The 72,089-nt window shown below is 35.5% G+C and overlaps 1 protein-coding gene across 1 annotated transcript; it reads left to right on the top strand.

Moving 5' to 3' along the window:
* Window positions 1-33,477: 33,477 nt before the first annotated feature.
* Window positions 33,478-68,690, top strand: LOC121415801 (uncharacterized S-adenosylmethionine-dependent methyltransferase Rv2258c-like). Its single transcript, XM_041609133.1, has 4 exons — window positions 33,478-33,861; window positions 60,606-60,811; window positions 62,701-62,823; window positions 65,843-68,690. Exons 1-4 carry the CDS (start codon window positions 33,650-33,652, stop codon window positions 66,406-66,408), a joined length of 1,107 nt encoding a protein of 368 aa, XP_041465067.1. The 5' UTR covers window positions 33,478-33,649; the 3' UTR covers window positions 66,409-68,690.
* Window positions 68,691-72,089: the final 3,399 nt, after the last annotated feature.

Raw genomic sequence — 72,089 nt, 5'->3', positions numbered from 1 at the left:
GGGCATGTTTGTTTGGGTTTTTTAAAGGCTAAATTTTGCCTTTCAGTCAGTGAAGATTGAATGACACTTAAGAGTTTATCATGAATTAAAATCGGCACATCTCTGGTTCCCACTGTATAATAACAATGATATTTAAACAAGCCTGTTTATCAAATGCAATTTGATTTTTAACCAAGAATAGTTTGCATTCATATACATTTTGTCAAGAAACTTCAAGGATCAGGAGTAAAATGTAACTACCATATTAATAAAATAGGGGGATTGTGAGAGCTTTGAATCAGTTGAAGTTATAATCTCTTGTCACGAAAAGTTCTTAAACAGAACTTCAAAGGCGAGAAACACCCAAAAATATTCACAAAATGGATACTTTGTAGCGTCTTTCCTAAATCCCCGTTTAGACGTAGACTTGTTTTTTCGATACCATAAGCAAATTTTTAAATCAAAAGGATAAATGGAATATGATGAATGCGTAACATGTGGCCAGTTGTGACTTGTCACAGCGGCTACCTCTTTTTTACTGATCCTCTTTTTACTGGGGGATATCATTTCGATCATCATCTCCTCCGAGTTTCGCCTGGTAGTTGAACTTGATTAATGTGTTATGCGTATCCAACTTACGGGATTTGATAGAGTCCAACGTATTTACAACATGATCGATGACTTTTCATGACAGACACGGGCGAACAAGGCGGTAAGGTGTTGATATACATGCCAAAACAAGATTGGATACAAAAATGGCCCATATCCAAAGTAGAATAACCCACATTCTCAACTTTTTTTTCAAATCCTAGCATCATTTGCCAACTTATGTAAAACTCAAAAACTCAAAATGCCATAATCGGTTCCTTGTATATTTAAAAGTTGATTTAGTAATCGGCAAAATCGAGTAACCCGGCCAAAGCAAGTTAACGATCCAGAAAGTGATCACAAGATTAGATAATAAACAATAGCGTAGCCAAATAAGGTTCTATTTAGCAAACTTGCCTTTCCATCTGGATGTTATACATCGATACATTGGCTTTAGCAGCGTTTACAAACACGCAACAAAAGCAAACGCCATTTGGAATTAATTGTCGGGGAGAGAATTCATGATTTTTAGCTTCTGATAGCAGCCAGGAAATCGGAACATGTTCCCGTCTATCACAACGCTATGGATGATACACTGTTAGAAAAATTATCTTTAAAAAATTGTTAAAAAATGTTATCTTAAAATAAAAGAAGTTCCTGCAGCAGAGTCTCGAGAACACCTGTAATCTTACCAGATTGCGTAATCGTACTTTATATCATGTAAAATTACAGGAAATTTGTATGTGGTGTATGGAACCTTACAAATTTCCTTTAATAAAATAGCCTTTTCCCCTTTTTTAACAGATCTGTTCTGTTAAATTGCAGAAAAACTCGTGTTTTATGAATTTAAAGAATGATTCTGTTATTGCTTTCTGCAAAGTTTTCTTTTTTCTGTAAAATCATGGTTTTTTAAGTGTAGTTAAAAGGTAAAAATCACTCTGACTCAGTCGAAGTTGTTACACTTTAAAAATTTTAGAATATCAAATCAACTATTTCATGAAGTAGGCGAAGTCTTGGGAAAAGTTTACTTTGTTCAAATAATCTGCAATTCCAAGGTTCAAGTTCTCCATCAAGCGTAGACCATGACGCGGGGACTGATGAGGCTTTGGGGGTTTCTTCCGCCCTTCCTCCGCCATCTGCTTGTAATAGGGGGTCTATCAAGCAATCGCCTCCGGGCTTTGAGTGGGAAGAAACTTCCAAATGAGCTGGAGGGTAAAAACCGGGGCAGACCAGAGCCTGATGGGTTGTGTTGACCCGCCCTCTCGAGATCGTTGCCAACAGGGTTCAGAAGGATGAAGTAGATGAGTTTTTAGGTCATCATACATGTATCATTCTATGTCATTTTGTCGTAACGGGTCCATAGATTTCCCACCTACATGATCATCAACCTAATATCCACCATCCCGGAAAAGCAATGGAAGGCAATAATTTATTGCAGTGGTTCCTTGGTCCGGTGACCATTTAGGATAATCAGGATTCGATACCAAGTGGTTCCGCTTGACCACTCTGGGCATACCTCCTCTACCACTAAATCCACAGAACTTACGATGGTCTAAAATCACCAAATCTGCTCTAAGCTAGCTATTTACCTGCAAATATCCACATTGAAAAGAATTACCATAAACATTACAGCGGTCTTACCATGTCAGGATTACCATGTCAGGATTTGACAAAAATTCTTTACTTATAAAGTACACTCAAGAAAATTCATTGGATGAAGTGGCTAGGTTAAAGTGTCGGTTTAGAGTGAGTGCTCTCCAATAAATTGTTACTAGATTCAAGTCGTATATGAATGACTAGGTATGTCAGTAGCTCTCAGCTGACTAGTCTTCTGATCATTTTTGTGGAAAGGGGTTTTCGGCCTGTAGTTAGCAGAACATACGGTTAGGGTCTTGCCCTACAAATAATGTCAGACAAAATCTGAATGTGAAAATTTGTGCTGATTTTTAGGTTTTTTAGATAGCATTTATTGACAATATTGTTTATTTCTTGTCAGCTTGTGTAAAATTGGTCATATTACTTGAGCTAATTGAGTATAACATAGAGTTCATTCAAAGTGCAAAAGAAAACAATCCACCATTAAAGTGACCGGGTGTATAGGACACTCTGGATGAAACGTAAGATTTTGTCCCATACTATGCAAAAATGCCTGAGTTATGAGTAAATTTCACCAAAACATTGGCCAACAATATTTGGTTTCATTTTACTCAACAAACATGCATGTTACTTGTATACACAATGTTGGACCTGTCACTTATCATTGGTCAAGATCTCTCTCTCAAAAAACCCCATGCGTTTGCAACGTACACACTTGTCGGTCTTGGCAAGCAACAAATTGAACCAAATCGAAAAGCAAGGGTTCGGGCATGTCATAAGAGGTTTCGCCTTGAATAATAGCCTGCAAAAGAGTAATCGTGAGTTCCATTATTATCAAAATTATTATCAAAATCACCAAACAAACTATTTTCTTTTCTCCAAGGTTATCTTGATGACCCGCTTACTTCACCGTGTCCAGGCAAAACAAACAATAGCTGTTAATAATTTAATCCCCCTTTTCATCACTTCATACCTCATCCATAACGATCATATTTTTCTTTTGAAAGGTTTTAAAGGATACAATTAGCTCTGCATATTAGCGGGTGTTAAAAGGTAGCCGCCATTTGACCAGATCAATGATGATGATTAGTTCAAGTATCACCCTAATGTTGATTTTTATCTATCTTATTGTGTTTCTCTACGGGTGTAACCTAACAAGAGAGCCCACTTTTACATAAAAGTTCAATCTAATCATTTGCTTAGCGATATAGATAAGCATGGTTGTACAGTGCGTCCCAGAAAAAAAACGAAACCGAGATTTAGTGATCATTTATCATAGCTTAATCATAAATAAAATAGACAAATGACCTACCAATTTAAAGCTTAGAATCTCTTCTTTCATCTGATATTACTTAGATTATTTCTCATTCACGCATGAGTGAGCAAAAACCATTGAAGAAAGGATACCAAAAACTCATTTGGCGGGGGGTATCTGGGTTTCAAAAAGAAAACCACATTTTTGAAAAGTTCAATATCTGCTCTTTAATTTGATACCTCAATTACAGAAAATGGTCAAGAAATAAAAAAGTTCTGGTCAAATAAGGCTTGTATTTCCATAATTTCATTAGATAAACGTGTTTTCACCAGTTTTCCACAGAAGCTATCGCATGGTGAACAAAAGATTTAATGCATGGCTGATCGTCAACAAAACGGAGTGTCAAGTGAGTTTCAACGCTATCCTGGAGAGCCTCTTCATTTTATGAAATTATTGAAATTCACTAAAGCCTTATTTCAAATGTCCAGAACTTTGTTTTTTCTTAACCATTTTCTGTAATTGAGGTATCAAATTAAAGAGCAGATATTGAACTTTTCAACAATGTGGTTTTCTTTTTGAAACCCAAATACCCCCCGCCAAATGAGATTTTGATATCCTTTCTTCAAATTGTTTTTGCTCACTCATGCGTGAATGAGAAATAACTTAAGTAATATCAGATGAAAGAGGAGATTCTAAGCTTTAAATTGGTAGGTCATTTGTCTATTCTATTTATGATAAATGATCGCTAAATCTCGGTTTCGTTTTTTCTGGGACGCACTGTATATTTTGTTGCTGAAATAAGTGTTTCTTCTATATTTAGTTTCCCCTTTTGTGATTTGTTTTTTCCTTTGGATTATACTAAGAAGATGTATCTGTAAACCGAGAGAGCATTGATTTTAGGATTTCATTTCCCTCCTGATAGGAAAGTAGACATTGCTTTAAATTACAAATTTAGGTATCTATAAGAATAGGCCTAAATAATTATTCTTGATCATTAGAACTTGAGAAAATGAATTTGCTTAATAGCGTACTAAACCAGGGAAAATGCACAAAGATTAAGCTCAATTTATCCCTATAATGTATACATTGACAGCTTGGAAAAAAACGCCCAGTAAATTGCTCTTAGGTTCAATGGGAACGTATATTGAAGGCAACAGAAGTACTTAGAACAAACCGCGTAATTAATCTTAATATTTTCTTTTTAAAAACGGAAGAAAGACAGAGACAGTTGTTTATTCGACTATTTTAATCAGACGCCATGTTTTATTTTATCATGTTCTTTGGACCTTCTTTATCACGTGCCTTAAACGATTTAATCCCAAAGCACATACCATTAGCAAGATTGATCACAACTAAATTGAGTTTCGTGGGCGATTCCCATTGATATCTTTGAAGGTTAACAGAGGGTAGGGGTGACTTTCTACAAACCACTTGGGGAATGTGAACTTGGTATGATGGAACAACACTTTCTGCGTGGTTAACTATCCATCATAAGTTTGGTCGGATTTCTCGCAACAATTATTAGCAGGTGGAAGGATTTGAATTGAGGAGGGATAAGATATTATCGTTTCCTCCTGGCCGAAATCTATCGGCATGTGCGTGATTTTGTACCTTAACATGCTTACGATGTTGTCTTTTATGATTGATTCTTTAAACATGTTAAAACAGGCTGTCCCTCTTTCATGAGAACTTCTAAAGACCACTTGCTAAATGGACTGATAAAATCGTGTATACTATTTCATTCTTAGAAATATTTGGAAAATATGTCAAAATGAACCCGCAATTCACCATTCTCACGCGCAAAAGCTGAAAATGGAGTCACACCGGCATAAATAGGTCCAGACCGACAAACTCTATTGCGTTATCACCAAAGCATACCATCGGTCGGATTGGAGTCTGTTTCGGTGGTGTAACTGTACTGGGATAGGACATTGACAGACTCAATTACCTCACTTTACACAGGACTGGTCCAAATGTGCATTTTGTGTTTGTTTTGTAAATGTTTAGTTCTTAGGAGGAGGTAAGGGGTTAACAGCGACAAACACGTGTTTCTTATCGTAATAAGATATGAAGTTACTAGACCTACAATTTAGTATAGCTTTTGTAAATCTGATATTTCAAGTTTTGAATTTGTCCATAGATAGAATAAAAGAATGTTTCATCGTATAAACACCAAGTTGAAAAGTGGGTTCTAATATCTATAAGTATTATTAGTTTTTAAAAATCCTTCCAGACTGCACAATTAAGGTAGGTAATGCAAAACATTGAGAGCAGTTATATTCGTTAAATAGTATGGGTTGATAAAAATATTGAAAAAATCTAGTGGGAAGTGTTGTTTTTTATAAGCTTTTAGGCTAATGTTGGGGTGGCTCCGCATGAATTCATCGTCCCTAAGCCTACGGTTTTGAGGATAGTAGGGTTGGTTTTTGGCCATGCTCATGGTAAATTCTCTGTTTTCATTTATTCAAAATTTTAGCATTAGATTACTAAAAATATTGATATGTCCCCTTTTAAAGAAAAGTGTAATTCTGGGTAGAACTTTTAAAACGGTGTTATAGTCATTTTGTTTAATGAAGCGAAATTATGGAGGGCTTGTCCTGACCTATATACATCACAATGACATCACCTATGTTGCCACTATGAGAAATTACCAATTCCAAGGAATTATTACGATTACAATCTTTTATTTAAATTAATTCATGTAAATTTGAATTATTGATACATAACCTTTTTAGTGCTTGTGTGATTTCAATCAAGCATTCACCAATTTGATTTTTGAATTTCTGTTTTCTTTTCAGACAATTCTACATTTGGATTAAATTTCCCTCTGAAATATTTACTAATTTAGGATGAGTTTAGTTTAGAAAGACATTGGGGATTGATAAGTGTATCAATTTGTTACAACATTCAGATTTTTCTGCATCTTCTTCTTTTACGTCATATCTGTATGTGGTTACGTTCATGTACAGATACATTAAACGTGGGGTTTTATAGGCGGCGGAAGCGGGGGGATGGGGGGACGTGTCACCCCCTAGATTTTAGGTGGGGGGACGGTCCCCCCCTAAATTTTATTTTGAAAACCTTTTTTTATTTTTTTGTTTTTTTGTTTTTTGCTTGTCAATTTTTTTTCCTGCGTCCCCCCTAAATTCACGTGGACCCCCCTGAAACGTGTGTTGCCCCCCCCCCCTAAAATTTAGGTTGATGACCTTTTTTTTTTTTTTTTTTTTTTTGCTTGCCAAAAATTTTGGGTTAGCAACTCCTAAAATTTACTTTTTTGGGGGCGCTTGTCAAATTTTTTACCTGTGTCCATCCCAAAAATTCAGGTGGACACCCCCTAAATTTTTTGGCTTCCGCCGCCAATGGGGTTTTGTATTAAATAATAAAAGTTGATCCAATAACAGTAAAAGAAAAGGGGAAGGGGGCGTTGTAAGGAAAGACCAGACTTTAAGGATAAAAGGTGTATAAAAGGAAATAGTGTGGTTACAAAATTATAGTGTGAATTCATAAATGATATCTGTCAACAGTATGATGAATTACAGGCCACGATCAAGTCATGATGAATGTGATAAGTGAGCGTCACAATTTCGATTAAACCACAAGGATGGAGGGCTAATTAGACACTCCGATTTAGCAGACCAGAAGGCGGGGTTTTATAAAGAGCTGTCCGTAAAATTACGCACAACCCCACGACAAAGGATGTATGGTAAGCCAATCGCGGGTTTTGGGTAAATTTAGTTGAAAATATTTTACTGTTGGAAAAAAGTAGTAGGTATATCGGAAAGAATAATTCAATCATACAGATTTATTCAACTGTTCGTTTACTTGTTTTCTTCAACCGCAAAGCACTATATTAATGTAATGCAGTGGACAATAACCATGCTAAGAACCAATTTGATATGCATAATTCATTCATACTTCCATTCTTCCAGGGTACTTTTTTACAGGACATTTGCAACAATATACCCATCCCTCTCATCAGAATAGCACAAAATAATGGAAACAATGTTCTGATCATTATTTATCTTGGCGGTGGTGGGGAGGAGTTTGTAATAGTAGTAGTATTAGTCATAGTAGAAATAGATAATGGTAGTAGTCCTAGGAGCAGGAGGAAGAATAGTAGGAGTAGACTGTAGTAGTTGAATTGCAATAGTTAGTAGTAGACTGGTTATATGAGTAGTAGTAGTAGTAGTAGTAGTAGTAGTAGTAGTAGTAGTAGTAGTTGTTGTTGTAGGAGGAGGAGAAGCAGTAGTAGTAGTAGTAGTAGCAGTAGTAGTAGTAGTAGTAGTAGTAGTAGTAGTAGTAAGAGTAGTAGTAGTTGTTGTTGTTGTTTGTGTAGGAGGAGGAGGAGCAGCAGTAGTAGTGGTAGTAGTAGTATAGTAGTAGTAGTAGTAGGAGTAGTAGTAGTAGTACTAGTTGTTGTTGTTGTTGTTGTAGGAGTAGTAGTAGTAGTAGTAAGAGTAGTAGTAGTTGTTGTTGTTGTTTGTGTAGGAGGAGGAGGAGCAGCAGCAGCAGTAGTAGTGGTAGTAGTAGTAGTAGTAGTAGGAGTAGTAGTAGTTGTTGTTGTTGTTGTTGTAGGAGCAGCAGCATCAGCAGCAGTAGTAGTAGTAGTAGTTGTTGTTGTTGTTGTAGGAGGGGCAGCAGCAGCAGTAGTAGTAGTAGTAGTAGTAGAAGTCGTTGTTGTTGCTGTTGTTGTTGTTGTTTATAATAGTAGTAGTAGTAGTAGTAGTAGTAGTAGTAGTAGTAGTAGTAGTAGTAGTAGTAGTAGTAGTAGTAGTAGTAGTAGTAGTAGCAAAAGAAGAAGTAGTACTCATAGTAGTTGCAGCAGCAGCAGTTGTTGATGTGTCAGAAATATAGCTTTGTAGCTGACTAACAAACCAACCAAAGTATGAAGAAAAAATAAAGATGTAGAAATTAATGCTTCCGTTTCCCATTTTGATCATCGATAATATTAGTATGTTTTTAGGTCACTTTCGAATCTGTACCTTTGAGTTTCATTATTGAAAATAAGTCATTCTGTTTTATTGGGTAAATTAAATTACTTTAGCCCACTTGAGATTCTGTGTTTCTAGATGAACCTGTTATAAGGACAATTATGTCGCGTTATAGATATATAAATTGATTTATTTTAAACCACCAGACAATCTGTACTTTTAGGCGAAAGTGTTAAAAGAACAATTATTACGGCATGTTCTATCGGCGATACGCGGATGTATCGGTAATGAATGACCGATATTATGGTTAACCGCATCCATCGGTGAATGGAGTTAATAAACACAAACTGTGGGTTTACTTGAGCCCTTCAACATTTAAAAAAACCGCAGTCCCAGATTGCGAATCAAAACATCAACCTCATCGAAGTGAAAATCGGCCATGACGAATGAAGTGATGCCTGATGCATGTGTCTGCCACAATTTCCAATCGCCAGGTTTGACGTTCTATCTGCTGCATTTCCTGTAATGTACTATTTTCCCCTGCTCAGTGTGTTTCAAGGTGTTTCAAGGAGCAAGTGCTTCTATCTCTTTTGAGAAATCAAGCAAGATGAAAATCCTCAATTTCAAACGAAACGTCTGCTTACTTAAACCTAAATTTTTATTTTTATTAATATAATTGTTATTAGTATTATCATTATTGCTATTATTATTACCAATATTGTCATCATTATTATTATTTCATACATGTGCGTCAGTTTCCATATCTGCGGCGGTCTGTTCGCCTGATGTCATCAGTCGACAATGTGACTCGGTTACACTATTAGAAAATTTCTCCTTAAAATAAAAGAAGTTCCTGCAGCAGCAGATTCTCGAGAACACCGGTAATCTTAACAGATTGCGTAATCTTACATTATATCATGTAAAATTACAGGAAATTGGTATTTGGTGTATGGAACCCCTTACCAATTTCCTTAAATAAAAAACCTTTTCCCCCTTTATAAACAGACCTGTTCTGTTAAATTGCAGAAAATTCCTATTTCATGAATTTACAGAATGATTCTGTTATTGCTTTATGCAATTTTTTTTTCTCTCTGTAAAATCAGTTTTTTTTAACACAGTGTATGTAATATGCAATGCAATATATTCTACGGTAGCTGGGCACTTCTCAAAAGTTTATGCAAACTTCGGAGTATATCCTTTCACCCATTTCTTGATATTAGGGTAAATTTCCCAAAAAAATTCTTGCCGAATATGTACGAGTATATGCCTACACAGTTAGAAAATTGCTCCTAAAAAAAGAAAAGTTCCTGCAGCCTTTTTCAAGAGCACCTTTCATCTTACATTGAGTAAAACTACAGTCACTTGGTGTATAGGGTATGATGTAACCTTGCTTTGAAAAAAAGGCATGTCCTGTTATATTGCATAAAAATTTCTGGAAAAACAATTTACTGATTGGTTCTGTTTTCTTTTTTTTTGTAAAACTTATTTTTTAAACATTCCAACATTTCCTTATTTTCCAAACGATGATCTTGTTCGTTCTGTACTCAATAATGACCGTAAATGTCTCAAAATAACACGAAACACGGACATTCTGAATTATTTTGACGTGCTGCATTCATCAGATTAAATTCGCCAGTTTGCTTGTAGCTACCGAAACCTTATCAATAGCTTTCACTGTATAAATATCATTGTATCGGTATGAATATTATATTGATATTGAGGACTGGATGATACATTATTTTTTAGGCTCATGGATCAAAACTTTTATTGCATTTTATTCCATCAGACGTCACTTTCACACTTTTGTAAGGACGATTTTTCAATAGATCATATATAGATCAGGGACTGATAAAAAGATTTTCGTATGTGTCGAAAGAATGGAAGGCCTGTTTGATACTTTATTCATTTCTTGAACTTCTTGACCTCACAGACTATACTGTTCTTCAAGCACCTCACGTTTCTTTTAGTAATACAAGATATTACAGTTTTGACTGGTAAAATTGACAAACATTTTTATGATTTTTAAACGTGCGAGAAGCGAGAAAACTTTGGTTTTTATCCATCTCACGTGATAAAATGATCATTTTTCTTTTGTGTGTGAAAGTGTAACAGGGTAGCCATTTTGAGGTCGTGTGAAATTCAAGGAACAGTGGCCCTTGACATTGAAAGGTGACGGTGACCTACTAGATATTTAGCTTTGGTGTAGATGGAGGATTGCTTATAGGGGAAAGAGTCCCCCCTCACGCATCCGAAGTCTTCCAATCTCAGTGCACCCTATGAAGGGTTTGCCATGTTTGCCTCATAATGTGTACAAAAGTAAGGTAGGGCCTATACAAACGATATCAAATTTTGTGTAATATGCTATTGTTTGTGAAAATTTACCATGTTAGCGTCCTTTTATTTATTTTTTCACATTTGCGGATGTTTCAATTTTATCCAACGATGGTTGGATTTATCTTGACCCATTTTTTAGAGTGTGGACTTGAAACAGGAATTTGATATAGGAAGTTTAGAAAAACACATCCAAAATAAAATATTTTAGCCCATCATGTGGAAAATGTAGGGATATAATGACAAAAAAATAAAAGGTTTTTCCTCTTATTTCACCCCTTGTAATTTATCATCTTTGATTATTGTGGCCGTGTGCCATTACTCCTGATACGCCCCTGCATTTAGCACCTATGCCAATAACTTAATTGCTTTTCTTGCAGAGAAACGAGCGGGGAGGTGACAACGAGCTTACCAGCTCCCTTCCACACTTTTCATCAATAAGAGTTTAGGTTATAGGGAATGTCGAACGAACTATTCTTTGTTGGTAACTGTACGTTTCCATTAAAAAAAAATTGGCGCATGGTTTATATCACGGATTCTATGGACCCACTTTACTTTGTTAACTTTCAACATTACGAAGTTACCGATTGCCTGTCATAGTACACATCAGTCATTATATATATTACAATGTTTTGCCCTCCACCCTATGCCTACTGCATTGTTTCTGGTACACATCACATAACACTCAAAGCAGTTCGCCATTTATAATTCTCATCGGTATATCTTTATCGAAATATCAATGTTAACTCAGGCGAGTCTTTGAAAAGACATGCATAAAACTTCTCACCCTGTCACTTTGCACAAGTTCTCCAACAATTATTCATTTTATCATACCAGTTTGATTTGATGTTTATTAATAAGAATGAATCTGTCCAAAAAGCTGCAAATTTCGTCAATTGCTCCATCGTAATGTAACCTTGGTAATGTTCATGGTTCGTTATACTCAGAAACATCCCCAAGGTCCCTCAAACCCTCATACAATGTATTCGGTTTCTTCAACCGGCTTTAAACCCGATGTCCCGAATACCATGATATCATAACTGCAAATACTGACACGATATCATCATAATTTTAGACCTCAAGGAATAAAAAAGAACCTGTTGAGTCACTCCCTAAGTATCTTCAGCTTGATGGCAAGCTATCTTTCGTTCGGGTAAGTATCCTCACGCAATATGGCGACACGGAAAACTCATCACCATCATCACTGGCGCGCTCACATTTAACCTCTGGAACTTCGAGGAGTGCGTGATGTCCGACACTGCAATTCTTATCAAGGTATGCGCGGTGTGTTAAATGATAAGGACGCGCGAATTTCAGTTGCCTAAAGAGCTTTTTGCATGATGGTACTTTTCACATGGGAACAACCGGTGGGTTAAATTGAAGGGGTGGGTAGGAGACACATCTGGTGGGAAACTTGATCTACAGACAGAGATAGTTTGACCAGAACCATGGTAGACGAGGAGATAGGATGATTGATCAATGAAAATGTTACATGACAAAGATATGGAAAGAAATGATTGATTTCTGGGCAGATGAATGAGATATAAATCACTTCAGAGGTAGACATCAAAGAAATGATAAAAATGCGATTTAGACGATTGGTAAGTCTAAAAAAAATCATCTCCTCCTGCGAGGAGGACGAAGGTTTTGATGAACTTCCTTTCACCAATTAACCAGGTAATGAAATTATTTTCTTGATTTTTTTATTACCCACCATGCTCACGGGATCACACACACATAGGCAAATATAAAGATTCATGTAGGGCATACTAGATTTGACAAGGTCCAATTAATGGTAATTTTAGTCAATCAAAATCTATAGATGATTAAAAAAAGAAATACAATACACCTATCATAGTGATGAAGAACAAAGTCCATCTAGCACCTCAGTCTATATTATGTCTGAAAATGGTTAGTCAATTATGAAAATGAAAGTTGCTTTTTGCTACATGATGAGTCGAGTGTTTCTGGTTATCTCGACCCATTTTTTTTCAAGGCAATCTTAACTACTGCATCTACGGGAACTCTCTACATGAAATCACAATGAAAAGTATTCAGATTTTTTTTCTCGGTCACCCCTCTTTGAAGGCGAGGATCTGATTACACTATTCATCTATTTGCCCGTGAAAGGCGAGTCCTGAAAAAGGGTGGGTGAACCAGACAACACATCTCACACCTTGAACTTCAAATTTGCACTTTTAATCTCCTTTTACCAGAACCAGAACTTTAGATCGAAAGTGGAGCCGTTGACCCTGATGTTTTAACGTATTGTGGTAGACTGCTGTAAGGTATGTCCAGGGAGGACTAGAACCAAACGAAAGGGCTATTCTCACGAAGTGATGTTCTGCGTGTAGACTGGAGTTCTGTAAAATCTGAACAGGTATGTTAATCAGTGGGAACGGGATTCGAATTTGTTGACATAACAGACAACTTGACACCCTTTTTACTGTTGACCACATAGTCTACTTAATATTACCGATATGAACTATTTTTATAATTAATACAATTTTTACCGTATAATCTGCCTTACACGAACACGGAGACTAATGAGTCGCGTTCGACACAGGAGGTTCACCAGTAATAGAAATGTGAATATTATGATCAAAAGAGATATACTTCGTTCACATATTTTCACTGTTTTCCATCAAGATGTATAGCTTAGTAAAACATTGTCTGCAATGGACCCCTGTTACATAATTTGCACTTGCTCCCTATTGGACAACAAATCATTTGTAAGGTAGGCCCTACGTCTTTTGGTATACAATTCACTTTAAAATAACCTAAAATAACCTGTTTGTCTTGATTGTTTAGAAATGTATGTCCAAGGTAGAAGAACTAGATCGTCTGAGGACCCACTTAAGTTGACATGTCTAACTAAACGAAAACAGACCTACCGGAAATAGAACATTCACTGTCGCATCCGTAATGGAATGGAACAAACTCCCTTTCACATTGAGACAATCCCGAACAATTGAATCATTCAAGAAGTCAATAAAACCTCTTTTTTTATTTAGGTAACTACCTTCATATATATATATATATGTGTGTGTGTGTATGTGTGTGTGTGTGTGTATGTCATTGTGTTCTTTTTGTTTGTGTATAATTGTGTAAATTGAAGTTGTGTGCGCTTTTGGGCCAAGATAAATATTGTTATAAATATTGCGTGTTATTAATAGATGGATTGGAAAGTCACAATCGCATACTTAAACTCTTCATTGTCGACTAAACTCTCCTTTCATTTCTTATAGGCAGAATGAAAATATTCTTAGCAAAAATACTGATTTCCCTAATTTTGGGACAATTTATCGGCGTATATATTTATTGCATTGAGGCAAGTAAACGGCGATAAAACGTTCCGAAAAAACAGTAATGCTAATAAATTTTGTGTTTTTGTGCTTTCTTACGATTTTCATTCTCTAAATATGACTTTTCATTAGGTGTGTAAACAAAAACACACCTTTGAACATTCGCTTGCAAAGTATGCTTGATAGGTTTAGTAAAAAAATGAAATAATTGTTACGTATAATGCAATATTATTATTGTATCGTGTGGTATTTAACTTAGAAAGAGAGAAGTGAATATTAGTAGAAAGGTTGTGTTTAAAATCAAATATGTGGTAATCAAATGCCTTTGGTCCTCACTTTATAGTTTCATTACTATCAAAGAAAAATATGAAGACGGCAACATAATTATGTACAGTATATTAAGTCTTCTATAGATCTAAATTTCTAGTGATTTTGAAAAAAAAAATCTCTAATATTAATGTCACATATTCACGTGAGAGTTTAAGAGAATGATTATGACTGTGATCTCATTCTTATTCAAGGTTAGATAGATTGCATTTGTATTGATTTCGTTTTCGGTTTGTACTTCTGACCAAGATGTAACAACATTTTGAAATAAAATCATCGGTGGTCATTGTCGATTTTCGTCACCTTAAAGTTCGTCCCGTAAAGTTCGTCCTTGTTGGCCGAGTCTTGCTTGGGTGAAGACAATAAAACATTTCTGGTTGGATTGGTTTGATGACTCCCATTGGTTCGTGCCACGCTCTCCTCACAACGGATAATCTCCCAATGGAAAACTCAGAAGAAAACACACCATAGCAAAGGAACCAATCAACCTCCCATATCCACCCCCAGATTGATTTATAGCCCTCTGTAAACCAACCCCTAAGAAAAATATTTCTCTTTCGCATGCCACTGCAATTCTACTTCAAATGAATATATTTTACACCTTATTTTCTTAAACAGAATAATGTACTCTGTGGAAAACTTGTCTCAAGAAACACTCCGGTTTGTCACGCCTCGTTAACTGGTTAACCCTTACCACACTTCAACTCCCAGATGCAGTTGTATATGCGTGATCAATACGGGAAATTCCCATTTATTACAAGATAATGTAGATGGAAAGTCATTAATATAATACTTTATTCGGTCACTGAACCTCAATAGTTGTTATTTTTTTTTACAATCATCACATATGTAAAGTGACTTTGTGCAATATCAGTCTTTAAATTCTTATTAAAAAATATCCCTTAACTACTTATTTTTGTTTCTTGTTCTTCAAGCGTAAAGCAGTAATTTGAGGGTTAATCAACTTTCCCAGAAATTCAAAATCTTTCTTTCGTATCGCACGAATGTTTTTATTTCGTCTTTAGAAATCGAAGAGATCGTCATTTGCGCAAGTGCTAATCTCTGAGAATGCCCCTTGGCAAGCTTTACTCCCATTACAGAGGTGGCGGTTCCTCCCCAAATCGCTTTTCTTGCTGAATTGCGTGTTGGTTTTTACCAGTTGCCGTCCCAACATTGTACTCGAGATTTTCAATAGCTTGGATTGTTGAACAGAAAGCTGATCTGCTCTTGACCTTTTACGATTTGTCATCGTTCATTTGAAACTTTCTATGTACTTTGGGCGAACTTGGCAAGAGGTAGAATACACTGGCATTAATTTAAATGGCAGCCGACATAGTTCCTTCGTGCCGATTGTTGGTATTTTTAATCCTGCCTTGCCCCCTTGGTGAGGATTTTGTTTTCACATAAGAGCCCAAAATGCATTATTTGTGTTATTTTCTATGATTACCCCATCTGCTGGGCTTGAATTCGTCGCAAATGAGCGGCGTGAGCTTGCATGTTAACGGCACCCGTGGCCCGATCTCTCCCATGCTTTCTGGCGTCCGTGGGTTGACGGTGGGACAACCCGATGAATGAATTAGTTAACAGTCAATATGCTATACAGAGATCGGGTGAACTACTTTCTAGCCAAATCTGTTACGGTTTACGCCCTCGAGGTTTAGCCTACTAATACACAGCAGACCTTGCACTTTATTTCAAGTTCAATAAAACAACCCTTAAATGCCACTGTTATTCAATTATAGACACTTTGCCTATTGTTACAAAACTTATCTCGCACGGAGAAAGCTTGAATAACGAAGTATGAAAAGTAACCACAATTACGTAAATTACTAGGATACGTAATAATAATTTATTTCTATAAGATATTAAAATGAAACAAATGCAAATAGAATCATTGTCCATTGAGGCAACATTGACACATTAGGTTAATTTGACAGAAATGTTCCTAAACTAATTAATAATTAAAGTACTATATCTAATTTGTCAGTGGAATTGTCACAACGTACATACAGTAGTAACCGACTACAGAGCGTCCCACAAAAAACGAAACCGAGATTTATCGATGATTTATCATAACTTAATCCCAAAAACAATGGACTGATCACCTACCATTTTAAAGCTTAGAATCTCCTTTCACATGAAATAACTTCTCATTCTTACTTACTTCTCATTATTTCTCATTCACGCATTAGTGAGCAAAAACAATTTGAAAAGGGGATTCCAAAAAGTCACTTGGCGGGCCGTATCTGGGTTTTAAAAAGAAAACCTCATTTTTAAAAAGTCCATTATCTGCTCTTTAATTTCATACCTCAATTACAGAAAATGGTCAAGAAATAACAAAGTTCTGGTTATTTGAAATAAGGCTTGAATTTCAATAATTTCATTATTTTCTGGGACGCACTGTATAAACAGATCTATGAAATAAATTGGAATGTTTACTTTATGATTATCCCGTTGAAATGATATTTTTAGATTTGAGGTTGGAAATGAGGATGAAAATGATAAGGCACTGGTGGACGGTAGAGTAAGCAAGTTTGTAGGTTGGCCAGCGAGTCGACTTGATCATGTAGATCGTATACGTCCCGATACCCTGTAAAAAGACTTGGGTAAACCATTACCCAATATTGGGTAAAAAGAGAACATGCATCTGCGTTAGGGAAAATATCTTGTAAACATGCTTTATGGGTACAAGTGTAACATTGTGTAAGCTTTGCACGATATTTTGAAATATTTTACCCAACAAAAATGCATGTTCCCTCTTTAACAAATAATTGGGTAAGTATTTTTATATTGTAATTAGAATTTATTTTCATCCTATATGCGAATTTGTACAAGCCTTTTTCAAATTTAAGAGAGTTCTTTTATACTCATAGGTTACTTTCAATTTTGTTTCCGTAGAAATGTATGACTTCGTACTCTAACAACTTTATATAGTGTATATGAGCTTGATATGAAAGATGAAACCTAAATACTAATTTTATTTTGGACAACAAAAATAGGCCAAACATATTTCATCCAAAGTGGTTTCTTTCGATTTGTTTCTGTTTCTGTTTATGGTAACTCCCATAGGAACTCGGCAAGACAGCGCCTTCGTTGGTAAACGCCAAGCTGGTATATAACCAATTACCTAGGAAAGATTTTACTTCGAGGTTAATCAGTAGAATTTCCCGCTTGCGTTAGGACACCCATCCACGTCATCGTGAGCTCCATGCGTGCATCTGTGTGTGCAGGAAGTGTGTGTGCGCAGAATGTGTGGGTGTGTGCGTGAATTGATTATGGATGTGTAACATGTATTTGCGTAGATGTGACAAATTCGTGAGTAAGGAGAAATGATGTGTATCGTCTCATTAGGTGTGTGGGTGTGCGTATGAGGGTGTGCGTGTGGGATGTATTTGTGTGCATTGCGTGAAATAAATTGTTACGGATTGGGAGATGTGCGGAGGCTACGTGTAGATTGTCTGAAACACAGACTTCACCGGGATTTGGTATTCGAGGTCTATCCTTTCATTTTGTGTCATCAACCTGAATACAAACAGAATCATGAAGTGAAATTGTAAACAAAGCAAGGGCATGAAATGTATTATTGAACGTAAGGACGTCATATTGTATGTGAAAGAGTAGATATGAGGTGATAATGATAGGTGTGCGTGAGACAAAGTCAGAGAGAAAGGGGAAGAGAAAATTATTGAGGGGGAGAGAATGGATCAAGATCCCAACTTGAACTTGAATGTTCGGGGTCAATGACCTGGGGTTCTTGGACCCTTAAGCGTAGTTCATCTCCTAGTAAGGGAGCGAATTAAGAATTGACTTTCTCAATAGGAGGGGGTCAGGGAGAGTCGAACGAAATGTTGTTATGCATTTTACGACATGGACTTAAACAGCTTTATCGTAAACATTCGACATTTGATATTCAGGTGCCACACATGAAGATCAGAAAAATATTGTTAAATCAAACGCTTTGTCATGCATAATTATATTACCGGATGAATATTTTTCAGTGATTGTTAAAAAAAAAGAAAGCAATATTCAACACTTCAACCTTTCTGTCACCTTTCACGAAAATGCTGAATATCGAGATAATGATTCTCAAAATAATTTCCAAATCATTGTGCTTTATGGGAGGATGGAATTAATGTTAAAGATAAATTCCAGTTTTGGTAACGATCTCAAAATGACTTTTTACAGAATCTAATATAATGACCACCCAAGTGTCTATTTGTATGAATAAAAAATATGTGCCAAAGGATTCTGGAAGAAATTGTGTAATTGCTGAGAAATAAGCAAAATAAGCGCGGATTCAGTCACTTCCGTCGGGTCTTTATTCCAGCAATAATAATACACTGTCCCACGTGTGCCTATCTGTGTTGGTGATCTTCAGTGCGAACATTTTTCAGCGTAGATTTCAAGATTTCACAAAGTTCAGTTTGTGTAACTGTACCAGATCTAGATCCTCGATGATAAACTGACAATTAAGCCTTGTTTTACAGACGTTCTCATGAAATCAGTGTTTCCTGCAACTACTGGAATTTCTCTTTAAAGTCATTGTAATGCCACGTTATACCTTATAATAAGTTACACGTTCAAAAGTCTATTTGAAAAAGAAGTTTCGTTCTTTAAAATTGCTATTTTCTCGCTCGTTAGCTACGCTCCCTCTCGTTTTTTGTAAATTATACACACGGAGAAGTAACAACACAGAAATTATTGATTGCCAGTTAGTCCCTCCTATCGTGACACACCTTCCGGGGATATGTTATAGATGGAATGGTTCTGTAATACACTCTTAGACAGTTTATATGATTATCTTTGCTCAGTTAGCTTACTACACGCCCTTGCATAATAATATTAATGTAATAAATAATACTAACGTGACTTATAAAGCGCCAAATCCACTCTGTAGATTGCTCAAGGCGCATAAAGACCTAAGAGTTAATAAAAAAATGTTTTAGAAGATTCTTTCGAAGACAAGCGCTGAAACCACACAGGGCCGGGATTGGGACACAGTTGATATCGTGCTCACTAAATCCCAGCTTTTTAATACGTAGTCACCATTCCCATTCTTCATAAGATAGGCTATCTTGCTTGATTTCAAATGACCAACTATATATACACGCTTTGTTGAACCCCCAGATCCCCCCCCCCTCCCAAAAGGCTATTTTTTTTAAAAGGGTAATGAATGAAGGAGGTGGCAGGCACACTATTTTTTCTATATGTTGAAGCAATGGCCTTAAAGTGGAGCACATATTTTCTTTGAATGATTAGAGCCCTTCCCGTCACCGCCTATGAACGAATTATGCATACCTGTCTCCAGTTATTGTTCTCAATAAAATGCATAAGGTAAAAAGTATTTTTGCCCTTACAGCTGCCAAATGGCGCTTAATACCGTTTTAACTTAGAGAATAAATGCCCAACATTGTTAACCGCTTTGTAAAAGCGTATAATCAGGACATAGGTATAAATAATTCAAAAATCGCTCCTTAACTTCAGGTTGATAGAATTATTGAAAAACACACAAAACTATTAGAGGTTTACTGTATACGGACGTCAATAAATCGAATTCACCATATAATAATATCGGAGACTTGAGTGGAAATATTTCGGGATTCTACGTCTTTTTGTAATCTTATCACGGAGTGACAAAATGTGCTTGATTAGATTTATCAAACGTCGAGTGAGAGATACGTGTCGTCTTTCAGGACATGCAGGAAGGTCATGTTAAGTGTTTCACAACCTTAGTAGGTTCATCGGCACTGATAGGCTGTTGAATCCTTGAAAAGGGTGAAAATATCAAATAAAATAGCCCACACTGCTAGAAAATTTCTACTTGATAAAAAAAACAATCCTGCAGCAGAGTTTCGTGAACACGTGTAATCTTACTGCTCTGTGTAATCTGACATGCATTGTGTAAACTTACATAAAACTGGTATTTGGTGTATGTAACCTTGCAATTTTATCTCAATAAAACTGCTTTCCCATTTTTAGCACAGACCTGTTCTGTAAAATTGTTGAAAATTTGTTAAAAATCTTTCTGTTATATCAATTTACAGAATGATTTCGTTATTTCATTAAGTAAAATCTGTGTTTTAATTTTTCTTCTGTAAAATCTTCTGGGTTTTTTTTTCTAACAGTGCATCTTCTTATGTTTCATGACGTATAATGGTACCAGCCAAAAAGATTCAGAAACAACACAATATGAATTCAATTAGGATATGTCATTTCTCAAAGTCAGATAAAATATGCCATACATATTTAATGAAGAACATACTCTGCACATTACATAGATCACAGTGCATAGACACCCGATCAGAACGTAGATTTCAGACACGTGCTCTTACAGAGTAAATTTCTTTACGATGTTTACCTAATATCTTATGCAATATTTCGATAGAAAATATCATTCAGCGATGTGCATAAATTATTTTTAAAATGCTACTATTGAAGGGGTTCCATTTATGAGTTAAACGTAACAATTACTTAATATAATATGAGCGCCGATGAAGAGCAGATTTTCTTATTTTGTCTTAGTTATTCAAAGTTTTGTCCAAATGTCGGAGCGTTCAAACTGGCAAAAATCCAAAAGAAGATTCTTTGAAAAAAAAATCACACACTCTTAGAATAGTCGGGGACAATCCCCAACTTGTAACCAACCCTGGGAAACATACTGTCAAAACAGCTATTGCTTAAAATCTGCCCAAATCGGGTAATAGTTTTGCCCCATCGTTCAAAACCTTTTTTCACCACGCAAATAGAATTAAAAATACAGAAATCACGACGAATCCAAGGGTTCCTTCAGAGAGTTTGTCTCGGAAATAATATGTAGCTCCTCATGTAAAAGAACCTATGAAGAAGGGAATCCCTATATATCAATTCCCTTGGATTAAAAGATGAAAATCTGAAAACTGTCATATCTATATCATGTATATTCAGGTAGAACTTAAACTCTATCCCACTATTTTCTCAGTACCATTAGTGTCTATTGAGAAATATCAGCATCTGCAACATCTTTGCGATGATGTTTTAAAAAAGGCGCGACGGCGCATTTGGAAGAGCAACACTGTCTCGTAGTATACCAAGTACTACTAGATCAGAGAGATGCGCTATAATATCTTAGGGTGTCAGAGCCCCATCGGTTCTTGGGCATATCGTCCGTTCTCATAGGTATATGCAAATACTTAATAGTCATATAAAATAACCACCACCAAAGTCGACTACTTGGTCTTCAAGAGAGAGGGCACAATACGAACCGTTGTCATTTTGGTGATCTTTTAAGGAACCCTCTGCTCAGATAATTTGGGATCGTTGGTGAGCCAGTGAACGACTGCTTGCCAGGGTAAGGGTTTAATCACCTAATTTCCACTCGCAGCTGTGAATGTCCTTACGTGTGCGCGTCTAAGCGAGCGGTCCGGCGGAGAGACGATGCCCTCTCCTGCCGACATGTTTATGGACTGATAAGGAATGATAATCAATTGTGAGACGATGTAGAAGTTGTTTGAAAGACAACAGAAAGATTTAAGGTATGATATCTCATATAAACATGTAAATATTCCCTCCTGTCAGAAATGCTAGGGAAATTATGATTGAAACTATCAAAACTGTTATGATTTCATCTGGCAATTTAATTATTACTTTACAAAATTATACATGCTTTCAAAGCGCTTATAACACTTGCTTTATCGGAAGTCTCTGAATGCTAGGCAGTACTGTAGCATTCCAGGGATTAAATTTATGCCAGATCTACACTTACCTCACCTGGGTTGGGAACAAAGCAATATGCTTAGCTTCTTGTTGAAGGAAATTGACGTCTGGGCATTGGATTTGAATACATAGGCTCCTCTGATACAATCAATACTATGTCAAAGCTGTTTTTTATATCACTTAAGATCTCTGTCTATATCCACAAATTATTTGGAACATTGTTCTAATCTACACGCATTGAACACACCACAAAGCACCTTCATTGATTCCTTTCATGAAATGAGACATTTTTTGTAGAAATTTAAAAACCGCTTCAGGTTCATGATTATGAGTAGCAGATTTGCTATTCTAAATAAATTATCATTTATTATTATTATTATTATTAATTGTTTGGCGTCACCTGTGCCTGGGAGGGGAAAAGCGAACTGAATCACTGTGACCCGCAGGTCTCTTATACGAATAGTGCAGTGAGTTCTTAACGTGCAAGTGTGGTGACTCTCCTCTACACGGGGCCTCCATTTAACGTCCTATCCGAGAGACGGAGTGTTTTCCATCGTAACATAGCCTGCATCTATGAAACGTGGGAGAGACGTTTACACACAACGCACTGGCTTCAGTCATCCACCCGGGGTGGACTCGAACCCACGATTTTGATTCGACGGGCAGACGCGTTACCGACTCAGCCAACAACGCTCTCTTAATACTAATAATGATAAGACAATTACAAGGAATGCATCTTTGTAACTTTCTCTTGTAAGGGTACATATAACAAACCAGCAGGTACATCTGTTTGCGCTAAATTGCACCATTTCGTGTGTTTGTGATCAGCAATACCCCCTTATTGCCATTAATTCTAGGTAACCATGGTAACGTTTGACTCCTCCCCACCAATCAGGGTTTGTAAAAAGAGTGACAATGTAAATAGGGTCAACCTTCCGTTTACTAGCTTGGCTCAGGCATCACGTTTGGGAATGACTGATTAGCCGATACAGACCGATACTTCCCCCGTCGCCCTATTTTTCTCTCCCTCTTTTTTGACTTTCAATCAAATTAGTTTGATGTAAAATAGCCACCCCCCCCCCCCCTCTCATTCACTCTCCTTTTCAATGTTTTCTTTTACATTCTTTCTTCCCCTCCGGAATGTCTAATATATATATATTTATATGTATGAACATATGAAGATGAAGATATATTTCATTTATTTCATGTACTCAGAAAGATGAAATATATGTTCACCTTGTCATTTTCATCTTTATCCTAATTCAAATAATGGCTTCCACTCTGGATCATTATGTGTTAGTGTAAACATGGAAAACAAAAATGGATATTACGAATAGGGCCTAAGTTGTATTCCTATACCTTGATTGTTATATCTATTCCCTTTATATACATGTATGGGTAGAATTGCATGGTAAATTTTCTTAATGAGTATCATTACCATTTATAAATTTCCTTGCATTGATATCTCCCATCCATATTTGGCATTTACCAAATTAATCTGTAGACGGCCTTTCGGTAGTTTGCCTCCAATAATACAATTTTCCGAAATGTAGAATTTACCTTTGAATATAACGCGTTTTAGAAGACATGTCGAGAATTTGACTTTGAAAAACTAATTCCATCGTCTGGCACTTCATAACGTTCCCTTTCTCCAAGTGAATATCGTGCTTTGAATGTGTTAGGTCAACACTTCCAAGGTCGTTGTACCTCTTAGCAAAACTCTTAGCAGATGCTAACATTATGATCTCAGTGCACGAGAGGTCTCTGCCGTACCTTGTAGACTACTTGACCATAATTTGTTTACATCAGTTATCATATCGAGATTAGAAGTTAGCTTACACCTCAGGAGAGATCGGGGGGAAATTTGGTGAAAGAAACGGGCTCCGTTCCTTGCAAGTAACAGGAGGGCCCACGTACATTTCTCAGGCGGAAAAATCATTTGAAAACCATTGCAGTTTGCCGGTCTTTTAAGAGACTCGCCGTGAATTGTGATGTCTTACACAGCTGCTGCTCTGTGAAGAGTTCTTTACCTACCACCTACGGCGCCCTAGCACCACCCTTAACCCAGTCGCAGGGTAGCAGTCGTATCAAGGCGTTTAAATTTCTGTTTTTAGCTCCTTTGCTCCTCTCATCCTTACCGCTTTAATCATTTTAGACGGGGAAAACGTCAGGAAACCAACAGAAATCTTCACATGTTCCTTGGATTTGATCCTGTAAACCAACCCTGCTTGTTAGTCATCCGATATTGTAGTTTTCCGGCTCACGTTGCACCGCATTGTTTTAGTTCAGGCGATTGGAGCAAAGGTGTCGATGCCTTCCGGGCGAAGGGACGCCGACATATGAAAATAAAGGCGTTGCTTAAATTAAGTTGCTTTTATTATGGGGGTAGTTCCATATCAGGCATGGGTTAAGACCACACTACCATTTCATTCATTTTTTTTTTCATTAATTGGTTTCTGCAACACTTTTTCATAAACACATGAGCAATAAAAATGCAATAACAATATACGTATAACTGACAAGCAAAACATTGAACATAATTGCATTTTCTATTGATATATATCGATTGTTAGACGGTTGCAGGGGTTACCATTATAAGCTAAGCTTGCAGCCCCAGAAAACAATAATCATTATTCATTCAACATATCTTAACGTTAGGGTGCGGGTGCAAAATGAGGGGGGGGGGCGCTTGGTCCTGATAATGTATTCTTTATTTTGATTCTTGGTTGTTTTTTCTTGTTTTGGAAATTATGTGTTTCATTACATAAAGAGAAAGAGCAATTTTGAAATTAACTCTCTGAATATTTATTCAATAATAATGTTTTAATACCTTTTTTAAAGGGAGAAATGAATCTTAACTGTTTGAGTGAATCTAGCAATGTATTCCATATGTCAGGCCCATGATGTCTAAGTGTATTATGTGCTAATAGTGTTCTAGGATTGTCTTAGTGAATATTCGGATTTGTCCGTGTTGGGTATGAATGTAAGTTGCTATTATATGAAAAGAAATCGGTAAACACAGGAAGAAGCAGTTTGTAATGATATCTATAAATAAAAATAGCTATTTGTACAGTTTTTTATATCATATATCTTATACGTTTTTAGACGATAAAAAAGTGGATCAGTGTGTGAAAGATATGTTGATTTTGTTCAGATCCTAACACTTTTCTTTTGTAATAAAAGTAAATGTTCAAGGTTAGTTTTACTACCGTTTCCCCAGATAATGTTACAATGATTAATATATTATGGTAGTACCAATGCATTGTATATCATTAAAAGAGAGTGCTCTGGCAAAAGATACTTTAATTTGTATAAGATTCCAATTCCTTTAGCCATTGATGATGATATATTGCTTACGTGTTGGTTCCATGATAAATGTTTGTCTATTGTAATACCAAGAAATCTAACATAATCTTTTTTTATCTATGGGCTCATTATCAATTATGTCTTGGGGGAAATCGTCATTCTTTTGAGTAGTTTGAAAATGAACAAAAAATGAGTTTTACTTATGTTTAACGATAACTTGTTACATTTAAACCAGGCAGAAACACTTTTTAATTCTAAGTTCATTATATTAATCAATTCATCTAAATTTCTGTGAGATAAGATGTTGGTGTCGTCAGCATATAAAATAAACGAAATTTGGGAAGAATTTACTATATCGTTGATATATATTAAAAACAGAAGTGGTCCCAAAATCGAACCTTGTGGCACTCCACAATCAAGAAAGGACAACGGAGATCTAATATCATTAATAGAGACGAATTGTTGTCGATTTGAAAGATAACTTTTAATCCATGACCAGGCAACTCCACGTATTCCGTAATTATATAATTTACCAAAGTAAAGTAAGCTAATTGCATTTATTTTGTTTGACGATGTCTTTAATTAGAGGCAGAACATAACTGTTTGTTAATGTGCCTCTTTTGGATACCCTGGACAACGATCCCAAATTAAAATAAACAAGGAATACTAATTGCGATGATTTTGATCGAAACGAATGTGTAAATCCATACCATCGCTCTCACGTTCGCAAATTATAACTCAGCTTGCTTGAAATGTTGCCTTTTTACGCCAGCGTATTCCTTTGAAAAAAGTATATTTTGAAAAGTAAACTTAATTCAGTATGGAGTAAATGAGTTTAGAGACCTCTTAGTGATATATGTATTACTTATTTATCTGTTTCACCTCAATCACTATTTAGTTTTATCCTTCTTTGTTCTAACCCCCCCCCCCCCCCCTGTTTTTATCTAACTCTGTGCATGCGCCAAAGTCAATGGTCGGCAATATCATAATACACATGCAGAAAGGGTGGTTTAAAGCAAACGTGTCGTCACCTTTTTATTTTCCTGTTTAGGTATTATAAACTGTTTTTTATTATTATTTAACCCCCCTCCCCACTCTTCCATGTTGAATTCTCCCAACAGCGCATTACTACAGTTAAATCAGTATTTTTTCGGTTTCCTTCATATTTTGGTAACTTCTTGTGTAACGCTTCCAATTAAAATGTTATCTACCCTCCATGAAAACTAAATAGGTTTGGTTTCTATTTACGATGCATTTCGATGTCTTTATGATCACTATACAATATACATCTTTTCTCGGGATAATGGCAGAATATAGGTGTGCTCGTCCCTTTTTTTTTGTAATGGTTAGAATCAGTCTATAGATTAAGGAGTTGTTAAGGGGGAAAATCTTAGGTATGTCGAAACCAACCCACACAGGAAATATATCAACTATACTAATCAGGCATGTGACATGATGTATATAATTCAAGAGTCGTGCAGATGGGATTCCACATAATTTTAAACCTGGCAATGGATTTCATCATTTCCTAAAATAAATACAAATGAAGTTAAAGATAATGATGAACTAAATATTGTCGTTCGTATGAGCACTTGGTTTGATATCCATAGTCAGACGCTTATAAATGACCAGTGGATCAATCTTTGTAATAAAATGAAAACTTTTAGATGTTTGTTTCTTCATGTCTGTCCAAACAATCTAGTGAGCTCCATTTGCTTCAGCAACCGAAACTTTGCCGTATCATTCATCAAAGCTCCCTTGTATTTGTCTATTTCGGTTTATGTTTTCTAATTAGGTATATCAAATACTAGCATCATTACACTGAAGTTATTTATCTAGCAGTGTCAAGCCCTGTTATTCCCAGTTTCAAAACATGTTTGAAAGCATCCGTTTTCATAAATATACTGTATTTGCTCCGCGAAACTTTAAATCCAAATGCTTGTCCAATGAAGTTGATTTTTTTTAATCGAAGGTAATTCAAATAGTATCCTTTTTAAGAAAGGTTTTTGCTTTAAGAATCAAAATATGATTTCACTTCCGACGGACCAAAAATAATAACAAATGTTGAGGATAACGATATTAAAGTATCATCCCATTAGAGTTCCTTTGCATTTTACATGTATTAAGTTTGCATAATTAGAATAAAAATCCTAGGGCAAATACAATCAACAATTTAAAGTTTATTTCGTTAAAAGAAATGCCTGTATTTGGATCCTTGGAATGAATTATTGTAAACATATCTTTAATGGGGTCTATCATGATATCTTTATAAATGTAATATTTTGTTTATTTATATACACATATAAAAGAAAACAAAAAAACTATCAAAGACTTAAAGCTGGAGGAGGGAAGTTACAAACTAAGAAAAGAGGTTCAAGTTAAAACAAGTGCGATAATACAGGTTTGTGTACCCGTTTATGACCTAAACGGTAAATTGTTGCACCTTTTAGGGTCGATGGATTCTTAGGGGTTGATAAAGTGCAAATTTGAAACACAAAAGTATGCAAACTGTAGCTAACTGCACCCTTGAAAGTGCAAAAAGCTGTATAGTTTGCAAGATTGTACCCCCCCCCCACACACACACACACCAACAATATTTAACTTTTTCTTTCTTTAAGGGTGTCTGTGGGGTGTGTATGACTGAAGAGAAAGTGGAAAAGGGAGAGCAAGAAATTTGCAGAGATTGGGACAAAGAGAAGGGAGACAAAGGGAAAGAGAGGATGCATAATTTGAAAATAAAGATTTGATTGGCATGTGGGAGCTAGAAAAGGGACAGATTAATGTGTCACGATGATGCGGAAATATATAGTAGAAGCGATTAAAACAATTTGCAAATACACGTAGGTACAACGCTAGCTAAACATGAACTTGTTCTGTAGGATAGTCGAAAATATATTTTGTAAAAGCATATTTTTAATTTCATGCAATCTAATTCATATAGGTTTCCTTCTTTTTTTTCTGGAGGTTATTAACGGTCAAAGTCATTGCCCTAGATCACTCATTGCAGGCTTACACCAGTCGCGCCACGGAAGTAAATCAAAACTTCCGCCAAAGTTATTTTCAGGGTCATCGATATTTTCCCCAATTAATACACCGATTGAAATTAGACAGTAATGAAGTGATCAGAATTCGGACCAGCCGCAGAGAGTAAGAAAATATTCCAAGATGATTTTCCCTCTTTCCCCCTTCTCTTTTTTTTCTTTTTCTGCATAAAATGGAAAAGTTAAGTAGGTCAGAAAGTTCGGATTTACGTTGATATGCCCCGAGGGACACTTGGGTTAATAGGCGTATGGAGACTAAGGATATAGGGGGCCAATATTTAGGAATGACCTGTCATGGGTATAGCATCAAGTAATACCACATATATTGGTCATCTAGTCTCAAATATTATTGACTTTACGAGGAAGAGCCAAAACGAATATCCCAATACCCTGAATACTGATGAGTTCATTTCGCTAGAAAGCAAAGTCATGATTAGTACTGCTAAACCTAAGTACAAGAAACTTAAGTTTAGCTTTTGTAGAGGATCCAAAAGAAAGATGAATTGAAAAAATACACCTACACCTTCTAGCCATGTATCAATAATCAAACACCCTCAAAAAGTTATCAACCAACCTAAAATGTTGTTTAAATATCAACCAATTGTTGTTTACAACAGAGCTGCAAAGTGATTTTTTTCCATAGGCTTAACAATCTTTTGTGTTTGTAAGAAAAAAATCTGAGAGTGTATTGTCATACGTAGGCAGTAACACAAAAAGTCAAAGTACCCCTTTTTTTCTTTTCGAAAAAGAATACACCATTTTAATCCTCCTTAAAATTTTCTGCTCATAGTGTCACTGGAAAGGTCTGTCTGGCTTGCTTTTTATTAATAATTTAGTTTATTCATTCCTTAGTGCTTTATGTTGTGTTTATTTTCCTTCAATTGAAACATTGGTCGTAATTTCTTTGGAGTCTGTTTGAGTCCATTATTTGACTATTCCCATTACTGCAATTTAAAGTTCATATAATCATTTCATTGAACACTTTACTTTACTTTGATAACAATTTAAACTAGAAATTTAATACGAACGTGACAATTCCAAGAATCTAAACGGTTCAATGATGAGTAATCATATTAATAAATTCTTGTCTAAAATCGAAGATTTTTTTTTACTTAAAAGTTTTTTTTCCCCAACAGCAAGAATAAGAAGTGGCGTAATGGGATACTGCCGGGGTAGACAGTCCGTCACCTTACCTCTGTGCTCACGCATCGGCTGAGCAGAAATTGTAACTCCATCGGCCTAGACTTGCATGTGATATGGGTGTATAGCATGATCAAAAAGTACAGCTGAAAAGTGCATTGCAAGTAAGCCTATCAGGAGTTGGCTGCTCGGTGACGGGGAAGGTGGGGGAGGGAAAGAGTTTGATTTTCCATCATAGTGAAAGGGAAACGACCTGCGCAGGACAACGGGGGATAGGAAAGAGTATTCAGTTTAATTCCCTTGTGGGAGCTCATGAATGATGGCTTGAATTCGTGACATGTCAGATGTATTCCCTGTCTTCCAAAAAAAAAGAAAACTGAAGAGAGAAACATTAAAGTCGTGGGTTCCTTTAGATAGAATTACCTTCCATTAATCTATTCTCTTTCTTTGGTTGCTACGACAAAACTCTCTAACAAAATTATGATCAGAGATAAACTGTAATTTCTTTCTCGACCAATAATGATAATATATTTCATCAGTGGGCATTACTGTATCTTGAAAGAAAATTTTGAAAACATCATTTCCAGTTTGGCTTTAATGCAAAAAGTAATTATAACATATATGAAAATGGAAAGTGTAATTATCACGTATTTCCATGGGATGCACAGTACAAGTCCCAAGGTAGAAAACACAAAAGATATTATTTACTGCATATAAGTTAAAATTATCAGTACTGTTATCGTCATCATTATCACTTTATTAATACATTAACCCATAAGTTTAATTCATTTTGAAAAGGGGGTCTTACATACTCGCTTGGCTCGCTCACAGAACTCTGATGTATGTATACAGTCATATATGAAGATATCATATATGCATATACAGTCACATATGTGTGTATACAGTCACACATGAAGATTTCATATGTGTATATACAGTCACATATGTGTGTAAAATTGTCACATATGAAATTGGCTGCTATTACTCAAGTATTTATTTTGCTTATATAGTTTGTCACTGCATTTGTTTTTCATTACTTTGTCTTATCCTTAAATTGTTTTCATGTCTAAGTTTTGTTATGACACTGTTATGAATTTGTCACATTGCAATGTACTTTAATGTCATACTGCGATTATGTTTTTGTATTGTAGATTTATTTTGAATTTACAATAAATGCAGAAACTCCTGCAAAAAAGATATATCTATTCATACTATATATTCATGGATATACACACACACATGGAGAGAAATATCTTCCTAAATAGCTCCACGACGAAACACACAAAAAATAGGAGAAAATGAAAAAAATGAAGATTTGAAATGTAATACTAATTATTGCATATTATGTAAAAGTCTGTCACGAATTTGACTTTCATTTTAGATAGGTCAAAGATTTTGCTTGCTCGCTTCTATCTTTCGCTTTTTTTAAAGCAATTATCAATGAGTCCATATACAACAATCACAGTACACAGAAATATAAGATTTCACGTATTTAAACATTATAGACACGGTCAGGACGAAAATTAGTTCTCCCATAATTCTCAGCGACTTTACACCCACATACTGAACTACCCCACTTCACTCATAGATTTAATTCATTCAAATCTGATGGAATGGACTTAATCTTTGAAAATTCAAGTTCCAATCAAAAATTTCATTTTCATTTCAGGTCAGATATCCTCTTCTTCAAGTTTGAGATTGTAAAATCTAAGTTCATGGAAGAACATAATATTATACATTTCTCTGCAGAATGTATAAATATTTCTAACTACTACATGTTTGAATAAGAACATCTAATTAATAAAGGGGGAATGAATGGTACTATGTAATGACGATTTCACGTTTAGGATTGTCTAGATGGGTGGGGCATCTGATCTTCCACTACAAGTTCATGCATTGTTTCTATTTCTTTTTTAAAATATTGATTTATATTAAATTTTAATTTTCATAGAAAATGTAATATTGCACAAAATTTGCACATAGTTTAGAAACACTCCTGATATATTATGTTGGTTATATATTTCGCTAAAAATAAATGTGATTTTGGAGGGGTTAACTTATTCATATTGTTGCACACACACACACACGCTCCCTCGCACGCATCCTCACACACATACACCATCACATGTATATATATATATATGAGTGTGTGTGTGTGTATGTGAGGGGCGTGTGTATATAGTATGCATATGCTTATATGCACCGTCTGTCATTCATCGGGGCCGTCTGGAGTCTGAAAGTAAAGAATTTGATCATTGTATTATCATGAAGTAATTTCATTTGTAATGATAAAGTATTAGATTCAGTCAAGATGATAGATCGAGGCATCATCCATATGCATATAAAAGTAAAATTTTACTTTGATTTTTTTTTTGTTTAGGTCTGCTTCTTACCTAACAGGTTTGCCAATATTTCCTCACGTTTTTTTTAATTGTATCATCTGGTGTCCTGTGATAGTTGAACATTTCGTCAGATTATGTTTTGTTTCCTCATCTAAAATCACATACCTGGTCCTTGGTATTTGATTTGATGTAAATGTTATTAAATCATGTTTATTGAGAGCAAAGTATATGTTGAGTAGAAATTATTCGTAGAATCAGATAAGTATCATAAATGGGAACCTGGTAAATAAAATTAGCTCAGCTGTTAACATCATCACCTTATTCATGTTAGTATGTACCTACGGTGTGAAAAATGCTATTTTGAATAACTTAATAATAGTTCATTATTCATGTCTTTTTCTTCCTTTCCCATTTAAAAGGGGAAAAAAGAGACGGGAAGCATGGAGAAATAAGACAAAATGTCATATACGTAATTCAACTCAATAACATCATATTTTCCGGCAAAAAGAAAGAAGGTTGTCCCGTGATCAAGGCAGGTTTCTAGACTAGAGCATAGGCCCTACAATGATTTAAAATTTCTACCTCCAAATTTCTCTTTGTCTAGCTATGCCTCAATTTCCCGTCTCTCTCCATATCTCGCTCTCCCTGCATATTACTGCCTTTTTCTCTCCCCACCCTCCTTTACACACGCACACTCACACGCTCAACCACGCACACTCATACCGCGTTATGTCTCTTCCTTTTCTATCACTCTCTGTCTTCCTCTGTTTATCTCTCTATTCCTTTCTCTCCCGATCTACACTCTTAAAATAGTTTGGCAAAAATGCCCAACTTTTAACCAAACCTGGGCAACATACTGTCCACACAACTATTGGTTAAACTCTGTTCAAAGTGGGTAAACTAATAATTGGGTAATAAATTTGCTCAATTGGATAATAATTGCCCAGAACACATATATTTTTTACCAACATACATTACCCAACACAGTTGACATTATGTTGCCCAACATTTTAAGTGTGTATGCATCCATGCCCCTCAAATTCTCTGTTTCTTTATTCAAATCCATTTATATTTATATATTCTTTGTCTTTTATCATATGCTTGCTGTTTTTCTCTTCCGTCCTCAGCCCCACCCCTGCTCCATCTTCTCTCAAATCGCCCCTCTGAAAGTGACTTTTAGATTTTGTAAAATGTTTCTGAGTGTACATCGATGCCCATGATGCCCCACGCTTCAGTGGCTGAAGCAGTATCATTTAGTTTGGGCTGATGTGCGTTGTGCGTACGTGAGCGCCCGATCGTCAGAGAAGCACAGACGAGAGAACAGTTTCACAAGGAGAGGTTGGAGCAGAAAATCTGAGCGTGCGCAGTGAAAGCGAAGAGACAATCTCGAGATAAAAGTATGTATCTCTTCCGAGATGTAGGATGTATATATTTTAGTTTGTCTGCCAGCTAGCTCAATCATTCGAGTAAGAGCAGGTGAAGCGAGTTGGAGGTGAAACAGCATTTATCAGTGTATCAGAGAGGGTATCCACATTTCATATACAAAGTGTTTGTATTTCAAAACTTTTATGAGCCGCGACTTTGGCTTGTTTCTCAGTTTGCCCGATTTCTTTTCTCGACTCGTTAGGGCTTATAGGTTTTGTCTCTCCAGGATTTGTTTTAAAGTTAAGTCCAGCAGAGAAAGAAGAGTAATTTCTCCTTTGGCTCGAAGCAACTGAAGGTGATTCTACATTGTAGGGACATTTGCGTATCCAGAATTCAAGCTCCAGAAAACGATTTCAATCCTGATAACAATCGCGTACCTCGGGTAACAAGCATGGATTCGGAGATTCGAATGCGGAAAGCTGAAGGTGGGAGCGAGGAGACACCGCCAGAATTCGCCCATCGGATGATGAAGACAATCAACGCAGCGACTCTCACCCTCGCCCTTAGTCTGGGGAGCGAAACGGGTCTCTTTAACGTCATCGCCACCCAGAAAGAACCACAAACCAGCAAACAGATCGCCGAATGCGCAGGCATGAAAGAACGGTGAGTTTTCCCCAACCCTGTTTATGATGGGGACATTAATTTTGTTTAGTTTTCAAAAAACAGTTCTTTTACTTTTCAAATATCATATTTATGATATTTATGCTGCATAAGAACAAGGCATCCCTTTAAATTGAAAGGCAAAACATAAATGATTTGAAAAAAAAGAAGAAAATCTTATATACACTCTATAAATTACAGGGATTTAAAATAAGTCCAGATGGACTGTAGTTAAGGACCAAGCGATTTCTGGATTTAGTTTTAATCCTAAAGACTTAAATTTAAATCTCAAATGATTGGAATTTAAATCTTTCGAGATTTAAAAATGAATCTTAAGGATTCAAACTAAATCCGGAATTCGATTGGTCCCTAACTACAGTCCATGTGAACTGATTTTAAATCCCTGTAATTTAGAGTGTAGGTGTGATGCTAGGGCCAAATATTTTCAAGCAACAGTCTGAAAGGAGACACATTTCTTACTTTACTGTAAAACAAATTTAACCTATCTGTAATTAGAGTCTAAGTTCATAATTAGAAGATAATTAAATTAATGATATTTGTGGTTTTGTTTGATTATGTTTTTTTTAATTATTTGTTTAGGGAGACTAAATCTATGTTATATAGATTATGATTTTAAGTGGACAAAGCGATGAAAGAAATCAAGCAAACTGTATAAGTTGAAGAAATAAACATTTATGTTTTACTGATGCTTTAAAAATCATTAGAATATTTTTGTATGATATGCTACAACGTTAAGCATAAAAACGAAATTGGGTTATTCAAGTAGTTAATGTAATGTTTATTGATTGTTAACATCTATTTAGATTTGATCATAAGCCTATATACTTCATCGGTAATCAATGTAGCAAGGCAACTTCACTTTCTACTCCCATACTGTAAATAAAGATACTTTCTTTCGGGTTTCTTCAACTTTGGGAAATATGTTCAATGAATCGGCTATATTCTGATGAAACTTTCACAGGAAGACAATAAAGACATTCCTTCGAGCAATAAATACCATGAGAAAAATGTTTCATTGCGTCCAAATTACCATTTCGTGATCATTAACACGTACGACGTGTTGCAGTCGAACATTATTTACCATTTTATCATCGCTAAATTGTTTTGAGCATACAACATTTCGCTATATGATTTATGTCCGAAGGGGGTTTATGGGGGGAAAAGGTGTGATGAACTTTTATGATTCTATTCCCTGTTTAAATCTCTTAAAGATGACTTGCCTACGAATTGACTGCATGCACGCTGCACATATTACATTTTAAAGTATACATTAAGTCTTTTAAAAATGGGACCTTCTGCCTTCTTACTAGGCGCTCAGCATATAGATTGGAGAAGGATTAAAAATATCATATCATGTTACGCAGGGGCCGCTGGTAGAGCAGTTTCCTAACTGAAGTGGCTACCCTGGCTAAATAAAACATTATTATCATTATTTACAAACTGCCTAATATCCCAAATGTCCCCTACTTAAACACTATAATAACGATGAACAATAACGATAATAAATTGAAGAAACAAATAAACTAGAAAAAAAAATGATAATGATAGAATAATAAACAATTCTTTATTTTTTCATAATATATGTATGTGTGTGTGGGTGTGTGTGCGTCTGTGTATATATCCACTGTAAAAAATGAAGTGCTGATTTATCACTTACAGTGCTTGTATAGTGACTGCACTACGAGTGCTGAGTTTCTAGTTAACAGTTAAACTGGAAAGTCAGCACTCGTAGTGCAGTCACTATACAAGCACTGTAAGTGCTAAATTAGCACTTACATTGAGGTAGCATTTTTTTTACAGTGTACATTATGAGGTAAACATGTATGGTAGTAAATGTTTAAAAATGAAAGTATTGTCCATTTGTTTTTCATACAGCTTAATTTCTTTTCAGAAATCCAAAATAATTTGAACATTTATATTTATTCATTTGGCTTTTATTAGCATCGAATATGGAATAATGATGAATCATGTTGTTTAGCTTAAACATCATTCCATTAAAATACTTGCCCTCATAATTGTCACGAATGTCAACCATGGTTTTATTAATCCTAACTTTGAGTTGTTATTACTGATATTTTTGCTGTCTTGATAAAGAAAAACAATAATATATAAGTAAAATAACAATAAAATAATTTAGAGTTTTTTTCTCTCAATGACATCATATTCATCATGATTTGTATTATGATAGCTATAATCATAACGTTCCTCTTTAAAAAAAATTGTCATTAACGTTAACATCTTCCTAACTAGTATTATATAGTACAAACTCTGTTCAGAATGTGAACAATGCTGTTCACTATGTGAGCCTTACAGTATATATTAGAATCTTAAACAAGAAAGTTGGATTTTTTAAATTAAATCTTCAATAAATAGACTGTTAAACGACTACTGGTAAGTTCATATAGTACAGCTTAGCTGTACAAAAAATGGAACGTGATTTTTACTGTGTATTAGTAGGAGCAGTAAAAGAAGAAGACAGGAAGAAGTTGTAGGAGTAAAAATTACATAAGGAAAAAAGAATAATTAGAACTTTACCGTTTCAACATTATGACCATGCCTCGATTTCTTGTTATTATACATGCATACTGTAAAAAATGATGTGCCGATTTAGCACTTAAAGTGCTTGTATAGTGACTGCACTACGAGTGCTGATTTTCTAGTTTAAATTTGAACTGAAATATCAGCACTCGTAGTACAGTCACTCTACAAGCATTTTAAATGCTAAATTAGCACATCATTTTTTACAGTGCACATATATCAATACTTTGATTTGGATTTTGGGCGTTTATTTATATTTATTCAAAGGTATTTCCTTCAAACATTAAGACTGGTTTTGCTTCCATATGATATGAGCCATTACAAACGGGAATGCCTCTATTTTTGTGTGAATTTCATAAAATATGTTCTTTGACCTAAGGTATACTCTCAAGTATAATATGGATTGTGACCATCTTGACTCAGTGGATATAGTTATCCGAATAATATGTTCTCCGTTAAAATCGAGTATTCAGCTCAACGCAATATCACCAATAACGTCTGAAATCTAACTCTCGATTTAATTTGTCACAGTCAACTGGAAACAACAATGCTTTGTATGGTCGTGCATAAATATATTTCACCTGCATACCCCCAAACAGTTGCTCAATCTCATAAGGAGAGTTGAACTCTCTAATAGCACAATGGATCGGGGGCTAGATTTACATGGTTTGTGAGGATTGTACTGTATTAATGCCCGTTGCGCTTGCTAATAATACTATAACGCCCACTAAATAATAGAAAAAAACTATGTCGACAAAAAAAGAGGAGATAGCATCAAAACGATTGGTGTATACAAATATTTCCTTATTGTGGCTGAGCTGTGCAGTTTTCTTTTTGGCTCGTTTTCTGTGTGTAGCCACCGCGTGAAGAAGGCAAGCAACATAACATTTGCGTTGGTCTTGCTCAATTATTATTCACTGGAAAAACAATCGATTTTATTAAAGAAAAATTTTAATCATGTTAATTATCGGGATTTTTTCCTTAATTTCTTTTGTTTGTTTTGAATGTATTTCACTCATATTGATTACATGTAAATATTTAAAAGATGTAATAATAAACCTTGATTATACGACATGAAGCTCGATTACCATAAGCAATAACGGGAAAATAATTTAGATTTGAATAATCAGACATGTTCTGTATCATGATAATTGTACAGATATAAAATAGATGTTGGTAATCATTTTATAATATCCTATCGATCACATATCATTTACCTATCTATAAAAGATTAAAATGGTTATATACATTTATGAATAAACATCTTCGTTTACGGAAATTATTTTCTGGAATAGAATGGATAGTAATGTTAAAGAAAAATCATAAAATGTGGGAGAAAGCCTTCAAGCTGATCTTGAGGTCGTCTAAATGAACCCTAAATCTTATTGATTTATTATTCGAATTAAATTGTATGAGGAGTGTAAAATAAATAATAACACTTAAAGTAACAGGCCTCGCATCTGCTGGTTGTTCCTGATATAGATTAACTATTAATTCACAAGGCTGTGCGAGCTTAACTCTTGTATTGAAGCCCAGGTTTTCCCTTTTCTAAACGGAAACTCTGCATGGGTCTTCATGTCGTAATATTAGGTTTAGTATCTCGCTTGGATGAAAAGAAGATCAAAATCAAAGTTACCCTTGGACTCGATGTTTCCAATGCATTCCCATGAATAATCAACCAATTGTTGCACCAATCAATACCTTTATTTCGAATCTAATTGTGCGATATGTCTATATCGATTAGTTTTTTTTAACTATTTATAAGATCAGCCTATTTTTATTTTCCAGTCAGACTGTGCGCGTGGTATCACAGCTACATATATTAAATGACAAAATGAATATTTTCTTTCTTTTCTCGCGCTGGGGTAATTTTTTTTCCTGACATATTAGCTTAATGATTTATGTTTGTAATTTACAGTCTTTAAAGCTGTCTAATATGATATTATAATGAGGAGGATGGTACAGTAATATTACATGGTAATATTCCACCTCATTACAATAATTATAATAAAGATAGTCAGAGCTGTGATACTAATAATTATTGAAGTAAAAATCATTTAAATAATGATGATGATATTATTACTAATCATAATTAATAATAATAATAATTAATAATAATAATAATCACAGTAATCATAATCATAATAACAACAATAATGATAATTAAAATGGCTATAATCGTAAATAATATTGATAATGATAATAACAATAATTGTAATGATAATAATTACGATGATGATAACGATGAAGGTATTTAAAATGATAATAGTATTGATTTATGACGTTTATAATTATACGTAAAAGGCATGCAGAGAAACCGTTAACTTTAAACGTATTTAATTATTCATTCAATTTCTGACTTCATCTGATAATGTGTATAACAAGTAAAATAACTATCGTATCAGTCCCCCCAAAATTAATCTTTAAGATTAATTTAAACTTTTATGGCTATGTTGTACCTCGTCTTATTTTCATGGGATTTCCAGTGTTTGTTTTTCTGATTTTACTTTATTTGATGAAATCACATTATTTTCAGCCTGGAATACCCCCTTTAACTTCAATAGTAAAAGTATTTCATCTTCGCGTCATCGTACATTCAACACGGGATTCAACAAGTACTTTGTCGCTTCGTAAGTGAGTTTAAGATCCATGATTAAAACAATAAGTTAATTAAATAATGATTATTTTTTATAATGGAACATAAATGACTGACACTTGTCGGGGAAGATAATGCAGAATCGTGAAACAACCAACACAAAATATATGCAATAATCTCACTCACATATATTACATCTATTTTTCTTATGCAAAGCCAATTTCTGATTGATTTCGTCATTCCTGGATGGCGTGCGACCAATCTTGTTTTAGTCAAGAAATGTATATTTCCTTTATTCTTGTTGTTTTTACTTTGACTACCCTGTCTTTGTCTGTCGCTCAGCCATTACCTTCGGAAGTCTCGGGCTTGTTTACATCGGTAAACACCTCTCCATTTACTCATCTTGACTCAAAACATATGTAGAAGATTTAAGCGAAAATGTAGAAGGGGTTTTGGATCGAAAGCTTGCTATACCAACGGATTGGACTCGAAGGTTGAGCGGAGAAATCAAAAAGGCAGACCAGGAATTGTTTGCGACTTGTACCACTCATATTTCGAGAGAAGAACATGTCGATTCATTTATGTTTCAAAGTGAAAACGGGTCAGAAACTTCGGAGATAAACAAGTTGAAAGCGTATATGAAATTCATCGTATGTATGGAATTCGAAGCGGGCCAGATTTCGAAACTGGTCTGCCAGTCGCCCACCCTTGTGCTGAACACGTGTCAGAGACATAACAAATTCAAACATTTTCTTTCCTTTATATGGTCTTCTGTCATTTTGTGTAACAATTGTGTTCTAATTGTGTACTGAACGATGTAAAAATGTCGAACGCTAATATGCACCATTTAGTTTTCCATTTTACGTGATAGATGCTTATTGTGTATTGAATATTTAGGCGAATGATAAATCCTACCTTTTGAAAATTCAGAAATGGAACCTAAACTGGAATGAATATAGCACTGTACAATATTCAATTATTCTCTCCACAAATGTTAAGTCGTCTGCTAATCCATCACGGGAAACGTAAAGACCTTGACCCTTGGAGAGAAAATGATTTTGTTTAATATTTCTAAAGAGAGAAATGAAAAGACGTTTAGGGTATGTTCGATGAAGTATTTCCATTTAACCCAAGTTGTGATTGAGCACTTTTCAAGCTATCATTACCTAATCAACATTTAAGGCTTCGTGGACACTGAAAAATAAATCTTTTAAAGACCCAACAATCTAAAAGAGGTTGTAATCTTTAGGACCCTACTGATTGTTTAATTGATTGTTTTCATGCTATGTTGGTTCCCCTTCATAGGTGGTTGTTTGATTTTCCCCTTTCTCTCTCTCTCTCTCTCTATATATATATATATATTACTTTTATTACATCGAAGCCATAGAACAGTTGGTTCTTGAATAAATTCATTTTGAGTGTATAATTGTGCAAAATCTATATTTCTTAAACTTGAGTATACAACTCCTAGAGTGTTAGTTATTTTCATGCGCTTTGTGGGAAAGGCTATTAGTGCATTGTTGTCATTCAATTGAATATTCAGTTTCAAAGTATAAAGGCCGATAACTTGTTACGCTGCATTTCATAAAAGAAAGATGAATCGACCTATTCAGCAATTTAAATATATCTTTGTCCATTTTGATTATGATATATGTGTTGTATAACTTGTATAGTTTCTGATCCATGTAAGAAACTCAATCTTTTCGTTGCTATTACAAACATGGTCATATAAATAAATATATTCTTTACATAATTATGATGCCTCACATAACTATCATATTTCCTTTCTTCGCAACCTTAATTGACAAAGATATATGATATTTCTTGCCGTTACGGCGGTCGTTAAGATTCAGTGTCTCTTTGGACATGTTGGAGCACAATGTGCAAAATAAGGGCCATAACGACCTCTAATATTGGTCATTTAATTCTACTTTAATCACGATTTTTTATGATTTATCGTATTTTTGCTCCTGTAACCCTGTTTTTTTACCTTAAAAAAATGCTCTTTGATAATTGCTTGCAACAAGCATTCATACATGAGCCATGGAATTATGATTTTTTTTTGTTACGGGAGGGGGCATTTAGATATGTAAGCAGTTTCTAGACTTTGGGCATATATGAAAGTAAGATATAAAGAATTTATGTATACCTTCGCAATGCCACAAAATCACGAAAACTTGATGTCTAACAGTATAGTTTTATACATGAGTTATATGTATATCAACATTGACACTGAACCCCTTATTGCCCCTTCTGAGATTGAATAGAATATAATACGAAAATATGCATGAGGAAATGGTGCCAATGAAATTATCGCCGTCTGCTTTTTTTTTCATAATGCAAACGTTGTCTGTCACCTAAACTTTGCTTTCTTTGTTTATTTACTACGTTTAATTCTCAGATAATTATCATGCTAAAATCATGACGTGTACGACGCCATATTTTCTTTTTTTAAGTTCATATCAATTTTCATTTTGTTTATATACTAAAATCCACTGGGAAACCCGAATGCTGTAACATATTTCAGGGATATATTACCCGGTACTCAGCAAATTTAAGTCTAAAAATTATTATGAAGTAAAGAGTGAAGTTGTTCGTTTTTTGGTGAAAAGCAGACAGTATGATCGTCAAAGTAAATCACCCGTTTGATCGTTTCAAACCACCTGAAGGGAAAAAATACAAACTACAAAATAAAGACTTTCGTTTGCAAATCCAAAGCCTACTGTATAATCGTCATATTTCAGTTTTGAATGCCATGGATACAATTTCTTTAAAACTTCAAACGTGATCTCACCAATCATTCAACATTCGTACCTATCATAACTGTATCTTCTACAGTAAGGTTGCCATAGCCGCCTCGTTGAGAAAATGGAAGACGATCTACGCACCAAAAGATGCTGGGGAATCATATTTTTGAAAGCGATCAGATGACCAATGGTCCTCCAGGAGATAACCTAGCCTGCTCCCCTCTCTTAGACCAAACGTATCTTGGTGCTCCTGTAGCCGGTCGAGTGATGACAATAGGCGCAATGGCGCATTGGGTGGTTCGGTCTTTTGAAAGAAACGTTTATAACCATATTACAGACAAATGAGCTCTGCTCTGGATCGGAGAAAATCAACAGATTTTGACCTGTTTTAGAATGTGATCTCTTGTTAATGAAACAAAAGCTTTACGAGAAAGAAGGCGGGTGAAATCATAAATAGTAAAACAAGATCGTTATACAGTTGAGTCTAGTTTTGTCTTTAACTTGTAAATGTGGTAGGTACATATTTATGAATTATCATTCAAAGAGCAAAAACAAAAGTTTAATTCAACCTTGATTTTTAAATCCATCCACATATATCTGAATGCAAAATCAAGGAGCAGGAGAGAATTGTCTTTATAGTCAACTATGGATTTTATTCAGGGATTATTGTCAAATACCGTGAACTAGTGAATGTTTATTGTTTTCAAAAATAGGATGAAAATGAGATAAGACTTGCATCAGTCATGTCAGTGAAAAATGGTCACTGAACCTTATGGTTGCACGTCATGACTAAAAGTCGACATTGATCTTTAATATAATAGAGCTACGCTAAATATAGTATAAACATTAACACTAATGAAATGCTATAAGTTAAAAATAAAACATCAAATCTGAGTTGATGAAAATATGCTAAATATTGATGAAATGAAAAACGCACCGATGTACTTAGCATTGAATGCAAATTTAACGGATCCATATAGGATGTATTACTGTAAGGTGATTTTGATTAGCCCTTAATCTGTGACGTCAAATTTTATTTGAGCTTCAATGGCGCAGAATTACCTAGGTGAGTTTGTGCCACCTCTTATAACTCTTTATTTATCCGATGCCATATCCATATGTACAATAGTACACGTAAATATTAGCGTCAGCGTCTCGCTCTATTTATAAACATCAAGGACACCGCAGAATAAAATGATTATCCACAAGATAATAATTAAAATGGTTGATCCTTCGTTGAGTTGTCAGTATACAAAGAATTTGTATCAGATGAAGGTAGAAGGATACATCCAAAGACTTCAATACACTTCCCGTAGTACCTCTCCAAATAAAGCACGAGTTAAAACAAGTATATATGTGTCTGTATATGTTTCATCCTTTCTGTTGGTATGCTTATAGTATTGTTTATTTGGAAAGAATTAAATACATGTCACAATACGAATTCAGGCAGATAGTAATTACATATTATTGGAAATAAACTAATCCCAGTTCGTATTTTTTTTATCATTTACATACGTACCTTTTAACGGAGCTCCATGATAAAACATTATTTCATACATGCTGGTATTTTGTGAAACATTTGTAGACATAGACTACCTTCTTTCATCCCAGAATGTGGATGGATAATGGATACAATAAGAATGGGATGGTCGTCCAGAAGAGTTTTACGTTGCGAAGTTCTCGAGCGGATTTATCTAATTTAGATATGACCTTAAATGAGGGATTCTCTTCCGGTAGGTTCAGCATCCGGGTTACAGAGTAGCTCTTTTGCAGACTCAGTGTCATAGGCGGCGAGCCAGTTGGGGCATGGATCTGTAACATCATTGGGGAGGGGGAGATAGGCGTATCGCAGTGTCCTTCTCAAATTTTGTACAGCAGCCTATGGGAGAGGAATTTTCTTATCCACCTCCCCGGACCAACCCAACTGAGGTTATATATTGCATTGCAAATTCGAATTTCATATGTCTTTTAAGTATCCTCTGTTATTCCCCCCCCCCCCCCCCCCGATGTTATAGAAAGATAGAGTTACATGCCACTCGGTCTCTTTCCCAAATTTTCATTCGTTCATATCTCGACATTTCAAGCTCCTACCTTTCTTTTGTTTCTTGTCCTTCACGCAGATTTGCGACTTCTTTTTTATTCAAAGTGTAGTGAATGAAAAGTGTAATTTCCATTTTTCATTCCAAACAGAATTATTTCGCCAACCCTTGTTTTCACATAACCGCCCACTTAGCCGTACTTCTGAATAAATGTGCTCCTTGGATTTCTTCAGAATATCTATGAAACTAAACCTGAATCACCAAGAAGATAATAAAGTAATGTTCGACTCTAAACCATTAAACCATGTGCCCGCTAATGTGCTATCATGGCGAGATCCGCTGAAAAGGAATGCTTATTTCACTTTGTATTTCCCGTGGGCATGTCTGTGAGACTCATCCAAAGCTGTGCCCCTCTTCTTTTGTCGTCCGTCGAAATCTTTCTCAAATACACGATCATGTTCTGATCAGGATGTTCTGTGCCTCTGATGCCGAGGATTATTCCATGTTCCTAATCTCGTCATACTTCACAACATATTAGCGCAAGCATGAAGTCTCCATTTTAAGGTATTTCCCTTAATTTCCGCCGTTATACCGCGTAGTATCGAGGTTACACGAAATTGCCCTTGATTCAAAGACAAGCCAACCAGACAACCAGGCCGTGGCGTCATTTAGGGAATTCACCAGCATCATGTTGATATGTATTCTGACAGAAAGGGAGAAAAATAACGATTTCCCATTTAGATACATCGCTGGGGTACAAATTAAAAATAGTGGTTGACTGGGTTTCATCATCATTTCTTCATTTCTTGGCTTTAATAGGCAGGTTCCTGAATCTTATCTATATGTATGTCTGTGTTCTGACTATTCCATTCCTGGAATTTCAAGTACTTCGGGTGATCATTTGATGCGAATAATCATTACAATAAGGTTACCAAGGATCTCGGCTCGAACTTACATTCAACTTTTTAAGATGATAGTCTGATAAATTCTGAAATCGTTGTCAACGCTTTGTAACGACATTCTGCAGAGTTTAAATGACTATCATCATTACTGATGTTATTATCATGACTACCACCACTAGGCCTACCTCTAATGATGATAATGACCAGAGTAAGATTAATTATGCTAATTTTACTATTATAGTTTCCAATACTACTACTACTACTACTACTACTACTGCTGCTGCTGCTACTATTATGATAATGATAGTGATTATCATTATCGATTATATCATCATTACCGTCGTTACGATAATTGTGACTTCAGTACGACTACAACAACACCTTAACTACTTCGTGATTGCTGAAATGCCTGTAATTTAGTTATTCTGGAAGTATCATATTTCTTCTTTGTCGGTATTCCGTGAGTTCACATTCTGCAAACATGAAAAACCTTCATATCTTTTTTATGAGAAGTCAGTGTCTTAACAAAAGTTACTAGCAAATATGATATTAGATTAATGAATCTGTCAATCATTATTCCATTGCATTATCATTTGTAATTATTTAACAAAGACATGTCAATGGCAAAACAGGTATTTTTGAGGTATTTGAAATAATTTGCAATGAGTGAATTGTAATTCTATTGGAGATTGACGTTTGTTTGATAGTGCACTTAATTTCTCGTTATCAAACGATCTGAACAACCTGTTTTATTGACAGCGTCAAAACTTGACATATAACATAACAAAATAAGTGAAAGGTCAATAGTTAATATCTGCATGCGGCCACATCAAACATATATTTTATGACTTTCTCGGCTGTGGATATATGGATAATAGCAATTGAATAGATTAAACGTATGTTTATTCTAACCTAAAACATCTTTTGCTCCATAGAAATATTGAGGATTTTAACGTTCGTTGGTTTTGAGATTACGAAATTGAGGACTAGCTGAATTGAAGTAATGAGAAAAGAAAATGTCATTAGTGTACAGATGGCAATAGAAAGTAAGTGATATCGCTCAAGTTCAATGCCAAATGTAACATTTCAGACGACCTTTATATGTAACATGTTGTGAATTATCGAATATGATCCTAGAACTTTAGAAAGGTATATAAATACTGGTTCAGTATTATTGTTATTATTATTATGATAATTATTATTATCATTATTATTATTAGTAGTAGTATCATCATAATCATCATAAATTTTATTATTATTATCATTATCATCAGTAGGAGTAGAAGTAGTAGTAGTATTAAAAGTAGCAATCAGCAGCAGCAGTAGTAGTGGTATTAGTAGTAGCAGTAGTAATATACAGCAGACCCCCCCCCCCACCAAAAAATAAGAAAAATAAGTTAATAATAATGATTTATAAAATAAGACAAGTGGAATGCCTCTGGCCGTCTCACCTGCATCACGCGGTTCAATATAGCAGCAGTGCTGACTTTGAATACTACTCTAACTCGCACAAGATGTTCAGTGATACATGGTTACTCTTATGTCCACTTTTTATGAACTAGACCAATAAACTTACAGAGATATGATGGTTATTCAACAAAAAACCCCAACATGGCCAAAGTTCATTGACCTTACATGACCTTTGACCTTGATCATGTGACCTGAAACTCGAACAGGATGTTCAGTGATACTTGATTACTCTTATGTACAAGTTTCATGAATCAGATCCATAAACTTTCAAAGTTATGACGGTAATTCAACAGATACACCCAATTCGGCCAAAGTTCATTGACCTTTGACCTTGGTCATGCGACTTGAAACGCGCACAGGATGTTCAGTGATACTTGATTACTCTAATGTCCAGGTTTAATGAACTAGACCAATAAACTTTCAAAGTTATGATGGTAATTCAACAGATACCCCCGATTCGGCCAAAGTTCATTGACCCTAAATGACCTTTGACCTTAATCATGAGAACTGAAACTTGCACAAAATTTTCAGTGATGCTTGATTACTATTATGTCCAAGTTTCATGAATCAGATCCATAAACTTTCAAAGTTATGATGGGAATTCAACAGATATCCCCAATTCGGCCAAAGTTCATTGACCCTAAATGACCTTTGACCTTGGTCATGTGACGTGAAACTCATGCAGGATGTTCATTGATACTTGATTAACCTTATGTCCAAGTTTCATGAACTAGGTCCATATATTTTCTAAGTTATGATGACATTTCAAAAACTTAATCTCAGGTTAAGATTTCGATGTTGATTCATCCAACATGGTCTAAGTTCATTGACCCTAAATGACCTTTGACCTTGGTCAGGTGACATGAAACTCTCATAGGATGTTCAGTAATACTTGATTAAACTTATGGTCAAGTTTTATTAACTAGGTCCATATACTTTCTAAGTTATGACGTCATTTCAAAAACTTAACCTCAGGTTAAGATTTGATGTTGACGCCGCCGCCGCCGTCGGAAAAGCGACGCCTATAGTTTCACTTTGCTTCGCAGGTGAGACAAAAACAAGGAAAACAAATAAGAATAAATGCATGAATGAAAGTTAGAAAAATTCAAAATGAACAAACTAAATATAAAATAATTAAACAAATTAATTGATTAATGTTGGTGGCGAAATAGAAGCAGCAGGAAGATCGGAAATACAACTCAGCCCCGTGATGTTTTACCATTCATGTACATGAATACTTAAACATGTCAAAGGTTTCGTAGTGTAATTTTACGCGAAAAACTACATATTGGATGAATTACTGTCAATTATTCAAGTGAATTATTCACTTAAACAAGTTTTGCAGAGGATGGGATTTGGAATTTACTTTACTTAGTGACTGGACATTGCTAGAACCTCGACAAGGGTCTCAGTAGAGGTCAAACCTAATAATAATCACCTAAATGACGTCATGATGTAACCAACGACACTAATTGATTTCAGGTGCATAACCTGACAACCCCTATCTCCCTTGCTCTCCATTTTACTTCCTCATTCACAAAAGGATAGAAATGGGGCTCCGGCGGAAAAATTGGAATATGAGGGTTTGAATACAAAGCAACAAACCAAGGCACCGAATTAAGACAAAACTTGAGTAACATCCCACGAAATGCGGTTGACAATTTCCTCAGGTAATTTGAAAAGGTCCATGTCATAATAATCTTATACGGAGTATCTAGATCAAGTCTCTTCGCAACGACAGAGGGAGAAAAGAATAAAAATCCACTTGTTGTGATCTGGATTTACTTCCTTGTTGGATGATATGCTTGTCATCTTCAAGAATAGAAAATATGATTTCTTGAGGTTTTTTTTCTTCTTAATAGTTAATAAGACTGCCATTGAATTTGAGGAAGTCATCCCACATTGCAACAATCATGTTGACTACATCCATCCATGTAACTGTCGAATTAACTCTTTCCTACATGTACTAAACGACAAGGCACGCAATGTTATGATTTCTAACAGGTAGCTCCGGTCGTGAAAAATGACAGGCGTTCTTATTATATTTCCCTTAATAAATTTGAAATTAAATTACAAAAAGGGATTCGAACAGGGAAGCAAGACAAAAAACGAAGACTGTGACTAATGTAAAATGAAAACAAGGTTAGATTGTTTCCATCTCGGTTCTGTGCTTGTTTGTGTATGATATTCAGGGGAATGTAATCTTTATATTAAAACATAATTTCAAATTTTACACTATTTGATTGTGTGCTGGTATGGTTTTATAGTTTGCATCATTCCCCCAACTTCGGTATTTTATGATCAACCTATCTCCACACGCGGTGTACATCAATGTCAACATCATGTACTCATTTTCAAAACAGATTTCTTTAACCACAAGGGATCAATCTTGTAAAAACGTTCAACACTAACTTCTTTATAATGGTTAGCAGGCTCTTGTCATCTTCGCATGGATGTGAAAGAAATCATTATTTTCGTCGTTGACCTTGAAGTTCTTTTCAATTGATCTTTCAGGAATATGACCTGTCAAAAGCGTTACAAAAATCACTTTTAACCGGTATGGAGTTTCCTCGTTCATTCATTTCAAATCTTGGGCGACCTCTCGCCCCCTACGCCTGGCAAAAAGTATTTCAAGTGGTATTATAAATCGATATATCTTTTATTTTGTGTAGGAATCATCCATTGTTAGAGTTTGAGAATTGGTATTTTCCAAAGATCAAGAAACCACAAAAAATAAGAAAGCCCGGTAAAGGACATATTTTTTCCTTTTTTTTCTTCACACCTGCCTTGTATTTCAACTCAGTGGAAATTAATAGTACATCAACCTTTTCCACTGACTTGCCCAATTGATTAAAAACAAGTATACGAATTGGTAAAATAGAAGAATCTCACATTGAATGCAAAGAAAACTGAATTGATCGTATTTGGTTCACAAATGAAATTGGCCAAACTTGAGAAGAACATTTGCATTAGACTTAACCAACAGCAAATTGTACAGGTCTACAATCACAGATACTTCGGAGTATGGCTAGATCCAACATTATTTTGGAAAGAACATGTGACAAAAACAAGTGAAAAATAGAATCGAGAATAGCATTTCTTGGTTGTTCGAGAAGATACCTCTGGAAGGATTAAAACTCATTGCTAATGCATTAATGTTACCTCTGTTTGAATACTGTAGTAATGCCTGGTCAAGTTGTGCTCAGAACACAAAAGATATCATGATTAAACAAAACAAAAAATGGCGAGAGTAATTTTGGGAGACAATCTCAGAACTCTTATCCAAATTAATTCAAACAATTTGAAATGGGTTCCCATCGAAGATAGATGGAAATATTTTAAATGTTAAATGATATTTTCTGTTTTCCTTAATCAAAATCCAGCCTATTTGTTTTAATACATATCTATAAAAAAAGAAACTTTACATAGTATTCGTACTTGGAGTGCCAGGTTTGATTTTGCCCAGAGTTCGAACGGAAATGGGCAAACAAAGTTTTTCTTTTGCTGGTGCATTAATTTGGAATAATCTACCTAACTTTTTAAGAAATGCCCAATCCGAATCTTCATTTAGTCTTTTATTTTGGCGTTGTAATAGTCTTAATGTATAAACTGGCCCTTTGTATTGTTCTTTTGTTTAGTTTGTTTGTCTCAACTTGCACTGTACACCTTTTATACCCATGTTTGTTATGTTTGTATTCTTGTAGGGCCTCCAAGGACAAGAGTATACCAATTACTGATAGAGCCAACCTACTAAAAATTAAATATATAAATGAATAAATAAATAAACTGATATATTTACTTATGTGAGTGGCATATACAGATTGTTCCTCAACAAAAGATATTTGATCGTCAAGAATATCGAGTTTGTACGGTAGATATGAAACGAAAACGAGCAACTCATCTTGGGATATTAAGTGACGAACTAATTTGTTTCCATCTTCATAAGATAAATGAATTAAATCCTTCTAATATTAAATAACTTTACTTGTGCAGCCAGGGGAAAGCGGTCATGTCCCCAACCCAAAATGAGAAAAAGAGGAACAAAAAGAAAGACAATATATCATTTTAATCTATATACATCACATAATCTATATACATCTTTTTAATCTATATACATCAAATTATTGTACGAACTGGGTAATATCACTGGTTGAAAGGGGACACCTAACTCGGCTTCTTCGCCTGCTCACATTCTCCGTTCTACAAAAACCAATAATATAGTGGTTATAGTGGAAAGCTCTGAGTTGTTCTTTTGTAATTTCTATTAATACCCTCTCCATGTTCATACATGTAAATCACATTGTTACCTTAATTCATGTGTTTTTATTTTCATGTAAATATTGATGTTTGCTATATGCCAAAGACCTCCTTGCCTTACGGTTCGAAAAACTAATAAAAGAAAAGCCATATTGTAGACTAATCTAATAAAATAGGGAATAAATTAATAAGTGAATGCAGAGATTAATAAATGAATGCGTGAATAAACACGTTAGTTCAGATATATAGATATGCATCCGATACATTATTGGTTTTTGTAAACTGTGCATTATTTTGCTTAAACAAATACAAACCCACACACACCCAACCACGAACGCAGACATATTTTCACCGCCTGACATGCAACCATTAAACATTCTTTTGAAGTTATCAAGCTAAATTCCGTACTCTCATCAGGGAGAGTATTTTAGCTCCATAATCCCACGATGATACATTGTTCGTTTTAGCAAATAATGTTTTATATTGCACTTCATATTCATACAGTTTTCGACGTTCATCGTAGAAAAGAGGATTTCAATTTTGTGTCCTTCTTATTTTAGTTATTCCCTCCCCTGAAAGACTCACGCTGTGATTCCATGTCGTGAATTGGGTTATGCGGACCACACTTTAGGTAAACCGCTGCTCCAAATGAAAATATTGAACGATTAAATATCACTTATTTCATGTGGATATAATGAGTAACCCGGAGGGGGAAAGCGGTCACAAATTTCTGGCTTGTGTAGGATTCATATTATTTTTTTCGGAAAATCTCTCACTAGATTTTATTTTGTTGGGGAAAGCTGAAAGGTGATTATTTGCCTTTTGTCGTTCCGCATATGAACTATTTTAATACATAAGGAAAGCATGTACATTTATGTGAGAAAAAGACCAACTATGGAACTCTTTAAAAGAACAATTTAACCATCTTCGGTAGAGTACCTGCATTGCCTTGACAATGACAATGGCTGTTGTTTCATTAGACAAATGTCAACTTGATTCATAATATATTTGGGACAAAATCACAAGAACCTAACGGTATTAAAATCGCTCTGTTCTGATGATTACGCGCATCAAGTCTTCGACGGATCATTTTTAGTACACAGTCCAACGCACTAGATTTTAAAAAGACAAAAACAAAGCACTTTTATTATGGAGTTATGGGCCTGTCGGACAGTAGACCTACGTTAATCATGGTGATCATTCTTATTTATATAGCGTCATCAGTACGACTAAGATGCTTTTATCAAAATAGAGTAGCTTTAATTGCTATAAAATCACTGTAAACACCGCTTTTCACATCTCTCCTTCTCTATACCTGTATAGATAGGGAGAAAATATTTTTTTACGATCAAATATTGTGTCAATATTTATATGACGTCCGACAAAAGTGGATGAAAACAAGTTGTTGGCCAGGGAGTCCCTCAAATAGGAGGCAGTATTTAACGAATCCTCCCGATTGGCAACAAAACGTATAGGCTATGAAAACAAACTTGATTTATCCTGGGTTGTAGTTTAAAACGTCCTTATTACACGCAATGTTAAGAGCGTGTATTGTGATGATATAAATAAGATAACATTCACAATGACTTATGGGGTACTTTACCGACCCAGGGCCATTTGTCAGTATATAATGTCAAGTTTATGGCACTTCAAAATTTTATTGTTGGCATCATCCTCTTCATCACCAACCAAATGGTATAAATCATTGTATTTCTTTTACGAGGATTGTATAGAGTTGAGTCGCTCGCGATATCAAGGAGTTTCGCAACCACTGCTTAGACGCTTTCTGGCACGTAGAGAATCTATTGTCAAAAGGACTTCATGATAAAGAAGTCTTTGTCAAAAAATCGACTCCGGACAACGACATATTTGCAATTTTTCGTCAGCTCCGAATCCTAGGACGACCAGCTGTCCCGGTTCACCAAGTTTTGACAAAGACCTCTCAGGTGTGCATTGGGATCTGACGGGCACTTTCAATAGATTTACTGTGTTGTAGAATCCGTCCTCGTTTTAATTGCGAAAACTCCCTTCTGTCTGTACAAGATATCGTGTGTACCACCTGCGATGTCTTAATTGGTAAAAATAGTCCCCTCGTTACATTGGAAAGTCGATTATAAGATAGATAGTGTTTAACTTAAAAGCACACCTCACCAAACTGATCTGAAAGCTATCCGTTTACCTTTCTTTTTACGAAGTGGAGTTACCTATAAGGTAATCTTGAACTAAGTGTGTCAAAATCACCCGTCAAGACATTCAGACTTTATTATCTGATAACAAATATAAAGGTATCATTGTTTCACAGGCTGTTCTGGTTTTAAATGATGAAAGAATGGAATTAATGCATCGACCAAATAGAGGCTGGTATGCAAAAGAGTGTATCATGCAGAAATTTAAAGGAAACATTGTCATTTGCTGTATAAATGACTTGATATAATATCTTATATTACGATTCACTAACATTTCTGTTTGTAAGGACAGTGAGGTCAACCTATTGGCTGTCGACTGCCAACTATTACAAACACATACTGCGAATGTAACAATGAAAGGCTAATGGATTGAGCATACGTGATGAATTCAAATGAATGAAATCAGTGATAGGTTAAGTTGGGAACCCCTTGTGTAGCTGTACTTTGGTCTATGGACTAAGTTGGTGGGTTCCACACCCACGCTTGGGGCTCAAATGGTGCCTAAGTTGGTAAGTAATACCCTTGGTAATATGTTTGGTAGCTCGGGTATCGGTGAGGACCATTGTAATGATACCTTGACTAACAAACTTGAAGGAACTCTTCAAGAATTTGAACTTTCAGGAATAACCGTCATATGCTGTGCAGGGATTTAAAAGACAACTCCTTTCCTTTCTTTTCTTTTATGTTCTTCATATACAATTTTCTCCCAATATTCCTACCCTTGTCTTTGCCTTAATCAGTTACCCTGTAACTCATGAATACATACAGGTAAAGAATGCATACATAGAGGTCATTGCTTAAGGTTTCGAATTTGATATGTTTCAATTTTTCGGAACCTACATCACAAAAGAATCGAACAGAGGAGGAATTCCATATTGATCACTACCACAGAATGAACACTCTAAAAACAAATCAGTCAAAAAATTACTGGTTAATAGGGTCAGCTGGGAGCAACTGTTATTCTAGTCATATTTTACTACAAATGAGTTATTTCTGACTTGCATATATGTCAGAAATATGAATATCAGTGATTGCCATATCAGTTGCTCCCAGCTGACTACTGGTCTAGTCAATTTGACTGATTTGTTTTAAGAGTGAAGGGGAAAATTGCATCTGAAAAACCCTTTTTTTCGTTCATTCTTCGTGCAACCTATTTAATTTGTAGCAATCGAAAAATACCCCCTACTTTTCCAGTCTTCTATAAAAAGATTCCACGTGAAGACAAGTCATTAATCCTCTTCAAGATTTCAGAAAGAAATATGGAGCGTCTGATCAACGATTCCTGTGTAATTTGTATGTAGGACAGGGAGAGATGAATAATAACAATTATAATATGGGTTAGTATGCCGGTCGGCCGAAAAACAAGTCTCGTCTCTTTCTCGCTTCCCCGCCGGATGTACTTGTGAAGCTAGCCTGCAGACGATTGGGGATCGCGTGAAGGTACAGATCCCGCCAAAAATGGGTTCAAGTATATCACAAATAGATCTAGTTCATCGCTCTGGCCGCGAGCGAATCTTGTCTGGAAGATAGGGGTGTAAGGTAGATCGACTGATAATGGCTCAAAAAGAACACTTCAAATCAATAGTACGGCTTCCATCATTTGCCTAATTTTATATTAGAATTGGTGAATTAACAGGACTGTTTGCTTTGCATCATAGTAGTTTGAATTTCTTGTTTTCTCCTGAAATAAAATAAGAATACTTTATTCTGTTAACGATTGACCATCAATTGAAATTCCATCATACAAACCTCTCTAGCTTCGAAATGTATATTTTTTTTTCCAATTCTAGTTTATATGTTTCCTTCTCATTTCAGAGACGTCAGTAATCAGATTTTGCACAGTCATGCCTATAACCCTGATCTGTTTCTAATTATACTCATCTCATTTACCAGTGCGTGGGCTGAGATAATTAGACGATTCCAGCATTCGCAGTTTCTTCTTTTAATACATGGAATTCAGAAGAGTATTGACTTATTGTACTTCCATTCGACCGCATGAGTGTGTGGCACCGTGGCGCTTTTTTTTTACACGATGATGTTCAAAGCCTTGCGGATAGATCTTGTGGTAGCAAGGCCAAAGGTTCAAGGGCCACTTGACCATAATCGGAACGGGTTGCTACTGATCCATGTGCCCGAAGGCTACACTGACATTATTTTATGGAGACAAGCGTACTTTGCAGAGGCCATGTTCCCCTAGTTCAACATACATCGGGTGAAGTTTTCAGACATGCTGATTTTACCGTCTACTTATTCTTCGAGAATCTTTTGGAACGTCTTTTCCTAACTTCTTATTATCAAGAATATCTTTTTTATTGAATCATAATTTTTTTTTACAAATGTATCCGTTTTTTGTAGACATGATAGATGAACTGTAATTAGTTTTCCTGTAGATGCGATAAGGAGCCACCTACAAGATCCGATCATCTCATTCGGGATATATTATATGACCCAATAGTGAACGAGAAATTTCTTCAATTGTCCTACTTTCAATCAAAGGCCGTGGCTACCGGATAACAACTTGATTTGAACAAATTAACAAAATTCTTAATAAGCAAAACGTTGAAATGTCTCTTATTTGTATATATAAAAAAGGAAAGTTTGAGAAGACTATTATGTACACAATATGGAGGAAATTATATATTTTACATTTATATATGGTAAAATAGGAATAAAGGAAACCGAGTGTATGTTATTTTTTCATTGGCTTTAATGAAGTAAAAACGCTACCTCGGTGAACCCAAACAAGGCACCACTTTACGAAACTGATATTTCTAAATCTTTTCAAATAAGTTTGTGGAGACGGAATTTGCATTTAATGCTTTAACTGTTTTTTTCAAATAGATATTAAATGTGAAGTTAGAAAAAAATATTACTACTGAGTTTGGTCAAGACACATACACAATATTGACATGTGACTCAGCTGATACACATTACTATATGAACTAAGTCATTTATTTGATTGGTTTTGTGTATTATAAGGCCTTAGTATCACAAGATAAACTCTCGAATGGACGGAAGGAATCTTTTTTTCGATTCATTTTTGATGGTGCATATCAGACTTGTGACAAATCATCACTGGAAGAGTATCTAGAAAGAAAGTATTTTTTGATAAATTTTGAAGATAATGTGATTTACTCGTTTCCTGTAGTATAGGTTGCTACGTGCAATGAAATGATGCTGGTAGCCAATTTGCTTCTGTAATTCTCAGAACCCCCCCCCCTGCCAAAAAAAGTTCCCAGAAGAAAAAGAACATATGGGTGATTGTCCTCTGTACCTTCGACTTCCGGTTTCACAGTCCCTGCCTCTGTCGTTCACCCCTCTTATCATCTCCTGAAGATTCCTTCTTAGGTATTGAGATCATCAAGAGGTTGAAGGCTATCTCGAGGGTTTAACCAATATTACAACCTATCGCACAAATAATTGATGGCGGGTAACCCTTATTCTGCCACTTCAGAGCTTGAGGTGATCTCTCAAAGAGCCTGAAGATTGTTGGTTTCCGTTCAGAAGAATAGCTACCAGGACGATGTCGGTGTGCCGATCGTGTTCTAAGGGAATATCACATTGATATGATGAGATGGCAAGGAGGCGTTTCAAGAAGTGATTTATCAGGGTTTCTCTCAGAAAGTATTGCTCTCAGCCAATCAAATGCAAGGGTTTCAGTAAAGAGTAACAGTAGTCAGTGAACATCACTGATAGGCGACATCGTGGAACGCTCCCCGGAACCTTCCGACATAGACAACAAGCCGGGACAACAAGTTGTGTCACCGGGAGGCCTGAAGCCAAAAATGTAGCGTCGGTGGTGAAACGTGATACGGCAATTGATGACGACATCTGATGACGTAAAATACAGCGTTTGGTAGATCCTGCTATTATTGTATTCTATCCTGACAAACAATCGTCAAATTACATGAGGTATGATCATTGGTCAAATGCGGGGTCAAATGACAACCTCTTTCTCAATGAAAGTGAAAAGATGAAAGAGGAAACTTCTTTTCCCTTTTCCAAGATGACAAAAATTACTCCCGGAAGCGGAACTAAAAGACCAAAATAAATGGTAGAACGTCATACCTGCTGCCGCAGGCATTCATTCCTGTAGAAGGTTTTATACCATTTCCTAGAGCAATTGAAAAATATTTTTGATGTGTTTTATGTTTCTGCAATTTGATGATACTTATCACGCATCATGAGTGACCCCTGAATGTAGGCCTGTATTCTGAAACAATGGGTTTTATATTTTTTATTTTTTAGGTTAATCAAGTCAAGTAAAGGAAAGAAAGAACTGTGAATATATGGACTGCCTTTTTGTTATTCCTGATTTACACAGAATATTACTTACATTCTGGACTTAGAGCATAATTATTTACATGTATAAATGTTAACCAATCAGATCAAAAAGTGCAAAGTAGCACCTTCACAAAGTTTTCCCAGTGTGGTTGTTGCTAAAGATGTAAAGTTGAAACTATATTTTTGTTTATCGTATATCCCACATCAATTGGTGCAGGAATAAAAATGTTCCACACGCCATCAGGTAATTTCGACTATTGATCAAGGGTGAATAATTCGATACATTACCTTCTTGCTTTAGTTGCACTATCGTGAAAGTCAGAAACAGGTATGTGATGACCGGTGAGGTATGTCTGCTATGCATCAAGACTAAACCATGTCATCCCGTCTCATTCTTACCTGAGCTGTCGTTAACGTTAAAGGTTATCGACTGTGAACACGTCAATCCCTTCGCTCAAATGATGAAAACTTAAAATCAAGTAAACCTTACGAATCAATTAAGTGCAGGTTACATATATCTAGACGGTCTGAAAACGTAAAACGTATAGTTTTCGGGGAGATATATAATTTAGAAAGCAAAATATTACAAAGTGAACGCCGTAAAATTCAGGCATTACACATTTCAGTCATTCTCTCAGTCTCTTCAGTCATCAATTTATCGATATACTTGCCATGTTTTCGCACCTTTAAAGAATATCATGGATCTCATTTTTAAACCTGTCCATACAGAGATCTCAAGTGAAAAAAAATGAATATACATCTTGTTTCTGTTTCATGGTGCTTCTCTTTACTTCCTGCTTGTACCTTTTGGAGGATAATTCAACAATTTATTGTTTTGTTCCTGTCGAACATGACTACCTCCATAGTCCATTCTCCCTTAAGATTGACTTTGAAGCTGTAATACGAGTCCAACATCTCCAAGATGCACTATTATATATGCTGGTGATGAGACACTGGCATCCTTTAAATTTTAGGAAACGTGTTAATGCATACCTCACTACCAAGGTTTGTGAAACTAGCGAGGTACACATTTATTCATGGCATCCTTCCCTCGTGGTTGCATCCCCACTGGGGTGGACCCTCACCACCGTCTCGGCGGGATCACCGCAGGGGGAGTGATTCGAAGGGGGGACGCTCCCGCATTGCTGGAGCAACCCGAGACCTGGTTGGCGAACAAACATCGGATATGGTCGAGTTTGTTCTCCAAACAGGCTTAGTCAGGGGGCCTTAGTCTGTTGACGACCGATGCTTCATTCGGGCATGTTATTAGGAGATGAGAGGCCTGACAAGTAGAGAGTCGACTGAGTTACACGGCTGAAACAAAAGTGAGCACATCAGTAATTTGGTAACTTGTCCCATTCGCATAAATGCAATGAACAAAGGAAACCAAAAATAAATTACAAGAAAATAATTGTGATATCAACTTCAGATTATTCCAGGCGCAAAATAAGTTTGCCTCCCCGACATCATCATCGGGTCAATATTCTCAAATGATGACAATACAAAAGATATTGAGGTTACACCACTAATAATTGAATCCTTCTCTTCTTGTAGTTTCAATATATGCATAAATACATAAATATATATATGTATATATATATATATATATATATATATATATATATATATACATATATATATATATATATATATACATATATATATGTATATATATATATAGTAAAGAAATGGATGAAGAGAACAATGGTAGGCGTAGCTTAAATCAAGGTTCCCCAGAGCTATCTACCCTTTGGAAAAATTGGTGATGCCGAAAAAATGTCTCCACCGGGAATCGAACCCGGGCCCCCAGCTTTGAACGCCGGTGCCTTAACCACTAGACCACAGAGACGGGTTAATGGTTAGGGCGAACCCAATCCGATTGACCGTCAGATAGACAGATTTTCGACAATATACCAATTATAATTTCCTTTGTCGGGTGAAGGTGGGTTTAGAACAATGACAAGCCGCCAATCCTCAGCTGGATCAAAGCTATTGCTTCGATACAGTACATGTATTGGAGAAGAAATACAAATGTGTAAAGTTATACATGTACACGAGCTTTTGGCAACTCTTTTATTGAAATATTGTAAAGAAATGGATGAAGAGAACAATGGTAGGCGTAGCTTAAATCAAGGTTCAAATATATATATATATATATATATATATATATATATATATATATATATATATATATATGTGTATATATATATATATAGATATATATATACATACATATATACAGTCCTTAGTCTCAAAAACAGTGTGGACAAGGTCAAATATCAATATCATAACGAAGGTCAATATCAATTACAGTTTTTTAACTTAAACAACTTTCGATTTTATGTTTCTATTTTCGAAGTCTTTTGGCAATGATAGTGTCAGACAACGCACTTAGAATTAATGAACAGTCAACGCTCGCTTTGGTGAAACGGGCCTGATGTGCGCATGATCGAAACTACATAAAGCTTCTTCTATCTTCAGCAGATAGTTACTATACCGCACACGATGAGTAGTACTCAACTTGAGATCAGTCTACTGTCATCACTATCGCAACAAATTTCGCTATTTTTGCAACGCCCACCACTCTCTCATGAAAACAGACCAAGCCATTTCAAGATGAAGTAAAGATGAGAGTTGGAGGGGGGGAAGTTGAAGAAGGAGGGACAATAGTGAAATGGTGGGCCGACTGGGGCGTTGAACCTGATCAACATTCCTAACTTAAATCGCGCGAAAGTTGCCGCTGAGTGAAATACTGAGCCCGCCAAAGCCTCCCTGCGCCATGTTGGTCGCCTGCAATAACATGAGAAAGAAAACAGTATCAATATCATGTCAAAAAATTGGACTTGGGTTGGAGAAAAAGAAATAAACAGAATTTAGAGATGGAAAACAAGGCATGTGAGAGACAAACAGGTGCAACAACAATTTTGATTGTTATGACATTTGTCTCTTTCTCCTTTTCTTGCGTAGTAGGGTCGGTAAAGGACAGTGACATTCTGAATATGATGTTCGGAACCGCAATATGGAAAAAAGTATCGAATAATTGATATCTCTGTGTTTTCTAATTTGGTCATCATGTTTAAAACGTTATAGTTTTGATAATCCAAATGGTTTCAATGAAGCAATTCATTTCCGTAAACAAATGTCTTACTGGTACGAATTTCCTGTCTCGTTTGCCTTTCAAACCCTCTCTCTATAGTTAAGTTGCCCCACGATCAGCTTTTGATTTTTGGAAATTTTAACGTGTTTATAAGAACCACGGGCATCACGTATATTTTTTTTATGTTTACTATACCAAACAATGATTTCCAGAATTTTCTTTGGATCACAGAAGATGCATTAACTGCCTAATATGCTTATGTCCTTCAACTGACACCCCTTTTGTCTCGTTGCAACACCTAGATGTTTGAATTTTGAAATTGCTTGCTGAAAAAATCGGGTTGAAAACATGAATAAACTGAATTACACTCTTTCTTTTTTTTTATTCTATTCTTGTATATATATATATATAAAAATACAAATATAGACCTACACACACACACACAAATATATATATATATAACATATAATATATAACAATAAATAAATAACAATATACAGATAATTGTTTCCATTGTGAATATTGTTTAATCACAATTGATGATTTCAATCCAAAGAAAGTAATAAATCACAGCGAACTAAGCCATGAATATTCTCTATTCCTTTTGTAGATACGTCAGAGAGTGGTTAGGATCGATGGTGGTAGCGAGAATCGTAGAGATGGACCCTGACAACCAGACATACTTCGTACCCGAATCTCGGCGACCTTTCCTCACCAACGGCCCCTGTAACATCGTCGCATTCAGTGGTTTGGTCCCCATGTTATGTCATGCCTACGATTCTGTTCTCGGTTGCTTCAAAGAAGACGGGCCACAAGGTAATATTTTTAGCTTATGAATATCATGCTAGCTTCCAAGAACCAAATATATCCCCTTGATCAGTTCCGGTCAGGATATTAGAGAGTTTTCGCTTCATGGCGCACGACGGATTCAAAAACATAGACAATACATTGTCTTATGCACACTGTCCTTGTCAAAAGTGGTTAACCAAAGCAGCAGTTTCGTCCTGGACCCCGGACAAACGTACTATTTTCTGCCAGCTCCAAGACTTGAGATGAAACTGCTCTTCCAGTTCACCATATTTCGACAAAGACCTTCCAGCTGTACTTTGTCATTGTTTAATAGGCCCTTTTGATACATTCACTGTCTTCTTAAATCGTTCGTGCGTCGCGGAGCGCCAAGTCCCTATTGTCGGCCTAGCCAGTCTAGCTCGACAAGGAAATTTGGGCTTGATAATGTTTCAGTTTGACACAACCACAAGCTAAAGGTGTAGGTGCATGTTGTAAGCTATCAAATTGCGGTATTCCTCGATCCGAGTATGAATAATAATAATAATAATAGCCAATTTTTATAAAACGCTTTCCCAGAATGGCTCAAAGCGCGTTACAGCATATTATTACCCCGGTCATTGGATTCATTTCAATCCCGCACGAAAGTGCACAATTTCCACTCCCTGGGGAGCATTCCTTGCATTCATCGCAGCCTCATGATGACGCTGGCAAAATCAAACATATCTTTCACATGCTACCGGGTGCGAATAAACAATTCTGGTAATTTCACCTTTAATCGTGTAGTTTCATGCAAAGAAAATAAATCGACAGTGACTTCATTATATAAACCAAGACGGCTAGTAGACAATCATCGACGAGGTTTTGGTTCCATGACATTTGCTCCGGCGACAATTGCTCCGATGGAAAATCTGCACGTTAAGCCAAACTCACTTTCATGCATACTCAATATGAACATAGAACGGAGTTTGATAACCATTTATTGGCACAAGACCTAACCTCCAAAACTAAATAAACCCTAATATTAATCTTTAAATTATTCTGAACCAAACACTCTATTATAATATTAGCTCCAACCCTGTATGCCCTCCGAGATATTAAGACCGGAGCAAAATGTCGCAGAAGCAAATGTCGTTTCACCTAGGTGTTTTTAGGCAAAATGTCTCCATGCCACGACGTTGCGTATGTAAAATGAAGTCGGCTGTAAATATTTCACCTTTCTTTTTTTTGGGGGGGAGGGGGTGGGTGTTCTTTTTTTATATTCAAAGTAGAATTTCCAAAATTACTGAATGTCAACCGACAAATCCATCAAAAAACAAAGAAAAGCATATAATGTGGCCTATATCAAATTGGAGTAGAACTAAATCCAAGCCATTGTATTAATAAATTATATTGGGTTTTAACGTCATTACAGTTGATAAACCATGGGGATACGGGGATACGAGTTTGATTTAATCTATTACAATCGAACCTTTTTGTTGCTTCATTAATGTTATTCATGTTGTTCCACGTCACACCTGTAGCCCTATCGATTACTTCAGTTGAATATTGCGCCATTTACAGTTTGATTTTTATCTGCTATATATTTATTTTGATTTTTTTAAGAAGCTATCTAAATCATTAATTCACTGTATTCATGTCAATCAAAGAAGAAATGTTTCATTTAGAGGAAGGAAAAACAACGATATTTTGATTGCTTCATGAAAGCTATTTATACAATGTTCATCCGTAAATACAGGTAGATCAGAATATTTGTAATCAGTGTGAGGAAGAAATTCTGATTGGTGCGTTGAAATTGTAATAATTATTGTAATATTGAAATAAAGATAGATGATGATAAAATGAATATTATTGATGATGATAACGACATTAATAATCATAAGAATATTGATTTAGTTTTTTTTTTCATTCTTCTGCAGGTGTTCCATATTCTCAGTATCCCAGGTTTCATCGTTTTATGGATCATATGTCACGGAAGATGCACGATAATTGTTTGATCCAGGACATGATTCCTTCCATAACAGGACTTGTTGATATGTTAGGTAAGGCCATGTATCAAATAAAGATATACATTCTAAAAAGCTGCAGAAAAGTTTGATGAATGACTACAGTTTTTCAAAGGAAAACGTGATATTCATAATTGTGGGAAAGATGAAAACGGGGTGAGCTTGTCATGTCCTCTTCTTCGTAATGATTTTGGAAAATATCATACAAAATATGGTTCACTGCAAGTGATTTTGAATTCTAAAACCTCAAATTTATGTGATCATTAATAAAAAAAATCATACTGTCTGGTCGAGTGTTCGTGTGTAGTCACGTACCGTCGTCTATCAATGCAGTGGATGCATTTCTGGGAGGAATCGTGTTCTATTTAGCTTAGAAAAATAATTCATCTACAAATCCTTTCTCACTTTCTGTAAAACATATTGAAACTTCCTTGAAATTTCCAGATAAATTGAGATTTTGGGGTGTACCATAGTTTTATGTTGATTGCAAATGGGGAAGGGCTCATGTGTATCCGGTCTAGTACCTGGATAGACATTGTAAAACGTTACTGACGCAGAAACAGACTCAGAATATTCCAAACCGATTGCCTACAAAGTTTGAACTCCCTACCCGCTTTCATACATACTCAATATGAACATCGAACGGAGTTTGATAACCATTTATTGGCACCTACAAGGCTAAATACTTATTTAATAATGTTATTGGCGTCCGTCACAAATTATTGATAAAAAATATCAATCCATGAGATGTTAGGTGAATCAAATGACGTATTTCTTGGCTCAATTCTATTTATGCGGTGCTGAGAGCTTTCTTCTTTGCATGTTCAGCTAACTTTGACTATTAGCTTTATTATCATGCTCTTGGGTTTCTTTTTACCTTCCCATCCATCCCCCTCCTCGCTCTTTCTTGATTTCTCTCTCACATTCTCTTTCCCTTTCTCTTGTTCTCTTCTCAATAATCTTACCATCTTTGAAGGACATTCTCCCTTTATATACTTTGAACGATTTTGTGTCTTTTGCAATTATTGTTTCGGTTTATCATCCCCAATCATTAATATAACTCGAGGAAGGCGAGGACATTTGCAAAGGTTTCTAGCGCTATTCTTTAAGGAATAAATTGACATCGTAAGCAACCAAAAATAGACAATATTCTTTTACTATCATGGCAACCGACAGGAAAAAATGATCTAGAATAATGTAGTCTGCTGTGAAAGATTTTGCGTAGGTGTTGTGTTAAGGGCAAGAACTACGAACAGAAGGATAGTAAATGAATGGCATGTTGCGTCTGTAGTTAGCTCAGCAGGTTTCAATGTCAAAGTGGGGATATGGGATGAATGCCCTCCAACTTAAACGCCTCCTCTACCATATCAAGAAAGAACGTTTGCATTGCCAAAACAATTAAATTTATTTCGAGAGTAAGACGTTCCCTCTTGAGGATTGTGTTGCAAAGACACCGTTACCTTAAAAAAGGTCGAATGATCATGATATTTTTGATCAGATTATATATAGATCCGTCTTCCTACATTGTTTGTTCATCTTTATGGTATTTTTTACAACTGATGTATGATTTTGTAGAACATGGTAAAGTTATGATGTCTGTATTTCTCAGCTATCGTGTCATTCGACGTGCCTCCGTTAACCTTCACCCATATCCATCATCAATATCACATTACAACATAAAGAGACCGATATAATCAACATACGACGAAGGAACAACAAATTAATGAACATTGCCGGGTTCCTATCAGAGACACGTTCATGTTACTCTCAATGAGTTCGCATTCAAGGACATAGCGGAAAAAGTATTGATGGTTTACACCAAAAGCAGTTGGCGCCATGTGAACGGCGATGCCGTCCTCTAATAATATCTTGTCTTTACGAATACGTCTGAAAGATGATACCACCATCGTATTTCATTGGCATCTGCTCCCGCAGCTTCAGTCACTGTCCGTGTGATGGTGATGATGATGTAGATGGTCCGCTGGTGGTAGTCGTGTCTTTTCCGGCCCCTCGGTATGCACGCTAGGTTGCAGACATCACTAACAAGTGTCAATGTTATTCATTACTGACAGGAATAACAATGATGATATGAGTGACAAAAGGAATGGTGAAGATGGCAATGGGGGGTACCTGACATACATGTAATTGGTGGGTCGGTGGTAACGGGGAGCGTTTTTGGTGAACGGAGGTGGAATGACATTTTGAGTTTTTGTCAATATTATTGTGGACAACCTTTTTTAAAAAAAAAATTATTCACCTATTCAACCATTAGCTTAACCATTTACTAGGGAATTAATCACTGAAAGAAATTATTACCTCATCCATTTTATTAATTCAAAGTTAGATGCAGACAAGACGATTGCAGATATTTACCAAGCGTACATTGGCTTTACTGATAACCGATCCTGTTGAGACTCCGGATATTACCATGAGAAATTAATTAGTCGTTGCAGTGTTAGCACAAACACTCATGGAGTCCTGGTCAGTGATGTGTGTGTGTGTGTGTGTGACCGCAAGGCCAGAACGATGAGCATGCTGAGCATTTTTTATAACTGATTTCATTGTTTCTCCTTTAAGTTATATATGATTTATGCTGGTATTAAGTTAGTGAAAAATGTCCAAATATGAAATGTAAAATATTATGTGTTTTGAAATGTTAATTTGAAATGTTATATATTTTTGTTCATGGAATCAGAATAAAACAATATGAAAAAAAAAAAAAAAAAAAAATGCTGAGCACCGGAAGACAATTGGTTGACTGAAGATACTGAACTTCCTGGCCGTCTTTGCAACCCGGAACGAGGTGGCCCCTGTAGAAAGCCAATGCGAGTTACTGAATTGGTGGCCATGATGAAAATGTTACCCTTCAGATGTTCAACACCAGTTTTATTTGACATCTGGATGTCAATTTTGTTCTAACTGTATTTAATTAACACGATCAGGAATATATCCTTTGGGACGAAAGTTCACGCTTTTTCCAAATCCAGTTATGGAGACATTTTTCATAAATCATTGTTTTAACATCATTGAATTTGCGTTCTTTCTCCTTCTCCAGAAACTAACGTATCTGTGTTAGATCTTGGATGTGGCCAGGGTCATGCAACAATGCTGATGGCCCAGCGCTTCCCCGGATGCACTTTCTATGGGCTTGACATCTCCCAGAAGGCCATCGCCGAGGCACGCGCAGAAGCCGCTCGACTCAGCCTAACCAACTGCAAGTTCCTCGTGCAAGACGTTGCCACACTCCCAGACACATGGAGAAACACATTCCACCTGGTCACCTTCTTCGATGCTTTCCATGACATGGCCGACCCTGAGGGTGTTCTCCGCGAGACGAGGCGGGTGATGGTCGATGGCGGTCTGTTACTCATGATGGAAGTCAACGTGCACAGCTCGCCGCACAAAAACGTGGGGAATCCCCGAGCCATTGATGGTTACGTCATCAGTATGCTCCACTGCACACCGGTGTCCATGTACTTTGGAGGCCCAGGACTGGGCACGATGTGGGGTAAGGAGAACGCTTCGGAGATGCTCAAGAAACATGGATTCGGAGACATAACCATGAAGCCATCGAAGGACAGGTTCAACGTCCTTATCACGGGGAAAAAGAAAACAGACTAGGTCCACAGCTGAGCATTCAACGTCATTATACCGTTAGGGATGTCAAACCGATAAGCTTCATGAATTTCATAGATCAAGCGCTCTTTGTGTTAATTTGTCATAGTGAGTCACAGACTAATGAGGAAGCACTGGCTAATATCAACTGAATCATGAAAATACTTCCATAATCACGTCTGTATCACTGGAATGGCTGACCATCTTCGAAAACTTTTTATGAAGTTATTTCTCCAAGTAAAGAAATGGTGTTCATTTAGAACATCGATTCTATGATTAGGTGTCATAGAGCTAGAAAACCTATTGAGACTGTTTTTACTTTGGTCAGCATATCATTGTTTTATTTCAATACTCTGAAAGAATATGAATGTGTAAAGAATTTCCATATATCGGTACAACAGGATGATAAAAAATACCCTAAATTCTTACAGTAATTTTGACTTCTAGGAGGGAATTTTTAGAACTGAGGTATTCAGATTCCCTGTATTTGTGATCAAGACGTATAACTACTTAGTATTTTCTTTTCAATAATGAATGTGATACTTAAAATACTGTTGTGGATTTGACAGAATATTCGCTGAATAGAACAACATTTAACGTGTAACTTATCTGGTGCCACAATGAGAGCTATAAAATATGTATCGAAGCCAAAATGAAAGCTGAAATTTACGTAGTAGATAGATATACAGTAAAAATAATTTATTTAATGGTAAAAATGATAGATCATATTTTTTATATTAAAAAATGTACATATGTTTTTGAAATAGACATGCCATTTTGCCACTTTGATTTATGTATCGATTTGTATTTCTGTTTTATTTAACCTCTTAATTGTAAGACTATTTACAGTTTCAAATTTGTATTTAAAAATGTGCTTAAAAGATTTTGATGGCCGCTGATATATGCCGGTAGCTATGAATTGTTGTTTTCATTCTTTATTTAGTTGAAAGCTGGAATGTAATTTATGTATCATTTGTTTAGTGGTTAACTGATTTTGATTTATTTTCGGACCTTATATTTCTGTTTTAAAAAGAACACAACTCTGATGTTTGACATACTCCAGCTCATGTATTCATTGTATGTAACTTCATCGCGAATATCGTACATTACATTCAAACATTTCACGTGATTCTTTATGTATCTTATCAAAATAAAGACCGTTTTACCCTGGTATTCATAATATATTTCTTATATATACAACGACACAAAATGAATGTTTCTTATTAATTGTACATAGTATGATATGTAAATATATGAATAGAAATTCACCATCGTCAATTGTTTTAGAGATTGATTAAATATATATACAAGAATCGAAAAAGATACATAGAAACATGAATGTTTCCTTTTATATATTCTTACCAATAACCCCAATAATTAAATACATTTTACATATAATTATAATAACTGCCATTAGAGGCGACAATTAATTGACAGTGAAAGTCTGTGTATCGTGATGTTTTTATGCAGTAGTGTTAACTGGTCAATTTGTGGAGATTGTGACAACTTTCCTACAATTAAGAAATGGAAACTTAAACAGAAGTCTGGTGTTGGATTCAGACTTGAAGTTCTTAACTTGAACTTTAAAACAAAAACTGAATGGACGGTTTTGATGGCTGAAATTAACACATTCTGACTTGCTTTTTTGTATCATGGTTTTCCTACTTATTGTCTGTTAATTTTTTTTCAATGTGGATTTTTTTTAGAAGGGGGAGGACGTCGTTGATTATTGTCTGATTTATGTAATGTTTGCCAATATACTAATGAAGAATTTACAATAATTCTGATTCGTTTACTTAGACTTTGGCTCCATCATGTTAAGAACGCTAAAAATGAATTCTGGAATAACTACAACAGACGTACATCATGTGAGTTATTCCTACTTTCTCTTTGCATCACATCAATTAATCAATATTTTTCTTTACAATTTTGTCACTCCCCGCCCCCTCCCCGCTAATGATTGTACACAAGATTCTTTACCATGTGTCGTTTACAAACCTTGCTTTTTAGACAAGCTTCCTCCGTTTTGTTACTTTTTTGCTTTAGTTTAGTTTGTCTGGCCCTATTTAAATTGATATGTTTTAAATTCAGTCCCTGATATAATTAATCAATGATATCTAGGTTTATTCTTGTTCTTCTATGTTTGATCTAAACAACTGTGAATATTTAAATTTGTAATTTTTTTTTTATTTTGTTGATCGGTAAAAAATCATTAATCCCATGTTAGAGGTCATTATTCTAGTACTTAATTGGAAGACGACAGGTGACATCGATGATATTGGCATCTGAAATACTTCTGAATTTAAAAGTTGTCTCAATATTTTCTTTTCGACCAAGCCAATAGTTTATATATATATTTTATATATATATATATATACATATATATTTTTTTGCTTTTTGATGAAGTACCTCTGAACTTTTACATTATTATAGGATTACATTTTACAAATCATATTTTTTGCTTTTGATTTCTCAGTACAACTCGACAATTAAATCCAGCTTCCTTTCTTCGAGTTCCACTTGATAAATTTTTAATTGGGGATTTCTTCACTGTTTATCAAAGAATACAGTCTATATCAATCGTGCTAACAATATCAAATCAATATCTAACCAACTGTCTATTTAGTCGTAAGTTTTGTTTTAGTTATCGATATAAGGATCAAATTAGTATTTTTTCTCTTTAGCTCTTACCACCACGATATCAATTTCAGCTGCATCTTTTGCGATTTTTGGGTTTTTTTGGTAAAATGATTAAGTTGTAATTCATTTGGCAGTATTCTATTATGTATAAGATAATTATAATGAATGTGTTTAACTACATGTATTTTGTCTTCATTATATTAGCATGTTAATGAGTTGTATATAATCATGATTCGATTCTGTGACTGGCAAAATCATGGTATTGTTGTGCTTGTCTTTAATATATGCGAAAAATATCTGAATTATGTGTTTATATCTTCAGGAAAGAAGAATGTATGCTTTGTGTTCAATATAAAGTCAGTGTGTAGCAACATTTCAAATTGTGAGATGGAAGAGAGGGCATTCGCTCTTTACGACTTTATTTGTCAAAACATTGTTTTCATATTTTTGTGTATTGAATTCCCCAAATGATTTGATAGTGAAGTGAGTTTTGTCAATATGAAAAGAGTCTTGTTTTACAATATGTATTTAAAGACATTTTGTGTCATTGCTTCACAAGAAGCGCCTATGCAGTGCGACAGTAATTGCACGACATCAATTACAATTAATCACAGAAAATACAACTAATGCAAAAATGTTACATTGTACAATTTTCCTGATATTCATGGTACATTTTCATAAATCAATCCAAAATACTTCTAAATTTGATTTAAACTATAAATAATTTGGAGTAGGTTATGTAAATTCCTACCCGGTAAGAAATTATGCTGAGTATTATGAACTTATAATTTCTGCAACCAGCCCCCCCCCCCACACACACACATAACTGAAAAAAACGAGGAAATGTATACTTTATAATCATATACATGTAGTTTGGAAATGGACATGTCTGTTTTAGCATGATTTTTCAAGCTGTTGGCAAAACATAACAACTCAAATGTAATTGTAAATAATTATGTATTAGGCACTGTTGAAAAACGTCCTATTTTATTTAGTAGACATGTGTTATATACCAGCACCTAATCGATGCTTGTTATATACTAATTGCATTAAAATTATTTTAATCAAATATTGTGTCGTCGTTTTTAGATTAAACTTGCGTAGGATTGTGTGTGTGTGTACGAGGGATGAATTTCCATGATACGTTCAAGGTTTGGTAAAGGTGTGTAACTCTACTCCCCAGTGTGTATGGGTGAGGGTGCGCGTATGTGCGAAAGGTGTGTGTGGGCCGGCGTCATAGAGACTATGGCCGGCGTCTGTGTGTGTCATGTGTTGTACATATGGCTGGTCACGAGCGTGAGAGTGCATATGTGCGTTTGTATGAGTGTGTGTGTAAATAATTATGTATGTGCGAATTATGTATGTGCGAAAGGTGTGTGTGGGCCGGCGTCATAGAGACTATGGCCGGCGTCTGTGTGTGTCATGTGTTGTACATATTGCTGGTCACGAGCGTGAGAGTGCATGATGTGCGTTTGTATGAGTGTGTGTGTCGTTTATGTGAGGGTGTGTGGTGAATGGTTTAGGAGGTGGGTGCGTTTGTGTGCTGTCTGTGAGTGTACGGGGATTTCGGGGTGATGCAGCAGGCAAATGCATTTCTTTCGGGTGGCAGACTTTTGCATTGAACTTTTGAGAATACAAATAAGTTTATTATCATGAGGAAGATGATAAAATTACAATTTGCTGTAAACCCGCGATTTCATAAGCATGGCCTTTTTATCTCTAAGGTTTACAAATTCACTGATATTCACGTATACCTGTTGTCCAACATAGACCTGGCAAAATGTGGCCAGATGTAGCAGTTTATATGGTTTAAATGCATTAATATTGACTATAATGTCATCTTTGACGTCGTAAAGAATAGTAACAGCAGACATTTTATTAAATTAATACCGAATATTCTATGGAAATCACAGCAGTAGGGGGTAGATTTACCTAAATTTTAATTTGTATACAAGTAAGACAGTCTATCCAAATCCATAAAGACTAAGGGACTCTGGATATGTTTTTTTCCAAATATATATATATATATATAGTTTCATAGTTTGCGTCACATCTGGCTTCCCACAATGATTCAAGTGTAAAAAATGAAATACCTAGTCTAAAAAGAATAAAAAGAAAATTTGTAATAAAAAAAAATATTTGTTCACGGACAAGAGTCACTGTCTCATGTTCTGGATCAATATAAGTGTACTACATATTCTAAGAAATACCCTTGACAATGAACTTTGTGACTGGGAATAACACCATCGTCGTTTCTAAATACAAAAATCAATACCGTCTGCCGATATATTTCTCCTTTTTTCTCAACCATATACATTATATTACCCTCCCCCATCAATACCTTCCTTTTCGAGGATGACTCCATAATTAGATAATCATACTTATCCATCTTTTAACTTAATTTCTCATTTTTATTCATTTTTAGATTTGCGTATTTCAAAACTGGAGCTTGTGAATAGTAAGTAGGTTGAGTGATTTGAATGTCCAAAAATGATATTAAAAAAAAACGCAGACCGCCGTCATAGCGTCTATTATCTTGATACTCTATAAAATGGAGGGAAATACGCAGAAATGGTTTTTTAAAAAAGGTGCATCCTTAGAATCAAAGAAATTGTAATGAACTCTTCATGAAAGAAGAATCTATTAGGTCAGGTCTTCTCATTTAACTTGTCATTGGTCCATCCACATCAAGGTCACGGTGAAATCAATTCTGAAATTGAAGGCTCGGTGTATGTTCAAAATTCAATCGATGATAATAATGTTACGTTTGTTTTAGTCCAATCCTCTTAAACATCTGTCGCAATTTACGACCCCTCACCCACATGCTTTCAAAATGATCTAAACATAGTCACTATACTGACGTCTTAGAAATGTCACAAAATATCACGGTGTATCTATTTCTTGAATTGTTTATCGGTAGCCAAGGTCAATTTTCCTTCATATGATTTTCTCCGGTTGCTTTGAAATTACAAATACAACCTTTACTAATTTGCTTTATTTTTGCTGATTCATCACAACCTTGACTGCAAAGACTAAGACCTGTATTC

This window comes from Lytechinus variegatus, chromosome 5 (genome assembly GCF_018143015.1).
Source record: "Lytechinus variegatus isolate NC3 chromosome 5, Lvar_3.0, whole genome shotgun sequence".
Classification (NCBI taxonomy): Eukaryota; Metazoa; Echinodermata; class Echinoidea; order Temnopleuroida; family Toxopneustidae; genus Lytechinus; species Lytechinus variegatus.
Note: the sequence above shows the minus strand (reverse complement) of the source record. Positions and strands in the feature narration are given on the sequence as shown.

What these genes read in the sequence shown, in the direction of transcription:
- LOC121415801 (XM_041609133.1), top strand. Translation starts at nt 33,650, where the DNA reads ATGGATTCGGAGATTCGAATGCGGAAAGCTGAAGGTGGGAGCGAGGAG. An exon ending in CAAAGAAGACGGGCCACAAG is followed by an intron (nt 60,812 to 62,700) that starts GTAATATTTTTA and finishes ATTCTTCTGCAG; the next exon opens with GTGTTCCATATTCTCAGTAT. An exon ending in AGGACTTGTTGATATGTTAG is followed by an intron (nt 62,824 to 65,842) that starts GTAAGGCCATGT and finishes CTCCTTCTCCAG; the next exon opens with AAACTAACGTATCTGTGTTA.